The 61,041-nt window shown below is 49.2% G+C and overlaps 1 protein-coding gene across 4 annotated transcripts; it reads right to left on the bottom strand.

Moving 5' to 3' along the window:
• Positions 1-664: 664 nt before the first annotated feature.
• Positions 665-26,960, bottom strand: XPNPEP2 (X-prolyl aminopeptidase 2). 4 transcript variants are annotated; one of them, XR_009698864.1, is made up of 22 exons: positions 26,653-26,960; positions 24,307-24,377; positions 22,715-22,825; positions 21,714-21,777; positions 20,605-20,709; positions 20,276-20,362; positions 19,120-19,266; positions 15,932-16,033; positions 15,176-15,257; positions 14,697-14,892; positions 13,867-13,956; positions 12,607-12,716; positions 11,841-11,918; positions 10,646-10,717; positions 8,634-8,694; positions 7,275-7,344; positions 6,688-6,792; positions 6,209-6,268; positions 5,650-5,726; positions 3,141-3,230; positions 1,990-2,826; positions 665-820 (listed from the first exon to the last, which is right to left on the bottom strand). XR_009698864.1 is itself a non-coding variant. In XM_061177720.1 (21 exons), the coding sequence occupies exons 1-21, from the start codon at positions 26,699-26,701 to the stop codon at positions 2,632-2,634; spliced, it is 2,022 nt and encodes a 673-aa protein (XP_061033703.1). In that variant the 5' UTR covers positions 26,702-26,960; the 3' UTR covers positions 1,316-2,631. The 4 variants fall into 4 exon arrangements, 3 of the variants coding, with proteins under 3 accessions (XP_061033703.1, XP_061033704.1, XP_061033705.1); XM_061177720.1 differs by lacking the exon at positions 665-820 and having other exon boundaries at positions 1,316-2,826; XM_061177721.1 differs by lacking the exons at positions 665-820; positions 22,715-22,825 and having other exon boundaries at positions 1,316-2,826.
• Between the last annotated feature and the right edge of the window lie 34,081 nt (positions 26,961-61,041).

Below are 61,041 nucleotides of genomic sequence, written 5' to 3'. Positions count from 1 at the left end.
AGCAGGATGCTCCGTGTGCTGGGCATCTGAGACCCTGGAGGGGAGGCGCTCGGGTGGCTGTGGCCCCCTCTGCAGCCAGGCTTCTGAATCCAAAAATGGCGGATTAGAAGAGGCAGTTAAACTGTGGGGAGGAGATGAGGTGCAGCCCTGGGTCTTGCACTAAAGGGAGGAAAGGGGGGCATGTGAGCTGCCCTGGGCTGAAAGGCCTGCGAGTGGGTCTTGGCCAGGCACCCAGGCCTTCCTGCTGCCCAGGAACCCCAGGATCAAGTGTCAGGGGTCAAAGGTAAAGGCCTGGGCGGGAAGGCCCTGGGGAAGCAGGATCATGTGGAGAACATGAGCTAAGTCCTACTCACCAGCCATGTGATCCTGGTTGAGTCTGTTTTCTCATCTGTAAAACAGTGAAAGCCGGATCCCTTGCCCTTTTTTGAGAGAATGGGTCCTGGAGTCATTTGCCTGGTTTGATTCCTGCTTTTTTCATATCCTTGACGAGTGACCTTGAGCGACTTGGTTAATCTCTATGAGCCTCGCTCTGTTCTCTCACTTGTAAAATGGGAACAATAAAAGTACTTTCTCAGAGGTTGTGGGGATGAAATGGGAAAATGCAATAATGTATGGTACGCTGAAAAATTTCAGACGGTAGATCTCATGTTTAATGTTCTTACCACAATAAAAATTTTAAAAATGTAAAAGAATGCATGTAAAGCACAGTGCCTGGAACATAGTAAACACTCAGTGGATGGTAGCTCTGATGATGATGATGATGATGGCGGCGACGATGGCGACTAATTTTATTATGAGCAGCTGTCTTTGTGGGGCGAGCCTGTGGGGGAACAAATGACTCAGCAAACAGAGGCCCGCTGTTGGGTGTTACAGGCTCTCAGTGAGGATGGCTCAGAGCTGCGGCCTTTGGGTGCAAGTATCGGTGGTGATAACTGTCACAGGTCACCCTCACGCTCGGCAAGCTAGGCCTGGTGGTCCCATCTGGGGGACTCCTCGGCCTGGCGCCTTCGCCCAGCACTCTGCCCCAGAGACTTGCTTCTCTCCTCCCCCGACCCTGCTCCCCTTCTGCTGGCCCCAACTTTCCGTGACCACCTTTGCCAAGTCCTCCAGCATGGGGCTCCCCTCATCCGGTCCACAAGGCTACCCGTCCTTTAGCACAGGAGGTGGTTGGCTGGGCGTGGCATTCATGCGAATCCACGTACGCACACGCATGCTCACTTGCACGTTCTCAAACACATGTGCTCCCCAACTGAGCTTCTGGGAGCCTCACATCCCCGCCGCCACCTCAACTCCTCCCCTTCCTCTCCCACCACAAAAGCCACAGGTAACAGCAGTCCCCGGCTGCACAGCAGACAATGCAAAACCCAGAGGCAGGCTTCCTTGCCAGGCTGTTTTAAGCATTCAGCAGGATGTGAGCCCAGGTGGCTAACGGCTGGGCTGGCCAGAGACAGCTGTCCCCCACCCTCCCCCTGCCCCAGCTTGGCGAACTTGGAGGGGGCTGGGAGGTAGGCTAAGGGATTCTGCACGGTGCCAAAGAGCAAAAGAGCTGGACTGCTGACCCATTCTGGCCCCGCCACGTTCCCACCAAACACAGTGTGTCCCTGGGCAAGTCCTGGGGAGTTGAACTGAACTGGAGTTCAGTTCTCTTATCTGTAAAATGGGGAAACCAGATTCTGCCCACACAGGTTAAAGGTCATCCAAGAATGTGGAGGATTTAACAGCCTTGTCCCAGTGGCTGCACTTTGGAAAGCTCAAAGGGTGACACACGTGCCGGGAAGTCTGGGATAGTGATTGGGCAGTGTGCCTCAGGTTGTTCCCAACTTTGGGTAGGGCCATATTCCAGAGTGCTCCCCGCGTCCTCTCCTACCCCATGGCCAGATTGCTATGGCTTAACTCCCTATGCTGTCAGCTGGCATGGAGTCTGCCTAGGGTTTAGGAGTGATGGGCTCACACATGGGTGGGTGGGGCGCTGGGGTATGTGCCCCTCACCTGGCTGGTCTCCCTGACCCTGGGGTGGCAGTAACACAGCCAGAGGACTCAGCCACCATCCCTTCCTCTCCCTCTACAGGCACAGCAGGGAGCCTGGAGGCAGCAATTGTTCCTTCAGCCTGTGGGCTGCAGCCAGGAGGCCACTGCAGGGCCAGGGACAGTGGGGGAGGCCAGAGGTGGCCTCAAGGATGCGGGAAGACCAACAAGTCAGGAGCCAGTGTGGGTCTGGCTCTCTCCAGCAGGTGCTGACAAGGTGGGGCTCTCCCAGGGCCATGGAGCCCCCGGGGGGTAGGGCAGTGTCCTATATTGGTCTTGTGGGGGTGGAGCAGACAACAGCCTCTGCCAGGTTACAGGCTAGGCCTACCGGGCTCATGGGAGGAAAGGGACCAGCTGGCTCCTGTATCCTGGGGCTGGGGGTTTGGGGGTGGGGAGCTGAGGGTGAAATGTCGAAGCCCAGGTGTGGGGGGGAGCTGGGGGGGTGGGGAAGGTGTGACCCAGAAGCCCTGCACCCCTAGGGCTTGGCCCTGCAGAAGGAGGCTAAGGGCGGTGGTTTCCAAGCAATGGGTCAGCAGGGGCTCTCGGGGCACGGGTCGGGGGGTGAGGGGAGCTGAGCGAGAGGGTCAGGAGGGGAGTCTCGAGCTGCTAGACACTCCAGCTGAGGATGGTGAGAACAGAGACTGTCATCAGAGGGGCCAAGGAGGCGGTGGGCGCTGCCCTGGCGGCCAGGGGCTCCGTGTGCCGCTGCAGCCAGGAGAACTCCTCCGGCAGCTGGCGCCGCTGGAGCTCGGGTCCCACCGTCTCGCGGATGGTCTGGTAGTAGCGGTTCAGGTACTGGAGCTGCAAAAGGTAGGAGGGGTAAGGGCCTCCCCAGGCCAAGCTGTCAAGGTGTGGGAGCTTGGTGCCATCCAGTGTCACTTAGGCCCAGGTCCCCACAGGTCCCCATAGGTCCCCAGCCATCATCAGGTGAGCAGGGGAGGGATGCCCCAGTGTGTGCCTATAGGTGCCATCAGTGTGGACCCTCCCAAGGGAGGGGAAGGGGCAGAGGGTCTTGGCGTAGGGGGAGCAGAGGTGAGAGAGGCCCAGGGCTGGGGAGAAGGCAGTTAGTGGCTCGAGGGCTGAAGGGTAAACAGCACCGAGGGGCGCTCGCTCACCTGCTCGGGGGACAGCAGGCTGACATCGATGAGGTTCCGGTCATAGGGCACCAACGACACCACTTCAAATGTCAGGTAGGTCCCTGGGTACTGGGGCGGGGGCACAGGAAAGGTAGGAAGGCAGGAAGTGAGCGAGGGGGAGGAGCTAGGCTGAAGGGGCGGAGGGAACACTCCACCCAGAAGCCCTGGGCATGGGGAACTGACCTTGTCAAGCCTGAACCCTCCACAGTGCCCTTGGCCACCCCCGTGTCTACCAGTTAGGCACCCGCCTTTGGTGCTTCCCTCATGATTCCCGAAGTTTAGTCTTAGGCCTGTGTTTTTCAAAGTGTGTGCCTCCAGAGCGCCAAGGGATCCTGTTAAACATGTAGGTAGATTCTGCGGTCCACACCCCAGATCACTGGAGTGAGAATCTCTAGAGCAGGGCTGGGAACCTACATTTAAATAATTTTAAGGTAAGTATTAGATTTTTATATCTTTCTATCTGATTTCCATCTCTATCTACATCTCTCTCTCTATCCACATCTCTATGTTTCTATCCATTGATGTATCTATGGAGATAAATATAAAGAAGAAGAAATAGCCCATAATTCTCATCTCCCAGAGAGCTCTTGCATGTATGTGCTTAGAAAATTCAAACTACAAAAAGATACTCAATAAAAATGGAAAGTCTCCCTGCCCGGTTTCCTTCCTGAAAACATTTTTGGCACATATAGTATATATATGTGTATATTTTAAAAATTCACGCAAAATGGATCCTACTATACACTTTTCTGCACCTCCCCGCCCCCCTGCCATAGTAAACCTAGGAGAGTGCTCCATATTAGCACAGGGAGGTCTGCCTCACTCTTTTTAAGGGTCCATAGTGTGCAGATGATAATTTATTTAACCAATGATGGATATTTAGTCTGCTTCCATTTTTTTAAACTATTACCATCACTGCTACAATCAACATCATCGTATAAACATCTTTATACGAAGTGACGTTTTGGGACTATATATCTGGCAGTGGGACTGCTGAGACAAAAGGTATAGGCATTTTCAATATGTATTTTGATAGATATTATCAAACTGCCCTCCCAAAAGGTTGTACCAATTTGTACCTCCCCCAGCAATGTATGAGGGTGTTCTTTCCCCCACAAGCTCACAAGCACTGGGTGTCATCAAAGTCTTTCGCTTTTGTCAATCAAATGGTATTCTATTGTCACTTTGATTTGTATTTCTTTAAGAATAAAGTTGAGCATCTTTTCACATTTATGGACCATTTGTGTTGATCTTAGTGAATTGTCTCTTTACGTCTTTTGCCCATTTTTTTCCCGTTTTCCTTATTTCTGTCTTACTAGATTTTTAAAAGCTTGTGGTAAAAGAAGGACATTCCCCCTTTCTCTGACATACGTGCTATACTCGTCATACATCTTTTGAGTTTGTATATGGTATTGTTCCCATATGGATGTTTTTTATTTAATTGAGTCAGAGTTATCAATCTTTTTCTTCATGACTTCTGAGTCTTACATCGAAAGGCCCCTTTCCTCCCTGGGATTATAAATGAATTCAGATAGGTTTCCTTCTAGATCTTTTATGGTTTCACCTTTAAACCTTGATCCATTCGGAATTTTATTTTAGTGTAACAGTGAGGTTCTTCAGTTTAATTCCCCCCACCAAATGATTAGCCATTTGTCCCCCCTGCCCATTTATTAAACAATCTTCCTCTTCTTTACTGTTTTGAAGCACCAGCTTTATAGTAAGCTAAATTCCCATCTTGTTTATGGAAATTAGAGGGTCTATTTCTGGACTATTCTGTTCCACTGTTCCGTCTTTCCCATCTCTGGTGTCTTACTGTTTTAGTGATGGCTGCTTCGTAGTGTGGGCTAATATCTGCAAAGGCTAGTTTCCCTTATTGTTCTTTTCCAGAATCTTCCTAGCTATCTAGCTATCTTTGCATGTTTATTTTTACAAATAAACTCTACTATCGTTTTGTGAAGTTACAAAAGCATCCAGTTAGTGTTGAAATTGAGGTTGCCTTGAATTTATAGATTAACTTAGGGAGAAATGACATCTTCATAATATTGAGGCTTATTTCCAGAGACCACCATTTACTTAAATCTTTTTTATGTCCCTCAGTAGAGATTTTCTCCGTGTAAGTCTTTTTAAGTTTATATCTAGGTATTTTATCTTGTTGGTTGTTATTATACAGAATCTTTATAACTAACAGGCTCCCCTGGTGATTATTATGTGCATTGAGAACCAATGATTTAGGGCAGGGATACTGATTCATTTGGTTTGGAGTGGGACCTGGGCGTTAGCATTAAAAAAAATCTCCAGATGATTCTAATATTCTAATGTGCAAACAGGTTTGAGAAACTGATTTACGGAATTATTCTGGCGCTAAGGAAGACTCCAAATAAATTCATGACCCTACATTAAATTCTCCTTTGACCTTCCTTACACCCCATGCAGCCCAGAGTCACTGCCACGCTGTCCACCCCTCCAGCCCGCCTCAGTGGCGCTTTACCTTGGTCTTTGCTTCTACCACGAGGGCCACATCTTCAAGACGGATCCCAAATTCTCCATCCTGATAGTAACCAGGTTCTGGGAGACACAAGAGATGCTGGTGACATTAAGTAGGGGAGGGGACCCAAGCCCAGGTTTCCTACGCTGACTGAGGAGTGGCTGGAGGGCCCGGCTGGCCCCGGCTGTTGGCTTGGGCAGACCCAGCACCTGTTAGATGCTCCGTGGCTACTCGGAGGCCACTGCCAGACTTCAGATTCCCCACCCTCCCTTGTAAGGGTCCTGGAGGCACTCCCCTCTCCCTGTGTGCCATTGTCCTGTTACCCCGGCACTTGACTGGAGACTCTGGAGTTTGGATGTACAGCTGGAAACCAACTCCCATGGGCAAAGTGAGGGTACGGGCTGAAGGGGCTTGGGGTTAGAGTGGGACAGCCCATTCGGGGCTGGGAGTGGGGAGGTGAGGGAGTGCAGCGGTGGAGCCGGGGCGGGCCTGTGTGGGATTGTGCTCCTTGAAGGCTGGCGTTCCCTAGACTGCAGTCCTGGAGGAGCCCCGAGAGCCATACCGATGGAAGTGAACATGCCCTTGGCCATGGCAATGTTGCCAGACTGGAATCCCACTGGCCCTGGAAAGGGAGAGTCAGGGACAGTGTCAGCTCTCCTGCACTCACCAGCTTGGAAACTAGCAGGTTCCGGGGAAGAGCAGGTAACTGGAATCCCTAGCAGCGTGTGTCCACCGCATCACCGTCTACCTGCGACTGGTACAGACCAGATTGGCTCTGGCTTTTATTTCTCTGGGGTCTATGCCAGTCAGCCACTGGGCCTTGACCTGCCTCTCCTCTCTCTGGGGCCATCCTAAATGCCAGCAGAGTGGCCAGCTGCCAGCATTTCTCACTTACCCTGTGGAGCACCAACTCCCCACCAGCTGGGAAACCTTGCGTGGGTCACTGCACCTCTGTGGGTCCTGGTCATTTCCACACCTGTGAAACGCTCCACCTCTTTCATAAGAGGGGGGACTCCAGGGGAGTGCTGAGGAGATACCTACATTCGTGCACACACAGGAAGTTGCCAATGCCGTGGCCTGTCCCATGACCATAATTGAGGCCAACATCCCACAGGGCTCTGCGGGCAAAGGCCTCCACCATTCGCCCTGGAAGAGAGGTGACCTCTGGTCAGCTGGCTGGACCCCAGACTATTGGCTTTGCCCCTTCCTGCTCTCTTTTTCCAGACCAACCACCAGGATGGTGCCTGAGGAGAGGGCCCCCTGAGAGGCAGGTAACCATGCCCTATCTCCAGTATACCCAGTACCTGGACCTCCCCATCTGTGAAGACACCCGCTTCCTCCAGGAATCCTCCCGTGACCGCTGCAGCCCACACTGACCGCCCCCACCTCTGAGCTCCGGCTCCAGCTCCTGAGTTGGACTAGGAGACAGGAGGCCTGGGCTCAAGGCCTGGCTCTCCCACTAACCCTCTGTGTGACCTTGGGCAAGTCACTTTCTCTCTCTGGGCTGGATTTTATCTATACAGTGGATGGGATGATGATATAATCCCTGCCCCACTAGCCTCCCAGGGTCTGAGTGCAGTGAAATCAGGGCCTGAGGTTCTGGGTCCAGCCTGGTTTGCAAAACCCACCTGATGTAGCAGCTGGGAAGACGAGTCTGGAGAGATCAATGTTTCCTATCAACACGCGGGTGTACGCCTCCTGATGGGGAGAGGGCGAGGGAATGCGGTGTGTGGGCCCAGGCCTGGGTGGGGGGATGTTTGGGGGGAGTGCATGCTCATGCGTAGTCACCCAGGTTCTGGAGGATGGCCGGAGGAGACCGAGGGGGACCTGCCCAGAGCTGGGGCTTGGTCCATGCGGTTCTCTTTGGCTGGTCCACAGGGACGCTTGTAGGTGGGGGTGAGCTGAGGCCACAACAGTAGGGATTGGGGAGGCAAACTCCCTGGGCTGGAATCCTGACATGGCCACTCACAAATTTGACCTTGGGCAAGTGATTTTAACCGCTCTGTGCCTCAGTTTCCTGGTCTGTAATGGGACGGTCATAGTACCAGCTCATAAGGTTGTTGGGAGGACGAGGTAGACTCGTGCATGTCGGGTGTTCCCGACAGACTAAATGCTCAAATAGAGGTCAGCCCCCTTCATTGCCATTATCATGATCACCCTTTAGTTTTCTTAAGGCCTTATGGTTGGGTTGAGGCCTGATCATTGGCAGGTCAGCCTTGCTCTGTCGGGGCTGTTACCTTGTGGTAAGAGGGAGAGAGGTGGGCTGACAGTGGCCTCTTCTCCTGGTCACTCCCTGTGGCGATGTGGTGAGTCCCCTTCACCACACACACACACACACACACACACACACACACACACACAGGCTTGTCATCTTGAGCATGATAGCCTGGGGCATTGGATCTAACAGCTAAACTGAGCTCCTTGAGGCCTGACCAGTGTTTGTTTTCTCTCTCTCTCTCTGTCTCTGGCACAATGTCTGAGCCACAGTGCGCTTGCTGAGTGCACAAATGTGGCCCCCTGCTCTCCAGCCCCCCAGAGGCCCCCAGAAGCACACAGACCATGTCCTTGCCTCGACCCCAAGTGGACCAGCCCTCGCTGCTTCCTGAAAACCGCCAGCTCCTTTCCACCTCTGAGACTTTGCTGGTGCCTTTCTCTCCCCCTGGAATGGAATGCCTGTCTTCCTCTTTTCTGTTCAGCACAGTGCTAGGCTCACAGACAGCACTAAAAAAATATTTGTTCATTGAGTTACTGAAATGGGATGATGATAAGCTTGGGCTGAGGCCCTGTTGGGGGCCGGAAATATCTCTGGGGAAGTAGTTGGGGGCACTGGGTTTTCTGTTACTAATTTGCTGTGTGACCTTGGGCAAACTACTTAACCTCCCTGGGCTTCAGTTTCAGCCTCTGTACAATCAAATGGCTCTTGGCGGAGTGGTTGCTTGGGTGTCCGTTGGGTGAGTGTGGGTAGGGAAATGTGGTCCAATGCCTACCTTTTGGAAAGCAGAGGGGGTGCCCCAGTGGACTGTTCTGGTGATGTCTGTTGTCCCGTCCCTGTGGAGAAGGACAATCAACATGTCCAGCTCTTCTGAACACCTCAGGGTAGGGATCGTGGCCACGTGCTTCCCAAGTGCTTTCCACTGGGGTTTGAGTGGCAGGGCTGGGATGGGGGTGGGGAGGGAGGTGAAAGGAAGAAGATGGCTGCCATCATGCAATTCCCAAACTCAGCATCTATGAATGAAGGGGCTCTGCAAAGCTATCACGTTCAAAATCACTATGTTTTCTGAGAGTCCCAATTCCCCACATACATCTTCTACCCCCATACCAGCCATTTTGGTTGTTTTGTAAATCTGGGTTTCCTTGGGCCAGGCTGGCTCTAAAAGCAAGGCTTCCTCCAGGCTTCCTAGGAGGTAGGAAGGGATGGTCCCATTCTTACAGATGGGGAAACTGAGGTCCAGAGAGATCATAACACTCTCACACATTCATATACTTATTTGCTATTTATAGAAGAGAGGGAGGCAGAGCAGACGTCATTATCCCCATTTCACAGGTGAGGCAATTGAGGCCATGAGGCCATCTCCCTCTCTGAGCCTCAGTGAGGCCAGGTCTGGCGCAAGCACTGACTCCGCACAGTTCTCTCCATTGTAAACATGGATCTGCCCCAGGGATTTGCTCAGAGTCCCAGTGAACCGAAGCTGCCAGAAGCCAAAGTGTCTGACTCCCAACCACCAGCTGCAGCCGTTCCCTCAGGATGCCCGCTGTGGCCATCTCCAGGGGTGGGGGCAGTGAGGAATGATCCCAGGGCCCTAGGGACTCCTCCTTGGGAGCAAGCCACAGGGTGTGGCCGACTTCTTCAGAAGGAGAGAAGAGGAAGTGAGATGGCCATTTCCCTGGCCTCACCCTGCTGAAGCACGCCCCAATCCAGCAACGCCCCAAGAATTCACTTCCCCTTCGCACACTGGCCATCTCAAGTATACACAGCGCCACGCCGGTGACTGCGAAGGCTGCTAGGCTGAGCGCCTGCCAGGCTGGCTCCCAGAGCCCCGTTAAGGCTAAGTGTAGGGCCTTTATCATTAGCACATTCACCGCAGGATAGAGGATGGGAAACTATTCCTTGCTCCTCCATCAGTTCAGCGCACCCCTTTCTATCCCCCACTCTAAGTTTCCCACAGTCCACCTGCTTCCTAGATGAGAAGGGAAAATCTTCCAGCCCATCTCAGCTCAGCTCCCATGTGAATGAATGGGCTTAGTCTATTCTGCATGGCTGTCATGTCCAGGTGTTCAGGTTGTGCACTGCACAAAGGTAACACATCTAAAGAAATGCCATTCACCAAATGGGTATATACTAATTTCAATGAGAGCACACAAGTGGACACACAGATTGTGGGGTCCTGGAGCACGGGACAGTGCCCCCCCGCATAACCCTATCTGTGGTTGTGCACACACTCAGAAGAACACGCACATGTCTACTCGCAGACACATCCCCATGCTGATGGGTGTCCCCTGAGGTTGCTTCACTCACTGCCTACTGCTCTTGAAAGCCTGATCCTGCCCCCGCGCCCCATGACATGGTCACCTCACCGTACAATGAGGGAAGAGGTTGTGAGGACGATGCATCATGCTGGTGGCGTGCGGGACATGTCCAGGGTGTGCATGAGTGGGTGAGAATATGGGCGCTGTGTTTGTGCAGCCAGGCGGGGTTGCTGAGCGTGGCTGTTCGGACTGTGTAATAATGTTCGGGCTTAAAAAACATTTTACTTGCACAAGGGGAGTCATTTCCTGATTCTCACAGGGCAGCACCTGTGGGCAGCCCCACTGTTTTGGCCTCTGTCTGCTGCCCACCGGGCAGGGACCCCCACGTGTGAAAATGGGAAGGATACTCAGGCACATTCAGTCCAGGCCTCTCCTTTCTCAGATGAAGCATCCATGCCCAGGAAGGGAAAGCTTTGGCTGGCTCTTGGCTGAGCTGAGACAGCCGGGCCAGGGCTGGGTGGGGAGTACATACCAGTATTGTCCCCCGGAATCCAGCAGGTACATCTCATCTGAGGACAGCTTGCGGTGCAGCTCCTTGGTAGGGCTGGGAAGGGGAGAGACGCTGAGCAAGGAGCAGCCTAACCCTGACCTGGGTGAGGTGGGGGTCCTGAGTGAAAGCAGAGGAACCTCCTCCCCCCTGGGGGCCGGCCTTCTAGCTAACTCCTTTGCGGAAGTCATCATCTCCCAAAGGGCCCTGGGAGCCTACTGAGCTTCTGCTGCTAATGTCCTCAGCGCACATCTGTTCATCCTGCACATCTGTTCATCCTGCACCTCCCCAAGCAAGGCCCTGGTCCCCAGGGAGGGGAGAAAGGAAAGAGCCCCCAATGTGGGAGACGGGAGAACTTCAATGAGCACCCAGCTGAGCTATCTCTTTTTACATCAGGAGAAACAGGTCTGCAGAGAAAGGGCTCACAGAAGGCCCCGAGGGAAAGCCATGAGGGAGCTGGGCCTGGACCCAGATGCTGAGTCTGGGGCTTTCTCTAACTTCTTGCCACCTCTGGGAGCAGAGGGCCCCAAGAAGCCAGGGCACAGGAAGGGAGGGTACCCGAGGGTGGAGCTGGAGAGCAGGAGTTGGTAGGGCTGAGGAGTTCCTACCCTGTTACTCTCTAGTAGGGAGAAGGGGCTGGGCTAAGGCAGCTGAAGGCTTGGGGACACTGGAGGAGGGAATTCTGGGATGGGTCAGGCCAGCCACTGGAGGGTGTCTGCCCTCTCCCTGCTTTGCCCTTGCCAGGCTGAGGCCTCTGGTTGGCTCGACCCCCCACTCCCAAATTGCATCAGGCAGGCCTGCAGGTGTTTGTTTTGTACGGAGCCAAACATCTGGCCAGCCTACATCTTGGGCCCACCTTGGTTGGTTCAGGCAGAGTGAGTGGGTCCTTCTCCCCATGTGCTTGTGAGCTTTAAGAATTAAATAACTCACAGGAAGCCAAGGAAAAACATCCAGCAGCAGCCCCACCATCTCCCTTCCAGATCCTTCTGCCCAGAGCGCACCCAAAGTCCCAGCCGCTTGAGCAGAGAAATTACTCAAGTCTTTTAATTCAAAGGAGACTCCCAACGCCCGACTGGGCTCCGTTCCCCACCTCCAGCCTCCACAATGCTAAAGGCCTCAGAGCTTCAATGTGGACTCAGGTCCTCCACAGAGCCCCAGAAAATTCTTTCTTCTGAAGTACCTGTAGTGGGCCAGGGCAGCATTCAGGCCACTAGCAGAGATGGTTTCAAAACTGGATCCAGAGAAGAACTCTTCTTCTCTGGAAAGGACAAGGCAGGAATGGTCAATGAATGGGCTCAGGGACTAGGCTGGGCCCAGGATATCCAACAAGGGCAAGTGAAGGTGACGGCTGCCTCTACCTCAGCCAGGCTCCATTTGGCCTTCCCAGTCCCACCTCCTGCCACTTCCCAAGCCCTGACCTGTCACTCATAGACCACTCAAGGTCAGAGAAGCAGAGATTGTAGAGGCCAATTTTTCCTCCTCTACCTCCATTTTATAGATGGGGAAACCAAGGCCTTGTGTCCCAAAGTGAGTTCCTAGTAAAGCAAGAGTGAAGAAACCTAGCTCCCTGTATCTGAAAACTCCCTCAACTCCGGAGCAGCATCCTGGGCTAAGTGTGCCCTCAGGGAACCTCCCTCCGCAACCTGGTATTCTCAAGCGGTCCAAGGTCCTACCTGGCCTGAGCTGGCCTGAAGCAGACACTAGGGGGCGCTGTTGGGTTGTGGCCCTTCAAGTTGTCCCACTTTCCGCAGAGCTGGGGAATGTCGTCCAACACCGCTGCCCAGCTTCCCGACCACGACCACCCAAGAACCTGTCACTCCTTGTTCCAGAGGGGCCCTCAGATACAAGGAGGGTCTTCCTTCCCCCATAAGGAGACCAATCCCCCCTCCCTGTCCCCACCCCCACGCTAAGACAGTCAGCCGAAAAGGATGGCTGTGGTCCTTCACCCTCGGAACTTCTCCAGCAGCTCTGCCCCTGAGAACTCATCCACGGTGCCTTTGGGCACGTTCTCCTCCAGCCAGACCAAGTATCGGATCACAGCCACAGCGTCCCGCACCTGGAGCAGGGCAGGCAGAGAGGCGGGCCGAGGAATGGTCTCAGCCGGGGCTCAGGGATGAAGGAGATGGGGGGACTGCTCTGGGAGCTGAACTTTAAAAACATGAGGGTCTTACTGGCTATTCGATGATATTAAGGGATTCTTATTAATGTTTATATATATGATCAGAGTGTGGTCATGTTTTGAAAAGAGTTCTTGTCAGAGATACTGAAATGTTGATAGAAGAAACGATATGATAGATGGGATTTGCTTTAAAATCGTCCAGCAGCCGAGGACGGGGAGTGGAGATAATGAATGTAGGGTTGCAGAGGAAATGAGATTGGCCTTGAGTTGATGATTATTGAAGCTGGGTGATGGTGATGGGGATCATTATGCTATTTCCTCTACTTTTGTATATGCTTAAAATTTTCCACAAAAAAAGTTTTCAAAAATGAAAACACTTCATAGAGCGTATCCTAATTTTAACAGGAATATCCAAAGGGGCAAGCCATCCTCTCCCTGGGGTGAAGGAATTATTATAGCTAACACTTATTTAAGACTTGGAATGTGCCAGGCAGTGCTCAAAGCAATATATTAAAAATATATAATTACATAATTATACTTATACATATAAAACTATATAATCATTATATAAGTATCATATATTTATGTAATTATTATATATTTATATGTACATATTACATAAATGCATATATGTACACTATATATATTTATATTAATTATGTATTACAATGACTATATTTAAACATACATTATTTATTATATATTATTTATACTATACAATATAGATATATGTCTTTAATCCTCACAACAACCCTCTGCTATGGGTTACGGTTATGATCCTCGTTTTACAGAGGAGGTAACCGAGGCCCAGAGAGGGGAAGTGACTTACCTAAGGTCACCCAGCTAGGAGATGGGTAGAGGAACTAGGATTTGAACTCAGATACCATAGCTCCGGGGCCCAGGCTCTAAACCACTGAACCACGCTGGGGACAACAGAGTGGAGCACAAGTGGGTGCCCAGGAGTTTGGCGTCCACGTCTCTGTTTCACTGAGGGCCTTCTTCAGGCTCCTCCGGCAGGGTCTCCTTTCTAACCCATCAGACCGGGAGCTCCCCAGAGGCTCGTGTGTCTGCCTGCCCATGGACTTACATGGCTGGCCCTGAGGAGGGTCTGCTCCTTGCTGTTTTTCACCGCCTTGGTTACCATCACTGGGGAGTAGGTGTCTGCTATGAGTTTCTCCTGTGAGGGGCAGAGAGGAAGCGGTCCGGGAGCCCTCTCTAGGGCACGGTGGTGTTTGAAAAGGATTGGCAGGAAATTCCAGCTCAGATGAGACTTGCCGTCTCCTGGAGTGGCAATGCCCTTCCCGCGTGTGCTTTCTGACTACGCAGGGCTTTCCTAGTTTTCCCTTCCAGCCTAACCTTCTCTCTCTCCCTCCCTCCCTCCCTTCCTCCTCCCTCCCTGGTCCTGGATCCCAGCAGCACTCTGGGATGGATCCGAGCCTGGCCCCTGCCAGCCATGGGCTGTTCTGACAGTGTATTTCCTGCACATCTCATATCATGACAGCTACCACTTATTGAGCGCCTGCCGTGCGTTAGGCACCGGGCTTTACATGCACTGTCTCCTTTAAATCTCCTCAGAGTGACTCTTTTGAGGTTGTGACTCTTAGTGCCATTTTACAGGTGAGGAAACGGAGGCCGGATTGACTAAGTCACTTGTCCAGGGTCATGGCACAACCAGTTCTCAGTCTCAGGTTTGGTGACCTCAAAGCCTCTGCTCTACCAGCCTGTACTCCCCCAGCCTCCTTGACAACCTCTGAGCTCTCTGTGGACAGATGTTCTGTCTCTTCCCGGGGAAGAGTACCACTGCTGACTGACCAACTGCCAGAACGGCCCAGGGGCTGTCCCCCCCCCCACCCCGCGTTAGGTTGAGACTTATCAGGGCTGTTGGGGGGTGGGGAGGATGGTGCCTGGCAAACCCACCTTGGGTATCACTTCATAGAGCCCATACGAGGTGTAGCTGGTCCCGATCCAGATCTTCACGACTCCTGAGGTGTAAGCCTGGACGCTGTCACGGACTTGGCCGTAATCTTCGAGTTGCACACACATGGAACCCGTGCAGCCGGAGTTCAGGTACTGCAGGGTCTCGGAGCTAAAGCGACTCTTGTTTGCAAATAACCTAGGTGGAGAGGGAAGACCAGGAGGGTCCAGAGAGAATCTAAGGACAGTGCAAAAGACCAGCGGCCCTTTGTTCCTGGAGGTTAGAGGAGGCCTGCGTCAGGCAGCTGAGCAGACCAGATTTGGAGTACGTGGGAACAGAGGTCAAGGGGGTCAGGAAAAGCTGATCGGAGGCTTCCTCGAGGGTCCTGCTGGGGCAGGCACCCAGCTTCTGGGAAGGCTGCATGTTGGGGCAGTGAGGAGTTAGAGGAAGTCCGTGACCGCAAGCCAAGGACAAGCCCTACCTGATGGAGGAGTCAGTGAGCAGCGTGTAGGAATAGAAGAAGGGGTTATAAGGGATGTCACTGCTGCGAAGGTTGAAGAGCCCTGGGGAAGAGAATTGATGGGGACTATTTGAGGCTGACCCGCCTGACGCAAGTATACATGACACCTTTGCCCTACTGTTGGCTTTGGCCTCCAAGGATCCCCAGCCGCACGCCCACATCCTCTGCCCCTGAATGTTTCTCAGTCTTTCCGGAGCGGGGGAGGGTCTTTGAAGCACTAACGAGCGCTAGGGGCACTTTCTCCCAGAAAAAGGCAGATACCCAGCCAGTAGTCTGCACACGGTGTCGGTGGGTTCCCAGAATACCTGAAGCCCAGAGCTGGGGTCAGGTGAGAAGCGCTGAGCCACGATGGGATAGAATAGGGCTGCACGGGGTGCTAAAGCCAGGAAGCTGAGTGCCCTGGGCTCGTGGCCAGCAGGTTGGGAGGTGTTTGCTGGGCCTCCTCTCCTTCATGAGACAGAAGCCTTTGCTGCTGGGGCTTCCTGGTCCTCTGATGGCCTGGGGGCTGGCCCCAGATTGCACGGGGCTTCCTGGTTTCCTTAGCGAGCAGACGTGAGCTCCTGCCCTCACCTTAGTTCCCGCAGGCCATGACCACGGAGCTCTCAGAACCCATGGGTCAGTGGTCGCTGGGGGAGGAGTCCTGTGCTGCAGGGCCCAGGAGGCTTGGGGGTTGGGGGGAACCCAGGCACCCCCATGCATCCACAAATCTATACTCACAGGCCGTCTCATCAAGTGCGGACAGAAGCACGGCAGTTGGGGCCTCACGATGCTTCCGCATCTGGCTGCGGATGCCAGATACTTTCTCCTGCCAGCTGCTTCCTAGAAGCAAAAGAGCCAAAAGAAAGCATAAGTGATCTACCTTCTCTTTGGCACTCTGTTCCTGAGAGGGCTCCCTTAGGGCAATAGTTTTCCATTCCTTTAGAAGCAGTAGAACCCTTTCTTTAACCAAACTCTTGCTTGTGTAATCATTAAGGACATGGGCTCTTGACCCAGACTGTCTGTGTTTAAATCCTACCTCTGTCATTACTTGCTGGGTGACGTTGGGAAAATTAGCCCCTCTGTGTCCTATTTTGCACATCTGTAAAATGGGGATGGATTATAATAGTACTGTCTACCTCAATAGAGTTGTTATGAGGTCCGAATTAACTAATATTTGTAATGTATGTAGAATTGTGTCTGGGTGTATAGAAAATCTGGTATAACTTTCTGATTAATAAATAAGCATGCAAAACAGAGATCAGGAGAGCAGCCCTAGTTGAAGGGCAAAGGGATAGGGCTGGGCCATGTTTAATCCTCTTCCTCGAAGTAACCCCAGCGCTTACTAAAGCCACTTGGGTCTGGGCTAAGCACTTTGTGTACATTGTTTTAATCCTTACTTGGCCCATTTTACAGATAAGGAAATTGAGGCTTCAGAGAGGTAAAGTGACTTATCTATGGTTTTTATAGCTGGCAAGGGGCGGAACTGAGACTTGAACACAGGTCTGTTTGACTACATGGCTCACACTCTTATTCGGTATAGACATTGGACTATCTTGCTAATCTTGTTAGTCTCCAACCTTGTCCTTAAACTCTGTGTCACAGAGCTGTCCTTTCTGGGGTGCTTGTATCCTGGTTCTAGGACTTTGGTTTTCATCTTTTTTTCCTGCTCCCTGTAATCCCTCTAAAGAGTCTGCCCCTAGGCAGGGCTAGGAATTTGCTGGCAGAAGATCATAAGCATTAAGGGTCCTAGTTGGGCTGAGAGATTAGCATAAACAACATAATTCAATTTAAAAAATCTTTATGCAAACAGGTAAAACTGTTCATCAAGAACCAAAGCTTTGGGTGCGATACTTCTTCTAGGTTTATTTTATTTTATTGTGGTAAAATACACATACCATAAAGTGTTATCATTTTAACCATTTTAAAGTGCACAATTCAGTGCCTTTAGGAACATTCACAGGGCTTCCCTGGTGGCGCAGTGGTTAAGAATCCGCCCACCAATGCAGGAGAAACGGGTTCGAGCCCTGGTCTGGGAAGATCCCACATGCTGCGGAGCAACTAAGCCCGTGCGCCACAACTACTGAGCCTGTGCTCTAGAGCCCGCGAGCCACAACTACTGAGCCTGTGTGCCACAACTACTGAAGCCCGCGCGGCTAGAGCCCGTGCTCTGCAACAAGAGAAGCCACCGCAATGAGAAGCCTGTGCACCACAATGAAGAGTAGCCCCTGCTCGCCGCATCCAGAGAAAACCCCACGTGTAGCAACGAAGACACAACACAGCCAAAAATAAAATAAATAAAATAAAATAAATAAATTTATAAAAAAAAAGAGGATTCAAAGAATTGTGCAACTACCACCACTTTCTAATTCCAGAACATTTCCATCATCCCGAAAGGAAACCCTGTAGCCATTAGGCAGTCTCTCCCCATTTGCCTCTCCCCCTGGCTCCCGGGCCCCTGGCCACCACTAATCTGCTTTCTGTCTCCATGGATTTGCCTACACTGGATGTTTCACACAAATGGAATTCTACAATATGGGGCCTTCACTGACTTCTTTCACTTAGAATTATGTTTTCAAGGTTCATGGATGTGATACATTTTTGAGACAACAAATGAAAGCCAATTTAAATTGTTTGATACACACAGGTATCTTTGAGTAACTACTTTTCATGTTCTTCCCTTTGCTCTTTGCCCCCTTTAGAACCTGTGAGTGGCTGGAGAGAAAGTCTCTCTTGTCTCTGTGAGCTTAGAGACTCTGTTCTTGGGCTTCCAGGCCCAGTTCTGGCTCTGGATGGCTTTTCCTTGAAGACTAGCAGCCTGTGATGGCTTGGCTTCCTCTCACTTGTGGGAAGTGATAAAACCCATGTGAATTCTCTCCCAGTCCCTGGAAGGTTTTCCCCTTTATCCACTCCTCTTCCTGACATAACTGCACCCTTCTTTATCCGAATGGGATGAGTTTTATTTATGATGGAACTGTCTTGGATAGCAAGTTTCTTTAAAAACTGCGTCAAGATGCAGAAAGTTTCTGCAAGTTACATCAGAATGGATAAAGAAAATTGGACACAATTTTGACTTGTTTCATCAGACTCGCTATTTTGAAATTTCTCTCCTGTTTCTGGGATTCCTTTCCAAACAAGAAGTGTGCATAGACCTGTGTGTGGAAAGGGACCTCTCAGATTGCCCAATGTTTCTAGGAATCCAAGTCTATGGGCTTGTTCAGAATTCCTAGGGAGGTAGGGGCTGGTGGTGGCCAAGACATTGATTCATACTCAGTAGCCTGGGTCCGGTCAGTTTAGTTACTACTTACGAGAATTATAGAGCCTATTGTTCTTTTATGACATAGTTAGATGGTGTCAACGCAGTCAAGGTTATCGATGTTAGAATTTTGGGGGTCAGTTAATTTTCCTTTGCGGTCCGGCCAAAACTTGAACCCTAATCTGTGCCACAGACTGAGCTTGATCTTAGTTTTTGCTTCCTTTGTCCATGCCAGCCCATCTGACCCCGGCCATCTTACATCTAAATTTCTCATCACAGGAGGACCAGAAGTCAAGGTCTGAATGATTCAATACAAACCAGTCTTCACTACCAGACAAGAAGCTCATATCATGTTTGTTTCTCTCTTTAGAGGGGTAGGTGTTTTTTCATCTTTCTCCGACTCCCGTGTTTCCCCCCTTCCGGTTCCCTCTTGCTTCAAATCCTGACACTCTTTATTCCAGCATTTTCTAAATATGCTTCGAGGAACTTCTGATTCAGACTCTCTGAGGGGATGGGGCGTAGAAACCTGCGTTTTAAGAAAGCATCCCAAGCTATTCAGGTGCACATGAAACCATTGCTCTGGGACCTCTTAGGATGAATTTTTCAGCCAAAGGAGCAGCAGCGGGGGCCTGCGTTGCTCCAAGGTGGGAAAGAGAAAGGGCGTAGGAATCACCTGTGAATGCCTCCTGCAGGGCATAGATGGGCTCACTTGGCACCGGAGGCCTCTCTGACCCCCACAGCAGGTCCACAAGGTTGACGGTGATGGACACCAGCTCTCTGTCAGAGTCTCGGAGGGCCACGTTATAACTCTCCCAGGAATCTGCAGAGGCAGGAAGGAGTCACTTGTCCCTTGCCTGTGTATGCCTCCGGGAAAATTGTGACTCAGGCAAAGCTCGCTCTTGTCCCCTCTGCCTCCTGTTCCGCTCAAGTAGCCTGGGCTGTGCCCTCTCGCCTTCCTCCTTCAGCTTGCCCTGAGCCCGCCCCAGTGCTGCCCACGGTCAATTAGCTAAGCTCGCCCTTTTAAGTGCCAAGGGCTGCGGGGCCCTCTTTTCGGTCCTGTCTGTTTGACTGAACTTCAGTGCCACAGCCCAAAGGAATGGTGAGGTTCAGCCCACTGGAAAGGCTGGCAAAGAAGCCAGATCTGAAGTGGGAGCCTTTCCGTGCATATTCATGAGGACGGCACCCTGGGGGCAGGCTGGCCAGCTGGCAGGGGCACTGGAGCTCAGGGAGCTGTGTTCCTGGACGGGAGGGGAGGGGACTGTGCTTCCTTTTGTAAAAAAATTGTTTGGCCACGCCATGTGCGCCATGAGGGATCTTAGTTCCCCGACCAGGGATCAAACCCACGCCCCCTGCAGTGGGAGCACAGAGTCTCAACCACTGGACGGCCAGGGAAGTCCCAGGGACTGTGCTTCTTTACTCAGAAACCTCTCAACTCCTTTGACCCTTCCAAGCTGCCTTCCAGAAGAGGGCTACCAAGTGGTTCTAGTGCCCTGATTGTTGGAGTTCCAGGGCACAGAGGATGGTTCTAGGTTTAAGAACATCCCAGCCTACCCACTGGCTAGGTCTTAACGATTCCCTGAGTCTTCTAGGTTGGGTCTCTGCACTCCGGACTTAAAAAAAAAAACTATGTTTATTCTTTTAAATGTATCTTCATTACACAATCCAGGAATACACCCTTGTTGCAAAATATTCTGCAACTACAAGCTCAAACACCCTATCTTTAGAGTCACCCTGCACCTCCTTCTACCAAGATGTGCTTCTTTACATCCTGAGGGTCTGAGTCTCCCTCGTTGGTGTGGACAAACGCAGGGACTGAGGGAAGAACATACTGATGGAGAAGAGGAAGGGGTCGAAGCCCACACGCCCTCCAACAGGAATCTCGGTGAGGAGCCAGGTGACAACAGGAGTGGTGCCAACTGCGAGAAAGACAAGAAGGGACACTGAGGTTACCCCAGGTCCTCCAGCCGGGCTTCTGTCTGTGACAGTCCTTCCACGTCTGTCCTCCTTGATATCCGCCTCAAAGATTAGGGATGGCTGCAAATTTCTTGAGCTTCCCACAGGGGCCCAGCATGGCCTTCCATGCACCCCCTCACCTGTACCTTCCCGAACCCAGTCTGGGCTCCAGGGCTTGGGGAACAAATCCGTGGCGTCCTCTTACCTTCCTTATGGAGCTCCCAGATGCAGTCCATCTGCCGCTCAGCCTGGGTCCAGTAGCGGCTGTCGGTCCAGAGAGCGGCTTTCCCCATGGTCACCACGGCGACTCCTGGGGCAGAACAGAGAAACTTGGAGGGGAGGGTGAAGGTGCGGAGCGTGGCTTTAGTTAGCACTTTAGCAATGCGGTGCTGGCTCTGACAGTGTCACGAGGGGTCTCTGGAAAGAGTTGTTCTCCTCCCTTGGAAGGGAGTGAGGCAGGAGATGTTAAAGAGAGTGTTGGGGGGAAGGTAGCTGGAAGTGTGTCCTGAGCTGGGCATCTCTGCTTTGCCTTGAGGCCCTTTCCTAAGGGGGCATTTAGCAGGACAAGTGGGGTCTGCTTTTGGCCATCCCCAAAAGTCGATGCTACATGTAGGTGCTCTCAGCAAAGATGGTGTGGCAGTCAGTATGAAGATGCGGTGGCTGATGGGAACACTAAGCCAGGGGCTTAGCTGAGGACAGGCAGAGAGGCCAAACCCAGCGACTTCTGCAAAGAGAAGAAGGGCCCGTGATGGGCAAGCCAGGCAGCTTGAAGCCCAGGGGAGGGATGTTTAAGGATCAGCAAGGGAAGCTTAGGTTTCATTCAAGGCGCCAGGATCAAGGTGGGAGGCCGATTCCAAAACTGGGACCCCATAAAGGGCCTCTATGTTTGTGTCTCATTTGGCCACGTGAGGTGATGTTATCCATAAGAGGACCAGCAAAGTAAAACTTTGTCCCTAAACGAGCCATTGTGTGAAGGGAATCAGCGGACTCCTAGTGGCTAGATATAGAGGTAGCAACTGTCCCAGAAATGGAGCCCAGGGAGTGCCGGCTGGGCCTGGCTGTGGCCGAGGCAGCGAGCACAGGAAAGAAGTCAGGAGGGTCATCTGCTTCATGCAGAAGCGTGGCTGCTGGGCTATGAGATGTGTGCCCTGGTGACCCCTTTTGGAGTGGTGAAGGGGGAGGCAGAGAGAGGAGCAGGGGCCTCTGGACACTCGCTCCTGGGCTCCTGGCTGCTGAGAACTAGCCACACCAGGGCCTCTCTGACCACTCTGGGTCTCCCACCAGAAACAATGAGGGCCGGGTAATGGCTGTCACCTGCAGACCCTGTAAAGCCTGTAATCCACGCACGCCTCTTGTCATAGTCGCTGATGTACTCGCTCTAGGAAATCAACAACACCGTCATTAGCCTTCTTCATGGAGTCACACCCCGCATGGAAGGCCCCCAACCACATCCCGGTTCTTTCTGTCTAGTCAGTTTCAACCAGTCCTACAAGCCCAATGGGTACATCATAAATAACTTGTGCAGAGAGCTTTACACATTATTGTGTTTGGGTTCTCATAATCCTTGGAGACAGATCTCATTATTCCCATTTCGCAGTAGAGGAAACTGAGGCTCAGAGAAGTTCAGACACTTACCCAAGCTTCTTATCCCTTTTCGGCAGGTGGGAAAATGAATTCAAGTAATCGTATTGACACTGAAAATGCCTTCTCTTCCAACTGGGCTGTTGCTGGGAAGGTGGATGGGGTGGAGGTGGAGCCAGGGTGGGAAAGGGTGGGATGGGTGGGTAGGGGCGCTGCTTTGGGAAAAGCAGTTCTGGCTCAGACCATCTTCTTTCCTGTCTGCTCCCCTCTCCCGGCCTACACCCCAAACTTGTGGAATCTTGGCTGCTGGATCATTTCAGCGCTCCATCCATCAGCTGATAGGAAGGGCTGTGCCAGAAGGGAGCTCAGGGTTCTTCTAATTCAGTTCCCAGCCCACATTCTAACCTCCTAGGCAGGGGTATCCTAAACATTCATTCCGGACCCGCCATCTAGGAATTGATCAAAATCGTTCTGAAGTTGTTTATAGTTTCATTGCCTGAGGTCAAGGAGATTTGGCAATGTCTTCTCTACTATGTAAAGGAATACATTCTTTCAGTTGCCCTAAAACGCCCGTGTCCAAGCTCCCCACTTCCTTCCCTTTGCCTGTCAAATCCTTTTTCTGTCTTCCATCTTCCGATTCTTAACAGCGTCCTGTTTGTGGCCTGTTCTCTTAGGCCAGACCCGGCTCGGGGCGGGGAGGTGGTGGGGGGTTGGTGGGAGGAGCCATCCCTCACCATGTGGGCATCCGTGTCGGGGACGATGTAGGCAGAGAGATTCTGGGTGTGCATCTGCTGGCGGAGGGCTGTGAGCTGCGCTGTGGTATTGACCACAGTAACTGGAAGGTACTGACAGGTGACAGGAAGACACCAAGACACACACGCACACAGACACACATTGCTTAGAGAAAATGTCGCCGGGGCCCCCATCCTCTCCTTAGGCAGGGATTGGGGTTGGGTAGGCTGGGCCAGCCTGGAGAGGGATGGGGCAGAAGCTGATGTTATGGATTAGTCTAGATTAAGGTGCCTGGGCTGAGTGGAGATGGAGGTGTTTAAGAGCTTGGAGAGAGACTTTTTGTGACAGTAATGGGACCTGAGTCTGGGATGGGGTAGGGGGTGGGTAAGAACTGCAGGGTCCTGAGCCCTGGCACTGGGCCAGGCCAGGGGATGGCCCCTCTTTGGATACCTTGGGGTAGAGTTGCCAGTTTAGCAAATCAAAATACAGGATGCTCACCCAGTCACATTTGAATTTCAGGTAAACAATGAATAATGTTTTAGTATAAGTGCGTCCCAAGTACTGTTTGGGGCATACTTATACTAAACACATTATTCATTATCTGAAATTCAGATGTAACTGAGCGTCCTGTGTTTCACCTGGCAGCCCTACCTTGGGGACTTGTTTCAAGTTTCCACTCACTGGTCCCAAATGGCAGAGGAGAGTGGATGAGTACCCCCAGCAGTTTGGGACATTGTCCAGAAAGATCGTCTCCAAGCCAGACATTTTGTTAAAGGTTATTTTATCTTAAAAATAAAAAGTGTGGGCTTTTTGTTTTGTTTTGCCTTCTACTCCAGGATACATCCATGTTTATTTTAACATAAAAATAATGTGGTTTGCCCACCTACCTGCCTGCCCCAGTGGTCTCATAAAGTGGACGAGGCAAGCAGATGTATCCCATTTGTCCTGAGACTTTAGTGACCTGCTGGCAGGCCCATGAGCCCTCACCTTCCCATGAGCCCTCACCTTCTGGCCTGCTCCTGTCTGGAGAAGCTCTTTCACACTCTCATCTAGTTGTGGAAAGAATCCCTCTGGTCTCCAGCTAGGGAGCTGACGACCTTTCAGCTCCAATATGCTGGGCCTTCTCACAGTCTTCACACCCGAGGCCTCCCTCTCTTGACCTTCCGCTGGCTCTTCTAGCCCTCTGTCTTCCGCCCTCCTCCCCGTTCCTCTAGAATTGTTGTTTTCTTTCCTCCCATCCTCTTCCTGGCCTCTGCTTAGCTAGCCTCAGCTAAAGGCTGGCTAGGGGCCTCCTCCCTCCTTGCTGCCCCTCCTCCCTCCCTCTCGCAGGGGCTGCCTGGGCTCAGGCCTGGAGGGAAGGAGATGACCTGCCGTGGGAATGGCTGGGAGGGAGGGATAGGGGCGGATGTCAGACACCTGAGAATGCGCCGCCCGCCCCGAGGGAGGTTAATCAGAAACAGTGGCCCCAGAGTCCGGAAATCAGGAGGAAGGCTGGTAGAGGGTGAGGCTAGCAGCTGGGCCCATGGGGGATGGGGAGGAAGGTGGGAGCTGTGGGTCCGGGCGGGGCGGGGGCGGGGCGGAGGCAGGGCCTCACCGGAGGGCTGATTGAACAGTTTCTCACATCCTCTCTCAGGTCCAGTGACTTTGGGCGGCCCCAGGCACAAGCTAGAAACCGGAGAAAAGTCCAGGGTCACTTGGAGACTGGATAGGTCCTAGAGAGCTGGGGACATGTTCCCCCAACCCCGCTCCTGGTCCCCACAGGGCCTGCATCCTTTGAAGCAGGAGATGCTGTCCAACTCTACTTGAGGATAAAAATAATTACATTTCATAGGAAATCAGGCTGAATTGGATGGCACCCTGGGTCACAATCAAAGAAACCTGTTTCATCGACAAGTGATTGCCACTTTTGGATGGGTTTTAGTGCTCATTAAATCAATTTTTTCCTTCTAATCTAATTGGGTCTTTTCAGGATCTACCGAACTGGAAAAGTTGTGTGTAAATTAAATTTTTGTAATCAGATTTTCTCTTAAATGCTCTAGAGGATCTCGCTAAATAATCACCCCACCTTCGTTTTACCCTTCTATAAATCTAATTATATATATATTGGGTTTACTTAAATTCAAGGCCCACTTCTACCATTTCTTACAGTCCAAATATCTGCCTCTCATTCCAGGCTACAGAGGCCAGGCAATCCCAGGCTGACATCGTCCCCTGGTGGGGAAAGGTGGGTTAACATTTAAAGAGCTCCTACTATGTGCTAGACACCGAACTCAGCAATTTACCTATAGTTTCTCTTTTGATACTTGCAACAACCCTGGGAAGTGGATATTATTGTCTGCTTTCTACAGAAGAGGAAGCTGAGGCCCAGGTATGTTTAGTTACTCGCCCAAGTTTTGCCACAATGAGTCCGTGGCAGAGCAGGAATTTGAACCTAGGCCATCTGAGTACAAAAAAGCCAACCATGGAAGGGTGGTGCCCCAGAAGGGAGAGAATGTATAGAGACTTAGTTTCCAGTTGGGGCTCTGCCCCAAATTTGGTGTGTCCCAAGAAGAGTCGCCCAGTATTCGTTGAGCAAACATTTCCTAAGCCCCTGCTGTGTGCCAGGCACTGGGCTAAGTCCTGCAGGCTCTGGGCCTTCACACCCTGAAAGTCTAGGGGTCTCTGATAGGCCTTCCCTCCAGCCCTCCATCTTTTAGGGGGGGAATCTCCCCAGAGGTAATGGGGGTCTGAGTTTGGGGAGACACTCTACTTTTCCTTTCTGAGTAGGTTGAGCTACAGATGGAAGTAGTACAGCTGGGTTCTAACACCATGAATGCCTTGCCTCACTCTCTCTCCCGGTCCGGTCGCATAAACTCAAGGGAGAGATGAGACCCACCCTGCTGATTTAAGAGAATGAACACTCATTTCTGTAGGAACAGATCTCTGGCAAAATGGTGGCTCTAAAACACCAACATAAGAAGCAAGACACAGCCAACCCATGTCCCTCTAGACACCCCAATTGCTGTTCTCTGAGGTCAGGGCTGTGGCTCCCAAGGGCAGGCTCTGCAGCCGAACCACTCTGTGGTCCCTGGCACGGGGCCTGACATTGGGGAGGTGTCAGGAACTGGGTACTGAATGAATGAGTAGGGTCCTGCTGCCACAGAGCAAAGGGAAGGAGGCCTCCCTAGGGCCAGGGTAGAGAGGATGTGGAGGGTGCTGAGCTGGGCACTTAGCTGTGACTAAAGAGTACAAACAGGACACCATAGGGTGACAAAGACCAAACTTTAGCTAGGCTCCTCCAAGCCCTCTTCTCCATTAGGCCTTGACTGCCAAGTCCATCCCGTCCTTACTGGGCCTGCATCGCCCTGTCTTAGCAAGAATCCTGCTAAGTCAGCTTAGAGAGAATTCCCCACCCTTAGTTTCTCATCAACCTTGATATCTGATCAAATTCCTCATCATCCATCCTTGATATTTGATCACCCTGCCTTCAGCAAGGATCCTATTAAGTCAGTTTAGCAAGAATCTCCTGACCCTTGATGTCTCCTCTTGGCAATTTTCCATCCACTGACCCCCTCACTCTGCTCATTGACAAGAAGTCCTCAGCCATCTTTGCTGTATTCGGAGTTGAGCCTGATCTTTCTCCCCTGCTGCAGCGCCCCTATTGCAATAGTCTTGAATAAAATCTTCCTTACTCTTTTAACAAGTGCCAGAATCATTTTTTCTTTAACAGGTGGGAATGGAAAGAGGCCAAACCAGACTTGAGATGAGTCTTGAGGGTCCCCAGGACTGGCCCTGGGGTTCCTCTTCCTCAAGACAGAGAGAGGGACCAAGAAAAAAAAGAGACAACCTAGGCCCAGCCTTCACTCCAACCCTTTCTGAGCCCACAGGGGAGAGGCCAGAACTGCTCTCCAGCTGGACCTGCCCTCCCAGCGTGGGAGGGAGAGACGGGGGATGCACATACCACAGAGGAGGACAAGCCAGGGGTAGCAGCCCCAGGGAGCCCAGGCCATGGGGTCTTCAGATGCCGGTGCTGGGTGGATGGAGGGTCAAGGGAGAGTGGGCAGGGCTGTTTCCTTGGTCTCTTCTTCCAGGGCTTTCCGGGGCAGGAGCAGCCAGGGGGTGGGGGCTGGCAATGGGGAGGAGGTGTCCAGCTGGTGGATGGAGAGTCCTCTGGTCTTTGGTTTCTGAGGGTTCCAGGAGTCAGGCTGGGTGGAGAAGACTCGACTGCCCCAGGCAGCCTCTGCTGGCTCCCTGTCACCCAGAATAGGGTGTGAGCCTGCCCCGGGCAGAGTCCAAAGATCTCTGAGACAGAGGAGCAGCAGCTGGTCTCAATCAGCCTGCTTCTCCCAGCCCCCTCTTCAGCAGCCAGCCTCGGCCATTCCCGAATTCTGTCCCCCTCCCTCCAGCAAGCTGTTTCCTATTAGCTCCCTCACCCCAGGCTCTGGCTACAGCCTCACTTTTGCTTTGAGATGGATGTTTATCCTTCCGCCTCTTCTGAGCTGGCCTGACTCAGAAAAAGCCAGTGTCCTCTCTGCCCAGTGCCTGTGAAGCCCCACTGCACCCCTCGGAGAAGTTAGTTACAGCCGGAGACTGACTTTCCTGAACTGAGGGCTGGGTCCCCTCAGGAGAGTCCCCTCTGTAAAAGTGGCAGCAGTCACTGGCAGAGGGGAAGACTGCCCTTCTCTTGGGATGGTGGGGACGGTGGAGTCCATTCAGCTGTTAGTGCCATTCGCACCTGAGGGAATGAAAGCCCAAAGGCCCATCTGGAGGGATTGGGGGATGACATTGAAGAGGGAAGAAGACCCAGAAAGGGGAGTTTGGGGGCTCCCAGAAGACAAATTTGGTTAACTGGACATGCCCTTTCTACCATAGCTTCTAGAACAGGTCTTTGTTCCGCTGCGGTGTGGGTCACTCCCAACGGGCATGACTCCCTCTGGGGGAAGTGGGCAAACTGAAGCCAGCCCTGTGTCCACCCACTACATCAGAGGGCAGATCACTGCACCAGCGCCAAAGCAGCCCCCAGTCAGAGCCGTCTACACCCCTAGACCAGAAAGGAATACTTCCCAGAGACAAACAGACCCAATGGACAGGTGCTCCTCCTAGCCTGGAGGGCCCCAGAGGCAAACTACCCATTCCTTTTGATCTTATTTTTAACGTATTTACACTGGGCTTACATCCATAGCAAGTTTAAGGCAGCTTTCAAGTAATCCATCCAAGATCATAAAATAGATCATTTTGAAGAGGGAAGGGGGGCCTTCGTGGGACTCCCTGAAGGAAGGGTGTCTAAATGAGTGAGGAGGTTCAGGGAAGTCCACCTCCAGGAATAAAAGTAGAGGCAGAGCCCAGAGCCTCAGAGGACAGCCCAGGACTGGGGATGAAGTTATGCCCAGAGACCAAAGGACTGGGGAAATGTCCCCTCAAAGGCCTTTCCCTCCCCTGTGCACTGTATTAGCCATCCCCAATCACAAGCAGGTAGACTTGATGGGGTCACGCAGGGGAGGGACCCGGAAGACAGCCTTCTAGGACAAACAGCCCTGCCTTGACCAGTGACCTGGGAGCCATACTGCCAGGGCTTCAATCCCAGCTCCATCACCCACTAACCTCACGGTCTTGGGCAAATTGAAACAGGAGGGAAGGGGGCAGGACACAACCTTTAAAAGAATGACATAGTCATAGGACATGACAAAAACTGGTTAGAACCAGCTAGGTTCAAGATGGCGGAAGATTTGACTTCCAGTGGACCTTGAGCCTCATTATAAGCTCATTGTTATACATTAGCATAAGCTAAGTGACACACGCACAGGTGCCATGACAGTTCCGAGGCTGACCATCAAAGATCAAAAAGTGGGCGGTAGGGCTTCCCTGGTGGCGCAGTGGTTGAGAGTCTGCCTGCCAATGCAGGGGACACGGGTTCGAGCCCTGGTCCGGGAAGATCCCACATGCCGCGGAGCAACTAGGCCCGTGAGCCACAACTACTGAGCCTGCGCGTCTGGAGCCTGTGCTCCGCAACGAGAGAGGCCGCGATAGTGAGAGGCCCGCGCACCGCGATGAAGAGTGGCCCCCACTTGCCGCAACTGGAGAAAGCCCTCGCACAGAAACGAAGACCCAACACAGCCAAAAATAAATAAATAAATTAATTAATTAAAAAAAAAAAAGTGGGCGGTAGCCCAGTTCCTGGAAATCTCTGCCCCTTCCCCAAAATACTTGGAATAATCCTCTCGCTCATTAGTCTATGAAATTACCCAGCTGGTAAAAACTAACCACGCCATATTTTGAGGCCTCTTGCCTTCTGAGATGGCCCACACTCTGTCTGTGGAGTGTGTTTCTCTCTAAATAAACCCACTTCTTCCCTATCACTTTGTCTCTCAGTGAATTCTTTCTGCGATGAGACATCAAGAACCTGAGCTTCATTAAGTCCTGAGACCAGGTGTGTGATCTCAATTAAAAGACTATGGGTTCAAGTCCCAATCTGAGTTGCACAGTTTCAAAATGATGTCACTTCTTTGAGCCCACAGTTTCCTCACCTGTGAAATGGGTAATAATTGTAGTAACTTCTTAGGAATGTGATGAGGGCTAAATGCATTCATGTTTGTGAAGCTCTCAGAACGTGCTTGCCACAAGGAGTAAAGGCTGTGTGAGTTTGTTAAATCAAATGCATAACTAGAACTCAAACCATTCTCATCTGTACCTGGTTCTTTCTGCCCCGGCATCCAACACGGCTGAAATGGCAGTTAATGTTTTAGCAAAGATCAGCTGGGCTGAAGTGCCAACCCTGGAAAAAAATAACCTGAGCAGACATCCCTCCCCCATCTGCTGGACTCTGCCCTAAGATGGTCTCGGAGGCTGCACACAGGGCTCAGCCCTCTGGTTCTTTCCCCAGGTTCCCTGTCTTGGCCCTGGTGGCAATGATGACCTCACCTCCCTTCACCCTCAGCTCCTCTCTTATCTCAAAACCAATGTCTTTACTCATCACTCTGGGGGACTTGAACCCAGGTTGGCAACAGGCCTGATGTGGAAAGGAGTGATTCAGTGCAGGAAGGGTGGATGGCCAAGAGTCCTTGTGTCAACGTTGTTTCGATGAACTGTCACTCGCTGAAGTCTGGCCGTGGTGGTGCAGGCAGCCCATCTCTCCAAGGCCAGCCGAAAGGCCAAATTCTGAAACTGGAGAATTTGTTCTTAAGGGCCACTCCTGTCCCTGCCTCTTTTTTGGCACCCTGATCCCATCTTAGGCTTGCCATCCTGCCTTCTGACCTAGGTCTGCCCACTCTGGGTACCCAGGACTGCCTGACTTCATCAGAATGCACCTACCTAACTTGCATTTTCTCCCACTTGGTGAAAACGGATGTCCTGAGTCACTGTGCCAATCACAATCACAGCCCATCTCATGTGTACGACAGAAAATGCATGTAAAGCGACCAGCATGCCAGGAGCTCTAGCACCAGGGCCACAGGCAGCCCTGCTGTGGGACCCTCTGGAAGAGTAGAAGCCAAGGACGGCCTGAGAGCGAAGTGGGAGCCAGCAGGCCAGAGCCGCAGAGGGCATCCTGACAGCCTCGGGGAGTAGCATTGGGGCGAACATTGGCAGGAGAGGCGCAGAAGTGGCACTGCAGGCAGTGGTCACGGGGTGGTTTGGGGGCAGATTGGTGGCGTTGACATAAACAGCAGCCCGAGAGAGCGTGGGCAGGTGGCACCGTGGCCTGGAGCAGCCTGTGGCAGCAGGAAAGTTGGAGACCCAAGCGTGCTTCGAGCATTGTGAAATACCCCACTGGGGATGTCCCAAGATATTGAGGATGAGACCTGAAAAGGGAGCCTGTGGTCCTGCTGTTCTGCAGGTGGGAGGGGACTTTGGATCTAGCTGTTGATGTGACCTCAAAGGCTGAGAGACCAGCCTCCCCTTGCCATGTGGGCAGAGCACATGTCTGCTGCTTCCAAAGCCCCTTTCTACCCTTCCATCAGGTTAGTCAACCATCCTGGGAGACAGGCAGTCCTCACCTGCAGAAGAGGAGGCAGGCTGGAGGATAGTGGTGTGGCCCAGGTCCAAGCTGATCAGGGGCAGAACTGGGACTCAAACCTGGTTTTGGGGGCTTCAAAGCCCCTGCTCCCTCCATTGGGCCTCACTGCCGCCCCCCACCTGAAGTTCCTCCACGGCTCCCATTGTCCTCAGGATAGAATTCAATCTCTAGCTCAGCGGTCAAGGCCTTCCTCCCTGATATGTCCCATCAACCGTCTCTTCCTGCCCACATTCTCTCCAACCATCAGAATCTAGTTCAAAAGTCACCTTGTCCACCAAGCCCTGACCCCCATCTCAAATTCATCCCTCCGCTTTGGAGGCTTCCATAGCATTTTGTTTGAGCTTCTATATTAAAAGCTTGCCTTGACCCTTTGCTTTCCTGACTCTCCCCTCCTAGGTCACCCATCCCTGAGTGCAGGAGCTTGCTATTATAAATGGCTGTATGCACCACAAAATCCAAGACAGAGCCCAGCAAAGAGTGGGCTCAATACAAGCTTGGTGAATTGACACTAAACCCCAACAATGTGTGGACTAGCCCCCCATCCCTAATCTGGAAGGAATGCCCTTTATTGGGGGTCAATTGTCTAGTCCCCAGAAGGCTGCTGTGGTGCTTTTGGGTGCTCCTTCTATCACATCTGCCCCACTTTGACAAAAAGCCAGCCCTGCCTGGGTTGTGTGTGTGTGCGTGCACATGCATGCATGTGTAGGGGTGGCCACAGGGCTGGAGGTAAGAGTTAGTTTCATAGAAGCTGGCCTTTGGGGCTTCCCTGGTGGCGCAGTGGTTGAGAATCCACCTGCCAGTGCAGGGAACACAGGTTCAATCCTTGGTCCGGGAAGATCCCACATGCCATGGAGCAACTAAGCCCGTGCGCCACAACTACTGAGCCTGCGCTCTAAAGCCCGCGAGCCACACCTACTGAGTGTTTATTCCTAGGTATTTTATTTTTTGTTGCAATGGTAAATGGGAGCATTTCCTTAATTTCTCTTTCAGATTTTTCATCATTAGTGTATAGGAATGCAAGAGATTTCTGTGCATTAATTTTGTATCCTGCTACTTTACCAAGTTCATTGATTAGCTCTAGCAGTTTTCTGGTAGCATCTTTAGGATTCTCTATGTATAGTATCATGTCACTTGCAAACAGTGACAGTTTTACTTCTTTTCAGATTTGGATTCCTTTTATCTCTTTTTCTTCTCTGGTTGCTGTGGCTAAAACTTCCAAAACTATGTTGAATAATAGTGGTGAGAGCGGGCAACCTTGTCTTGTTCCTGATCTTAGTGGAAATGGTTTCAGTTTTTCACCATTGAAAACGATGTTGGGACTTCCCTGGTGGCCCAGTGGTTAAGAATCCACCTGCCAATGCAGGGGACACGGGTTCGAGCCCTGGTCCGGGAAGATCCCACATGCTGCGGAGCAACTAAGCTGATGCGTCACAACTACTGAGCCTTCGCTCTAGAGCCTGCAAGCCACAACTACTGAAGCCCGTGCACCTAGAGCCCGTGCTCCGCAACAAGAGAAGCCACCACAATAAGAAGCCTGTGCGCCACAATGAAGAGTAGCCCCTGCTCAATGCAACTAGAGAAAGCTTGTGTGCAGCAATGAAGACCCAATGCAGCCATAAATAAATAAATAAATAAAACGATGTTGGCTGTGGGTTTGTCATATATGGCCTTTATTATGTTGAGGTAAGTTCCCTCTATGCCTACTTCGTGGAGAGTTTTTATCATAAATGGGTGTTGAATTTTGTCAAAAGCTGTTTCTGCATCTATTGAGATGATCATATGGTTTTTCTCCTTCAATTTGTTAATATGGTGTATCACATTGATTGATTTGCATATATTGAAGAATCCTTGCATTCCTGGGATAACCCCAGTTGATCATGGTGTATGATCCTTTTAATGTGCTGTTGGATTCTGTTTGCTAGTATTTTGTTGAGGATTTTTGCATCTTTGTTCATCAGTGATATGGGCCTGTAGTTTTCTTTCTTTGTGACATCTTTGTCTGGTTTTGGTATCAGGGTGATGGTGGCCTTGTAGAATGAGTTTGGGAGTGATCCTCCCTCTGCTATATTTTGGAAGAGTTTGAGAAGGATAGGTGTTAGCTCTTCTCTCAATGTTTGATAGAATTTGCCTGTGAAGCCATCTGGTCCTGGGCTTTTGTTTGTTGGAAGATACTTAATCACAGTTTCAATTTCAGTGCTTGTGATTGGTCTGTTTATATTTTCTATTTCTTCCTGGTTCAGTCTCGGAAGGTTGTGCTTTTCTAAGAATTTGTCCATTTCTTCCAGGTTGTCCATTTTATCGGCATATAGTTGCTTGTAGTAATCTCTCATGATCCTTTGTATTTCTGCAGTGTCAGTTGTTACTTCTCCTTTTTCATTTCTATTCTATTGATTTGAGTCTTCTCCTTTCTTTTCTTGATGAGTCTGGCTAATGGTTTATCAATTTTGTTTATCTTCTCAAAGAACCAGCTTTTAGTTTTACTGATCTTTGCTATCGTTTCCTTCATTTCTTTTTATTTATTTCTGATCTGATCTTTATGATTTCTTTCCTTCTGCTAACTTTGGGGGTTTTCTTTCATCTTTCTCTAATTGCTTTAGGTGTAAAGTTAGGTTGTTTATTTGAGACATTTCTTGTTTCTTGAGGTAGGATTGTATTGCTATAAACTTCCCTCTTAGTACTGCTTTTGCTGCATCCCATAGGTTTTGGGTCGTCATGTTTTCATTGTCATTTGTCTCTAGGTATTTTTTGATTTCCTCTTTGTTTTCTTCAGTGATCTCTTGGTTATTTAGTAGTGTATTGTTTAGCCTCCATGTGTTTGTATTTTTTACAGACTTTTTCCTGTAATTGATATGTAGTCTCATAGCATTGCGGTCAGAAAAGGTACTTGATACAATTTCAATTTTCTTAAATTTACCATGGCTTGATTTGTGACCAGAGTGACTTTTTTTTTAACATAGAAATAGATAACCAGAGCAGCCTTCTAATGACAAAATTTAAAGGACCATTTTAAGGGTAGTGACCTCTCTGTGGTAGTTGATCTAGTAGAACCGTTCCCTCCTCTTGAAACTTTCCCTTTCTTTGACATCCTTGACAATTTTTCCTGGTTTTCCATGGTTGCTTCTTAGTCCTCTACCTACACTCCTTTATATTCTTCACCTTAAATTTTGATGCTCTGGCCTCAGCCTTCTTCTTTTTCTCTTGCAGCTCACTCTCCCTGGAATATCTCACCCATCTACCAAGTTGATGCTAGTCCAGACTTCTTTCCTGAGCTCGAGACTCATAAAACAAATTGCTCACTGACTATCTCCACCTGGATCTCTCACACTCACCATTTCCAAAATGGATCTCTTCATTTCTCCTGTACCCCAACATGTTCCTCATCCAATGATTTCCAGAGTTCCCAACTCCATGATTGGCATCCCTAGCCACCCAGTTGCCCCAGCCAGAATACTGACAGTCATTTCAGACCATTCCCTCCTCACTGCCCTCACATTCAATCGGTCACCATATTTTGTCAAACCCACCTCCTAAATACATCTAAAGATGTTTGTGGTTGTCTTCTGCAACATCTCCACTCTCCCCTAATCAACACCGGTGCTCATACAGTCTTCCGTATTCAGACCTGACATACCCAAGCTACAGCTGCTGTGGTCCATGAGCTTGGAGCTGTTTCCTTCAGTGAGGAAGGTGAGCTGCTAGAGCAGCTCCAAAGTCTGTGTTCTCAACCACTGGCCGTGGTGTGAAGGCTAGTTTGGAGGGAAGAGAGTAGAGGCAGACAAACCAGTTAGGGTCTACGGCAATTTTCATGTCTCTGCCACTCCCTGGCTCTGTGACCTTAGGCAAGACATTCACTTCTCTGAGTCTCAGTTTCTTCATCTATAAAATGGAGACAATAATAATTTTACCTACTTAACAAGGTCATTGCCAGGATGCATTAAGATAATGCATGTGCAACATTTAACACAGTGCCCTGCACACAGCAAATGCTCATGCTCAGTAAATGATTGTGGAGTGTTCAAGAAGGAGGAGTAGATGGGAACATGGCTGGCTCTAGCAGCTCACCTTCTTTGCTGAAGACAACAGCTCCAAACTCATGGACCACACCAGCTGTGGCTTGGGAACATCGTCGGGTCTGAATAGGAAAGACTATGTGTGCATTTGTGTTGATTAGGGTTGAGTGCAAATGTTGCAGAGTACATCAGCGTTGTGTTCCTGCAGTCAGGGTGGCAGCTAGGGGCTGGAGAAACTGACTTAACCTGCCCAACTGGAGCCAGCATGTCTGGAGCCAGACAGCAGAGGGCAGCAGAGGTTGATTCTATTGCAGTTCCCTGGGTTGGAGTGGGGGTGGGGAAGAGAAACCTAAAGGAAGGACTTGTGGTCCTAATTCCAAATTCTGGTGGACTGGGGAAGCTGTTCAGAGAAGAGACATGCTCTTGGGATCACTCACCCTTAGGGTCTGGGGTGAAGATGATTAAGGAAGTAAGACAGCTTGCGAGGGGCCAAAAGGGCTAGAATTTAGCGGTGGGATCTGAGTGAGTGAGTTGGGATGTTTACAAAGTATATTAAAGAAATGTATATATCCTAGTCGTGTCTCTATTTGGGCCTTCTCACTTTTCTTGGAGTCCCAGTGGTCCTTCTCAGGGCAGAATTATCAACTGGGGACCCTAGAGAGTGGAGATACCCTTATGTGTGTTCAATGATGAATTCGTAGTACAGGTAGGGACCCCATTCCTAAAGTATGGATGAAAAGAAGCCTCAGGCCCACAAGAGGGAAAACCAAAGCCCAGAGAGGGGAAATGACTTGCCTAAGGTCATATAGCTAAGATTCAATGTCAGAGTCAGCACTCACTGAGACCCTACAGGTACTGCTGAACACACTACACACATTACCTCACTTCACCCTCACAGCAACCTTATGAGGCAGAATCAGATGTCTTATTATCACATTTTACAGATCAAGAAACTGAAGCTCAGAAAGGGTAAGCCATTTGCCCAAGGTACAGCCAGGATGTAAACCCAGGCAGCCTGATTCTAGGGCCTGTGCTATTAACCACCTCATTCTACTACTTGCCTAGACCAAGGGTTAGGTCTCCAGACTCCCAAATCAGGGTTTTTACCATTATTCGACATTGTCTTGGATGGAAATCCAATTTTAGTAAGTCAAATCCTGGTCTTAAATTAAGTATAATAACAAGGCAGTTTGCTTCTTTAAGTGGATTTTCAGTTAATTCTTTTGTAAGGTAAATACCCCCATTAAAAAAAAAATCTCCTCTCATCTATAGTTTACCTGCTCTGTGATGTTCCTATATTGTGCGAACTGTCTGGGGAATGTGCTATTTTGTATGCTTCCTGTGGAGCATTAACGCCAATATGTGTTCTGCTTTAAGTGGCTTCTTTCTCAGCCTGCTCTGGCTCTCTCCTGGGATACCTTCCTACATCAGACTGTCAGTGTAGGTCCAGGGACAGTGAAAGTTAGTTAAAGCAATGGGATTTTTTGGATGATCATCTATTTTGTTTTCCTTGTAGTATTGCTTATTGTTGGCCAAGCAAACATTCTTATGCTTATTCAGTATTTGCATGGAGGCATGCATGAATGCATTCATTCATTCACTCATTCATTCATTCAATACTTGCTGAGCACCTACTATGTGCCAAACACTATGCTAGATCCTGGGGGTACAGTGATGAGCAAGGTGAGCACGGTCCCCACCCTCATGGAATTTTGAGTCTAGATGAGCAGCACGTGCCCCTCACTGAATTTGGGCAGCGACCGTCTTCTCCACCCTCACTGCCTCAGCTTGAGCTCTCGCCATCTGTCTCTTCCTTGGGTCACTGCATCTGGTCTGCCATCTCTGCTTCCTCCCAACCGCCCCCCCCACCACCACCCCAGCCTGCACAGAGCAGACAGCAGCAGACAGACTCCACCTTGGAAAACATCCCTTTCAACATGTCACATCCTTCCCCTGCTCAACCTGCTCAAAATCTTTCAATGACTCCCCATTTCCTGTCAAATGGGATCCAAATTCCTTCACCATCTGGCCAGAGTCAAGCAATTCCATGAGCCCATCCTGCCCTATCCCCCACCCCTTATTTTCTACCTGTTCCTCTGTGAGTAGGGAGGGTCTTCTTACCGTCCCTGTACACTGCCATCTCATTCCTCATCCGTACTGCACTTCCATCTCTGAGAATCCCACTCGTCCTTCAGAGGTACCACTGCCCGCAGGAAGCTTTCCCTAAAGCACCCCCCCATTTTCTGCTCTCCCTTCTCTGTGATTCCTGGGTCCAAGTCCTGGCTGGTGTGAGAATCAGACGAGAGCCTTTGTGGGCAAATGCTTTGTATTGCCTAATGTTAGGCAGTCTTCATATTGATTCCCATAGCTAGCATTTACTGAACATGTGTCCTCTGCCAGATAGTGGGGCTCAGTGGTTTACAGACTTCATCTCACTGAATTCTCTATGAAATAGATAATATTTATTAAACCCATCATTTAGATGAGGAAACTGAGGCTCAGAGAAGTTAGAGATCTGGCCCAAGATCGCACTTAGAGATTGGTCCATCTGGGGATCCTGTGCTCTTTCAGGAGATGCTCCATTGGACTGAGCTGGGTTGAATCTCAACTTTGCTCTTTTCAGCTCCCTTAGTTGAACACCATATGGCCTTGAGGGTTTTTTACACTTGGTTTTTTAAAAATTCTATTGATATTTCCCCTGGTCCTGACTCTCTGTTTCTATTTTATCATTATTATTTTATTTTTTTACTGCAAAAAATGTTGTATTTTAGCAGAGTACCAATTTTACAAATTTTCCTTATTACTAAAAAATTCTGCCTAATCTGTAAACTTCTTTACATTTACATTTAATGAATGAAACACTGAGGCGTGATTTATATTCACAGAAACAGGTTATCATTATTTTATTGTTGTAAGCCACCTAAAGTCTTTGGGAAACAAGGCATAAGTAATTGAATTTGATGCAAATAAAATGCATCTCTTCTGTCTCCACTCCCAGTGTCCAGGAGAGAGGTGGGTGCCGGTGTTATGGGTGAGCATTGTCTCGCTCTGTGCTCTGTGGGCCCTTGAGGAAAAGGCAATACAAGTCAGAAGCCAAAGGTCAGTTCCTTCTGTGAAATAAAAGGGCACAGAGTCTGTGCCAGGTCCTCTAGCAAAATGCCAAACTGTGGCATGAACTCTACTTCCTTCCATGGTTTTATTTTTAAGGAGCCATCAGGTGGTGATGGATGATTCATGCTTTACTTACTCTTCTTGTTTATTTCCCTTCCTCGACCTTCACATTTTTTTCCCCTTAATGTTTGTTCCGGGTTTTGACAAAGCACTGAGGTACTTGACTTGCGTTGGTAACTTTTTTTCCCTAATGTCTTCTCAGGAAAAAAAAAATGAAAGGAAGTGACAGTATTCCAAAACCATCTTTTATTCCATCAGTGGATGGATTGCACCTGCTACTCCTAAGGTCACTCTCCTCTTGTTTCCTTTTACAGTAAAACCTCATTAGAAGACACTCCATGAGTACCAGATGGCGATGGCTTGGGCCCTACCTGACCTTACTTTGCCCACTCTCAGCAGAAAGAGTCATCTGAATAAATGGGCTCCATGCACTGAGCTTCCCTACTTCAAGGCAGCAAACTTTGTCACTCCTTTGGCAGCACTATTTGCGTACAAATGCTTGATGCTGGGGAATCTTTTCATTCAGGCAAGCCTCCTAAGACCTCGATTAGGCTACGATTTGTTAGCCTACTTGGAGTTACTGTGAATTATTCAAAGCAATAAGGCTTCGTTTCTTTACAAGTAACCTACAATACAAATGGTTCACTAATTTGAAGGGCTACCTCCAATTAGTGTAAGTGAAGTTGGACTGCATTCAGGAGCAATTTACTGATTTCTCTCATCGTAGAAGTCACCCTCTCCAGGCAAGAACACTTTCTAACAGCCCCAGCACTGTGGAAAGACTGGAAGAGTGGGTTCCCCCTCAGAGACAAAAATGTGCTGGCCACTCACCTGTCCTTGAGTTGGAACCGTAGTAATAGGGATCCCTTTGAACTGACACATCCATACACTTGTAATCTTATACTTTATGGCTAAAAACATGGTCTGAAATTCATGGTCAGTATATGGCTGGGATGGAGAACTGGTTCTGTGTGATACTGGCCAAGTTCCTTTACCTCTTTAGGTTCGAGTTACCTCATTCTGCGATTGTATACTTAGCCTGTGAGTATGATTAAGGACCGTCAGTGGCCAAGGTTAGGGCTCAGCCTGTGGATGAAGAACTAAGCAAAGGGGCCTTCCTTTCCCAATTCTTACTGGCTGCTCATAGGTAGCCCGATGCTCTACCCCACTGAGCTAAGATACAAGACACTAGACAGCTAGAGGAGACTGGAATTGCAGGACAAAGACATTTAGGAAGGTGGGGAAAGATAGTGGATAATTTATATTCCCTGTAAAGAAGGCAAAAAGAAGAGGGTCACTTCTGCAGTCACTGGTGTAGCAAGGCATTCTCAGATTCCAAATAAGTACTTGAAATGGGTGACTTTGCTGTGAATTTCTCCCTGGGAGACTCTGGCCATGGGATGCTGCTGGAGTATGTTTCAGCGAAGCTGTCTTTTCTCTGTCTGTAGTAAGCGTGGGGAGGAAAGGAGATGGGCTGGGCCACCTTGGCCATATTTGAGTTACCAGATGACAATAGAATTCCTGCTCAGAATGCTAGGGAAATGGGTTTCTCTGATCTCCTGGGAGGAATTGTAATCACCAAGTGTTGAAAAGCCTAGGGAATCTGTAACTGAAGGCTGCCTTTCATTTGGGACAGGAAGAGACAGACACGGAGGGTGAGACTGATAAGTGCAAGGGCATGAAGCACCGTTTCCCCGGCAGGATGCTGGGGCTGGCCTGGAGAAGAGGAGGTGGTGGTGGTGATGGGGGAACTTACCCTCTCTGACCTAAATGCTCACAACCACCCTATGAGATCATTACCGTTATTATCCCCACTTTACAGATCAGGAAACTGAGGCACAGAGAGAAACAGAGGTCACACAGCTGGTGAGTTACAGAGCTGTAACTTGAATGGAGGACTGACTCCAGAGCCTCCAGTTGTGGTTATTGGGAAGAGCAAGTCCTCCTGGAACAACAGGGTGACATGGAGAAGAAAGGATGGAGAGGGCTATGGTAACATGGCACCTCAAAGGCCCTGAGGTGGCCTCCATGCCAAGAGGTAGTATAGTGTAGCGGGGAAGAGCGTACATCAGTGATCCAACAGTCTCCGTCAACAGTCTGGGTTCAAAGCCCAGATCTACTGCTTCCTGGCTTGTGACCTTGGGCAAGTTTACTTGACCTCTCCATACCTCAGCTGCTTCATCTGTGAGATAGGGATGTAGGGGTAATCATAGTACCCGCTTCCTGGGATTGAATGAATCAATACAGGATTGAATGAATCAATGCCTGACACCCAGTGAGGACCACCTAGCTATTTAGCATCTTGTGCGGCAATGACGTGCACAAGGGCTAGGGCTGAGGTTGGCTGGGAGCTCTTTGAGCCCCAGTTCCTCCCTGCAGCCCACTTTAGGGTTCCTGTGAGAGGCAAATGAGGCAGCGCAGAAAGAGAAGGGCACACAGTGATCCCCACAGCTGTTTTGCATGATTACATCAGCCTCTTGCAACTAACGCTAGAATCCACATTCTCCTGTCGGCCTGGACCTGGGAGTTCACATATTAAATGAGTGGGTCATTGGCAAGGGATGGAGAACAGCTTTTGCTATGCAAAGAATTTCATTTTTTTAAATTAATTTTTATTGGGGTATAGTTGATTTACAGTGTTGTGTGAGTTTCAGGGGTACAGCAAAGTGAATCAGTTATACATATACATATACCCACTCTTTTTTAGATCCTTTTCCCATATAGGCCATGAGAGTATTGAGTAGAGTTCCCTGTGCTATACAGTAGGTCCTTATTAGTTATCTATTTTATGTATAGTAGTGTGTATATGTCAGTCCCAATCTCCCAATTTATCCCTCCTCCCCACTTTACCCCCTGGTAACTATAAGTTTGTTAAGAATTTCGTTTTTAATGCAAGCGACTTTAGGTCTGCTGACAGACAGTGAAGAGGGAAAGAGGCCATGGCCTCAGGTACCTCTGGGCTCAGATCCAGAGCCCCAAGAATCCAAAGCCTGCAAGGCGGTAGAAGAAGAACTCAGCTTCCAGAGCCAGAACCTCCTGGTCCAGTCCTCACTCTAGCGCAGACTGAGTGGCCTGGGGCAAGTAACTTCACCTCTCTGCCTCAGTTTCCCTGTCTGGAAAATGGAGATACGATTTATACCTCACAGGGCTGTTGTAAGGGTTAACTGCATGAACACGTGTAGAGAGCTTAGAGCAGTGCCTGGCACGTAGTATGATTATTGTTGATTTATTTCCCGAGAAACCAGGGAGATGAGTGAGAAATGAAGGAAGACGGGCACTCCCCCCCACCCTTTCCCCTTCCCCCCTGGCTGGAAGGTGCTCCTGTCCAAGTTCGACATTGACGCCAAAATAGCACAATAAATAAAGGAAAGGAAGCCTCTCGGAGCAGATGGGCTCCCACCGCCACCTCCCAAGGAACGTGCTGACTCTTCAGGAACAGGCCTTTGGCTGTCACTTAACACAATCACGGAGCAAAGGGAAATGATCAAGTTTGTCACCAGGGTCAGTGCCAATTTATTTAAGAAAGTGGTGAGCCTGAAAAGGAGGATGTGGGTAATGGGAGGTCCCATACATTCCTGGAGCCAGTTTGCAAAACCTTCGGGGCAGCAATCCCAGGTGAATGGGGAACCACCCCTCCACACATGCCCTTCCAAAGTTCCCAAGTGAGCAACCTTGACCAGAGGCTGGGATTGGAGGCTCTGAGCCAAGCCTGAGAGGGGGGTTGGTGGCCTGTGTGGGCTGCATCCAGCTGAGGCTCTCATGCTTTCTTTATTCTATTCAGCAAACTTGTATCAAGTGCCCAGTCTGTGCCAGGCACTGGGCCAGGAGCCACGGGAGATGCTGGGAAGAATGATACAGGTAAGGTCCTTGCCCTGGAAGAACTCACAGAGGGTAGAGCCTATGCTCATTACACCCCAGGAAAGTGTCTGAGAAACACTGAGGGGTCAGGGACGAAATGGCCACCCCTTTTCCAGGGAGTTTACCTGGAAAAAAGAGAATGTCTGGCAAGGATAATGCTTAACACGGAATAACCTCTCTTGGTGGAATTAGAGGGGGAGTTATTTACCGGGGGGTGATGGGGCTACAGCAGACTGTAAACTCATTCAAGGAAAGGCTTATGCCTTTGTCACTCCCTTCACCAGTGACTAGCATGGATTTAAACCTAAAGAGACTCATAGGCAGAGCATCTAGAATTCGATGCCACCAGCTTTGATTGAGTGCCTACTATGTGCCAGGCACAAGGCCAGGTGCTCTCCCATGCTTGGATATTGTACAAAATCTGAGTTGGATTAATGTAAATACTGAATGATTGGGCATGAATCATAGACAGGAGCATGGGTATAATATAGCCCAGTGGTTCTCAAAGTGTGGCCCCTGGACCAGTGACATCAGCATCATCTGAGAACTTGTTAGAAAGGCAAATTCTCGGCCCCACCCCATAGGTACTGAATCAGAAACTCAGGTGTTGGGCCCAGCAAGCTGTATTTTAACAAGCCTCCCAGGGGATGCTGACACATACTCCAGTCTGGAGACCACTGCTCTAACCCAGTGATCTTTAAAAGGGCATCTCGGCTGCCATGGAGGTTCTGGGGGAAACTCTGGGGAGGGGAGGGGGGCTGGAGCAGCCCTATTTTCTTCTTCTTCTTCTTTTTTTTTTGACCGCACCACGCGCCTTGTGGGATCTTAGTTCCCTGACCAGGGATCAAACTCATGCCACAGCAGTGGAAGTACGGAGTCTTAACCACTGGACCGCCAGGGAAGTCCTGGAGCAGCCCTATTTTCATCTGCTTTACATGTTGAGCTGCTACAGCAGACTTTGTTTAAAGAAAGTGTTTTAAACTGAAGAAGTTTGAAAGCTGTGACCCTATCTATCCTGTCTCATCATCTGCACAGATGGAAACACTGAGGCCCAGAAAGGGAAGGCTCTGGGAAGCAGGGATGGACCAGCAGCCAGGCCCCCCAACTTTCAGCCCAGGGTGCTTACCAGCAGCTCAGGCAACCCCCTCATGAGAGAGGAAAGAGGAAGACTAGCCTTTGGGGCCGTCTGTTAGTAAGATCCTGGGGCCTGTCTGCTTCTCTTTCTAGTTATGCCAGGAAAGGCCAGGGGTTTCTGGGGTTCTTGCAGGAAGCCCTCTGGTTTCGTCTTTCCTCCTGTGGCCCAGGGCCTGTAGCCCCGGACTCCCTCCCGGCCAGCCTGACTCTCCCGCCCCCCCAACCCCAACATTCATCTCAAGGCAGAACATCACGGAGGTCTGCCTGCGCTTCCAGCCTCTCCCTCTATTCCCCATCCCGCCCTCTTAGGCCCACGTGATGTCTGAGACCCTGCCCAAGTCTGCCTTTCCCTGCCCTCCATTCCTTGCCCACCCCAATCCAGGCAATGCTCCATCATTGGCATCATACTATGAACTGGGGTCACTGCGAGCTCCTCCTGAGAGCTCCTCCTGGGAGGTCACTGCATTCTGTACCATGGCTCCTCCTTTCCCAGCCCCCAACACTGCCAGGCCTATGGTCCCAGGTGGCAGCTCTCAGGGCTTGGTAAATGGGCAGGGGAGATGCTGGTGGGGTTGGGGTCTGCACCACCAGCTGCTGGCTCCTCCCCAGGCCCAAAGACCCAGCTGGCAGGACCTCCCCACCGCTGCCTGTGCCCTTTCAGGGCATCCCCTTTGACTTAGGACTTGAGCTTTTGCCAACCTCTATGGCTTTCTCCAGGGCCAGAGCACTGAGTGCAGCCAGGTCCACAGCGCAGCGGAGTATGCAGCGGCTCCCCTGGGTGCCAGCTGAGGACAGCGCCCAGGCTGCGGCAGGAGTCTCGAGCCACTGAGCCTACGTGAACAAAGTCAAGGCCACTTCAGTGTGGTGTGTGAGTCAGCTGCTTGGCTCTTCCCTTCTGGATGTGTGGGTATGTGTTGGGGGTGGATTCTGGGGGAGGGAGAGAATGAAGAGAAATTGGAAACATGACCACCGAAAGGCTAACATTCATAGACCAAACCAGCTCATGCCCCCTGCCAAAGGGTGTTTGAAACCCTAGCCAGGCCCGCCCCTGTCCGAACTCTTGCCTTCTGTGGACTGGCTTATAGCAGGAATTTCACAGCTGATGGAAGCTGGGCAGTGTGAGGGAAATAGCCCGGGCTCTGGAGTCAGATGGATGGACATTCAAATCTGGGCTCAGCCCCTCATTGTATGATCAGACTTATGTGAGGGACTCCACCTCCTTGAGCTTTGGTTTCCTCAGCTCCCAAAAAAGGATGATAATATTAGGTTGAACCATATGAAAATGCTATTTCGTAGGTTAAGAAATGTTGAATCGTGCCAATTTCATATTGGTCCAACCCAATAGCACCTTCCTCCCGGGTTATTGTGCAGATTAAATAAGGCAAGATACAAAATTGTTTATACCAGCCCTTGACACATAATAAGTGCCCACTAAAGGATAGTGGTGAGGACGGTGGGTATCTAACACTTCATGTTGGCCACAGACTGAAGCCCAGGCCTGCCCATCTCACAAATGCGGGTCCTGGATAAACTGAAATATATCAGTGACATAATCTGAGGGGTTAAAATGGAACTTTGGCCACACACTCCTCCTCTCTGGGCTGGGTCAGCTCTTAAAATTTCTTGCTTTTTGCCTCATGCCTTACACTGAAGCTCTGGGACTACAGCAAAGGCAAGTGCCTGAAGACATACACGGGCCACAAGAATGAGAAGTACTGCATTTTTTTTTCACTTGAAAAGCCAATATCTTTATTAAACAAAGGTGACAATGTTCATTTTCCAAAGAAAACTACAAGCAAAAAAAAAACCAAACCAGAACAAAACTAAGAAGAAATGGGATTTTCCAGATTTACCTTGATGGTTTATGCACATTTTCTCAGTGAACCATACCAGACGTTTACTAAAGGTAAAATATATGAACCTCGTAGTGAAGGAATCTTGCAGAAAGCACCTGAACCAGTGAACCTCAGGTGTAATGGGACAAATGATTATCAGGTGACTGAAGCTCACAAGACACATTATCACTACTGTGGTATTCCTGGTGAAAATACATAAGAAAATCATAATCTGAAACTATCATGAAAAAAATGTCAGTTTTTTGCAAATTTCAGTCCACATATACCTCCCATGTTCCCTGACTGTTACACTGTATTTAAATAGTCTTTCTTATCAATATACAGAGCAAATCTCTCCTAATTACTTTTTCTCCCAGAACCTTGAGTTATCTGGGCCACTAATGCCATCCCACTTAAAAGAGCATTTTCTTTTTTTTTTTTTTTTTGTTCTAGAGGGGGACTGATGATTTTATATATACACTTCTCCTATGTTCTTTTTTTAAAAATTAATTAATTTATTTTTTATTTTTAGCTGTGTTGGGTCTTCGTTTCTGTGTGAGGGCTTTCTCTAGTTGCGGCAAGCGGGGGCCACTCTCCATCGCGGTGCGCGGGCCTCTCACTATCGCGGTCTCTCTTGTTGCAGAGCACAGGCTCCAGACGCGCAGGCTCAGTAGTTGTGGCTCACGGGCCTAGTTGCTCCGCGGCATGTGGGATCTTCCCAGACCAGGGCTCGAACCCGTGTCCCCTGCATTGGCAGGCAGATTCTCAACCACTGCACCACCAGGGAAGCCAAAAGAGCATTTTCTTAATGATGCTGTGATAAGCTGGTCACTCTTTGTGGTAAAGCCACTCTCCAATGAAGGCTCCCATTTAAGAGTCACAAAAGGGGAACAGATTCAATCATTGACTCATCAATTTATTCATTCTTTCAACAGTTGGATCGAGAGACTATTATGTGCCAGGTACTGTGCTGAGTGCTGGGTTGAAGAAGCTATGGTCCCTGCCCTGGAGGAATTTGCAGTTTGGTATGGGAGAAAACCCCAGGAGAGGTACTGACAGTCCACTGTTGACAAGTGTCCTAGTCATAAAAAGTCTGTCCCAAGACTCGCGGGAATACTGAGGAGGGATCATCAAACTCTGTTTGGAGGTCTGGGAAGGCTACACAGAAACAAGTGACATGCCAGATGGACCTGGAAAGATAGGTAAGAATTCCTTGGATGGAGAAGGCGCGGCACTAGAAGGACATTTCAAGCAGGGGAAACCTAACATGTAGAGAAACAAAATTAAAAAGGGGAGTGATTGGTCTGAAGTTCAGTGATAGGGATTGATTCAAAGTTCAGCGTGTCTGGAGCATGGGGTAGGGAACGGAGTATCAGGAGCCGAGGCTGAAGGCATAGGTTAGGGCTGAGTTAGGAAATGTATCATATGCCAACCTAAAGGGCTTGGATGTGATTCTGTGGGCAATTGAGAACCAACAGATAAGGGTTTCCCAGAGTATGCAGACAGAAAACAATCTGATTTTGTCTGGAGTAGGTCCTGGGAATCTGAGATAGAAGAGTTTTTTAATTGTTAGTAATTATTCTCAACTTTATTGAGGCATAATTTATATACAATAAAATGTACCCATTTTTTTAAGTGTACAGTTCAGTGAGTTTTGACAAATATATATACCCATGTAACCAGTACCACCTTAGTCCTGGGCAAATGGGGTCCTGCTCCATGCCCTGCATCTCAAGGGTGGGGAACTGTGTTTTGCAACACCTTCCTTGCAATTTTCAAAGGTCCCCTTTAGTGCCTGGGAATGGCCAAGGTCAGCAATATCATCAGGGTGGGCTGCCCATAGTACAGAATAAGTTGCAGGTTGGTGGGAGACCAGATCCATGTTTTTCCCCTTCAAGAGACACTTTGAACCTCTAGACCCTTACCACCCCTTCATGCTTGGGGCCCACCAGATACCCCAAGGAACTTCAGGATTCTTACCTATGGGATCATCTATGGGATTCTCATGCTTGGGACCTGGTTCCAGGAGGGCAGCATGGCAAGTGGATTGATCCACTAGCCAATGCAGTATTTCTTTGACACAACTGCATGAAACTGGGCAATCAGAATGGTACCGACACACTGGTTTTGGATGATTTAAATAGTGTCTATAGACAGGGGCCATGCAAAATGTATTTACCTAGGCTCTGAGCACCCTAGGAGTGGCCACTGTAAAACCACCACTGCAATCAGGATTTACAACATTTTCCTCCTGGTAAAAAAATTGTCTTGAAGACCTTTGCAATCAATCTCACTCCCACTCTCCATCCCTGACTACCACTGTCTTGCTTTCTGTCACTACAGGTTAGTTTTTCCTATTCTAGGATTTCAAATAAATGGAATCATACACTATTTAGCCTTTTGTGTCTGGCTTCCTTCAGTTAGCATAATACTTTTGAGGTTTTCCATGTTGTAGCACATATCAATAGTTTGTTCCTTTTTATTGCTGACTATCCATTGTATTAATATACCATTGTATCGATATACCATTGGTCCGTTGTATAGATATACCACAATTTATCTATTTACCCGTTGCTGGGCACCTGGGTTGTTTCTAGTTCAGGTTTTGTTTTTGTTTTTTTTTTTTGATAAATAAAGCTACTTTGAACAAGGCTTTTTGTGGGCACATGTTTTAACTTCTCTTGGACAAATACCTAGGAATGGAATTACTGGGCCAAAATATTGGCTTATGTTTAATTTTATGAGAGACTACTGAATTGATTTCCACCATGGTTGTACCATTTTATACTCAATCAGCAACGTAAGAGAGTTCCCATTGTTTCCACTTGCTATTGTTATTTTTTTAAAAAATTTCAGCCATTCTAATGGGTGTGTACTAGTATCTCATGGTGGCTTTAATTTGCATGTCACTGATAACTAATGATGTTGAGCATCTTTTCATGTGTTTATTGGTCATTTGTATATCATCCTTTGTGAAGTGTCTGTTCTTTAGGTATAATGCACAGACAATAAAATTCACCCATTAAAAGTGTGCAATTCAATGAGTTTTGACAAAGGAATACAACCACATAACTAGTACTACCTATCTAGAAGTTTATCAATAGTACTGATCTTTTCAAAGCACCAGCTTTTGGTTTCATTGATTTTCTCTTTTTTTTTTTTGGCTATTTCATTGATTTCTGCACTTACCTTTATTATTTCCTTCCTTCTACTTACTTTGGGCTTAATTTTCTCTTCTTTTTCTAGCTTCTTAAATTTGAAGCTGAGGTCATTGATATGAGGCTTTTTTCTTTTCTAATATAGGTACTGAGTACTATAAACATCCCCCTAAGTACTGCTTTAGCGGCATCTCACAAATTTTTATATGTTATTTTCATTTTCTTTCATTTAAAAATACCTTCCAATTCCCTTTTGATTTATACTTTGACCCATGGATTATTTAGAAGTGTGTCATCTAATTGCCAAATAGTTAAGGATTTTCTGACATCTTTTTGTTATTGATTTCTAATTTAATTATGTTGAGGTCAGAGAACATATTCTCTTTGATTTCAATCCTTTAAAATTTATTGAGACTCATTTCATGGCCCAGCATGTGGTCTATTCTATATAATGTTCCATGTGTGCTTGGAGAAGAATGTGGGTGAAGAATGCAGATGTTGGGTGTAGTGTTCCATTCATGTCCATTAGGTCAAGTTGATTGATAGATAGTGTTGTTCAAGTCTTTTACATCGTCATTGGTTTTCTGTTCACTTGTTTTATCAGTTACTGAGAGAGAACTGTTGAACTCTCCAACTATAATTATGATTTTATGTATTGTTTCAGTTCTGCAGTTTTGGATTCATGTATTTTGAAGCTTGTTATTAGGTACTTACGCATTTAAGATTGTTTTATTGTCCTGATGAGGTGACCCTTTTATCGTTATAAATGTCTTTATTCTTGGTAATATTCTGTGTCTTGAAGCTTACTTTGAAATTAATATAGCCATCATTGATATATCTTTATTCATCATTTTAGGTTCTTTTTTAAATAAATTTATTTATTTATTTATGGCTCCATTGGGTCTTCATTGTTGGGTCTTCGTTGCTGCGTGTGGGCTTTCTCTAGTTGTGGTGAGCGGGGGCTACTCTTCGTTGCGGTGCGCGAGCTTCTCATTGCGGTGGCTTCTCTTGTTGCAGAGCTTGGGCTCTAGGCGTGTGGGCTTCAGTAGTTGTGGCACTTGGGCTCAGTAGTTGTGGCTCACGGGCTCTAGAGTTCAGGCTCAATAGTTGGGGCGCACGGGCTTAGTTGCTCTGTGGCATGTGGGATCTTCCTGGACCAGGGCTCAAACCCATGTCCCCTGCATTGGCAGGCAGATTCTCAACCACTGTGCCACCAGGGAAGTCCCCATCATTTTAGTTTTAACCTGTGTCTTTATACTTAAAAGATGTTTCTTACAGACAGCAAGAAAAAATTGAGGCCAATTTTATTTTTAATACAGTAGGATGATCTCTGACTTTTAATTGTCTTGCTTAGAGTACATTTACATTTAATGTAGTTGTTGATATGGCTGGGTTTAGGTCATCCATTTCTCTAATTGTTTTCTATTCTTCCCGACAACTTCATCAACTTTTCCCTCTTTTTCTGCCCTGTTTTGGATTGAGTATTTTCTTTATTTTCAAGTAATTTTAGATTTACAGAAGAGTTGCAAAGATAGTACAGAGTGTTCCTGAATAATTTTTATCCAACCTTCTTTACTGTTAACATCTTGCATGAACATGGTAGTGTATTTATCAAAACTAAGAAATTCACATTGGTACAGTATGATAAACTAGACTACAGACTTCATTTGGATTTTTCCATTAATGCTTTTTCTGTTCCAGGATCCCATCCAGATACCACATTTCAGTTAGTCATCATGTCTCCTTAGGTTCCTCCTGGCTGTGGCAGTTTCTCAGACTTTTCTGGGGTTTGATGACCTGGACAATTTTTTTTTAATTTTATTTATTTATTTATTTATTTATTTTCAGCTGTGTTGGGTCTTCGTTTCTGTGCGAGGGCTTTCTCTAGGTGCGGCAAGCGGGGGCCACTCTTCATCGCGGTGTGCGGGACTCTCACTATCGCGGCCTCTCTTGTTGCGGAGCACAGGCTCCAGACGCGCAGGCTCAGTAGTTGTGGCTCACGGGCCTAGTTGCTCCGCGGCAGGTGGGATTTTCCCAGACCAGGGCTCGAACCCGTGTCCCCTGCATTGGCAGGCAGATTCTCAACCACTGCGCCACCAGGGAAGCCCCCTGGACAATTTTTAAGAGTACTGGTCAGGTATTTTGTAGACTGTCCCTCAGTTTGGGTTTGTCTGATGTTTTCTCTTGATTAGTCTGTGGTTATGGATCTTGGGGAAGAATACCACTGAGGTGATGTGCCCTTGTCATCCCATTATATCAGGGGGTATGTGACATCAACATGACTTACTGGTGGTGTTAACTTTGATTACTTGGTTTAGGTGGTATTTGTCAGATTTCTCAACTATAAAGCTACTGTTTTTCCCTTTTCAAATTTTATTCATTATATGCAAGTCACTAATTTCAGCCTACACCCAAGGGGAGGGGAGTTAAGCTCCACCTCCTGGAGGGACAAGTATCTAGGAATAATTGAAATCTTTTATATTCTGTGTTATCTACACCACAGGCTGCTTAGCTATAACTGTGTTTTTTTGCTTTGTTTTTGTTTTGTTTTGTTTGAAGTTGCTCTAGGGTTTAAAACAAACATTTTTATCTGAAAAAACCCCCCAAAATAATAATTCAAAAAGACACATGCACCCCAATGTTCATAGCAGCATTATTTACAATTGCTAAGATATGGAAGCAACCTAAGTGTCCATCAAGAAATGAATGGATAAAGAAGATGTGGTGTATATATATATACAATGGAATACTACTCAGCCATAAAAAATGAAATTTTGCCATTTGCAGCAACATGGGTGGACTTGGAGGGCATAATGCTAAGTGAAATGAGTCAAAGACAAATACTGTATGATATCACATATGTGCAATCTAAAAAATACAACTAAAAAAAATACAACTAACTAGTGAATATAACAAAAAAGAAGCAGACTCACAGATATAGAAAACAAACTAGTGGTTACCAGAGGGGAGAGAGAAGGAGGCAGGGGCAATACAGGGGTAGGGGAGTAAGAGGTACAAATTATTAAGTGTAGAATAAGCTACAAGGATATACTGTATAACATGGGGAATATAGCTAATATTTCATAATAACTATAAGTGGAACATAACCTTTAAAAATTGTGAATCACTATATTGTACACCTGTAACTTATATAATATTGTACAACTATACTTCAACCAAAAAATAAAATAAAATAAAACAAGCATTTTTTGCTGGAGAGGGTGTGGAGAAAAGAGAACCCTCTTGCACTGTTGGTGGGAATGTAAATTGATACAGCCACTATGGAGAGCAGTATGGAGGTTCCTTAAAAAACTAACAATAGAACTACCGTAGGACCCAGCAATCCCACTACTGGGCATATACCCTGAGAAAACCATAATTCAAAAAGAGTCATGTACCAAAATGTTCATTGCAGCTCTTTTTACAATAGCCAGGACATGGAAGCAACCTAAGTGTCCGTCGACAGATGAATGGATAAAGAAGATGTGGCACATATATACAATGGAATATTACTCAGCCATAAAAAGGAATGAAACTGAGTTATTTGTAGTGAGGTGGATGGACCTAGAGACTGTCATACAGAGTGAAGTAAGTCAAAAAGAGAAAAACAAATACCATATGCTAACACATTTATATGGAATCTAAAAAAAAAAAAAAAAGAAAAAAAATGATCAGAAGAACCTAGGGGCAAGATGGGAATAAAGATGCAGACCTACTAGAGAATGGACTTGAGGATACGGGGAGGGGGAAGGGTAAGCTGGGACAAAGTGAGACAGTGGCATGGACATATATACACTACCAAATGTAAAATAGATAGCTAGTGGGAAGCAGCTGCATAGCACAGGGAGATCAGCTCGGCGCTTTGTGACCACCTAGAGGGGTGGGATGGGGAGGGTGGAAGGGAGGGAGATGCAAGAGGGAAGAGATATGGGGATATATGTATATGTATAGCTGATTCACTTTGTTGCGGAGCAGAAACTAACACACCATTGTGAAGCAATTATACTCCAATAAAGATGTTAAGAAAAAAACAAAACAAAAAAAACAAGCGTTTTTAGCTTATCACAATCTATCTTCAAATTGTATTATATGACTTTATGTACAAGTAAGAACCTTAAAACAGCATACTTTGATTTCTCCTATCCTTTGTAGTATTGTTGTAATACATTTTGCTTCTACGTATAAGCCTCCAAATCCATTGTTATTATTTTTGCTTTAAATAATCATTTATCTTTTTCAAAATAATTTATTCAGGTGAAATTCACAGAACATAAGATTAACCATTTTAAAGTGAACAATTCAGTAGCATTTAGCAGTCAATTATCTTTTTTTTAAAATTACTTAATTTATCTATTTATTTTGGCTGTGTTTGGTCTTCGTTGCTGCACGCGGGCTTTCTCTAGTTGCGGCGAGCGGGGGCTACTCTTTGTTGTGGTGCGCAGGCTTCTCATTGCGGTGGCTTCTCTTGTTGCAGAGCACGGGCTCTAGGAGCGCGGGCTTCAGTAATTATGGCGCCCCGGGTTAGCTGCTCCGTGGCACGTGGGATCTTCCTGGACCAGGGCTCAAACCACGTCCCCTGCATTGGCAGGTGGATTCTTAACCACTGCGCCGCCAGGGAAGTCCCTTTTTTCTTTTTTTAAAGGAGTATATTGTTTGGTGACTGGGTAGAGTGGAGTTGGTGAGTTCAGTTGTGGACATGTGGAACTTGACTTGCCTGTGAGCTGCCCTACTGGAGAGGGCAGTTGGATACGTAAACCTGGGGTTCAGAGGAGAGCTGGGGGCTGAAAAAATAAATGTGGAGTTTATGGCACATACATGGTAAGTAAGGCCATGGGAATGGGTGAGACTGTCCAGGAAGAGCGTGTCCTAAGGGAGGAGAAGGCAGCCCCAGACAGAGTGAACATCCTCATTTCCAGCAGAGAGGTGGGTACTGAGACAATGGGCCACAGTGCAGGGAAGTCATGATGGGGGAGGAAATAGGGTAGAGTGGGAGCCCTGTTTGTCCTGCCCATGGCGGATAAGCCCTGGGAGGCGCTGCCTGGAGGCTCGGGCCCAGGGATAGGAGGAGGGGTGCTAGGAGAGAAGTCACCAAGCCCCAGGGCGCATTCTGCTGACTTCGCTGTTCTTTTGGCTTCTGCCCTGCCCTGCCTGTCTCACCTCCAGGCACTACCACTACCACTAGTACAAAAAAAAAGGCAAACTAGGGCAAGCAAAGGCCTAATAGAAATAGAAATAGTTTCTAAACCCCAAAGTAGGAGAAAACCTCAACTGGTATTTTGGAGACGACAGGCAGCAGTTGCCCCTCCGTCTCTGCAGGCCAGCAATGTCAACTTGGCCCTGCCCCCTGCCGCTGGGCCCTGCAGGTTGGCCACACTCCAACCAGACCACACATCTTCACCCCCCGCCTCTGGCACTGGGAGCCATGCCAGCGCCTCCCCAGGCGGCCAACCACGTGGCCAAGCCTAGGGAGCAGGGTAGGAGGACTCCGAAGCAACTGGGGCATACAGGGAGAGTCAGGAAGAGGACAGCTCTGTGTGGTGGTGCAAGGGATGCCTGAGCCCAGTCCTGGGTGCCCCCCCCCAGTGGCCTCCCTGCCTCTTCTTGCCTAACCTCACTCATGCTTCTCAGAACTAGTGAACTAGCAATGGTGTCACCACCCAACTATTACTCGAATCCATTCCCTGGGGCCTATTGTTCTTCCATTGGCTCCTGTCTGTCTCCTCAATGGGCTGGGAGCTCTCCCAGGCCAGGGACCTGCTGCAGTCGCTGTTTGCTTGGCTTCTCCCCAGTCAACCCACCTTGGAAAAATGCCTCGGGACACGTTGAAGGGGACCCTTCTTCATCAGCTTTACCGTCAACTTTGCTGTCTACTCAGATACACAGCATGCTGACTGACTTTTGATGTACTGCTGAGTTCCTTTTAACTGGGAGCCTCTTGGGGCATATAAAGTAGGATCTGGTTCCCCCCAGTGTCATTTGCACTCAACTTCTCAAGGACACAGCTTTTGGGTAGAGTGAGGTAAAGCTGGATTTCTTTTTTTGAATTAAGATGAATAACTGGGAGCCCTTCCAGACCATCAGCAATGAGCCCATGCTCAGTCCCTCCCCCAGACTTTCTGGGCTTCAGGGGGCATGTGCATCTCTTAGGCTACTCATCTTGACCCAGTGGATCTTTGCCTTCTGTCAGTGGGGGTCCTCTGAGAAGCAGACATCAAGATGAGGTTAGGGACCTCCCTGGTGGCGCAGTGGATAAGAATCTGCCTGCCAATGCAGGGGACACGGGTTTGAGCCCTGGTCTGGGAATATCCCACATGCCACAGAGCAACGAAGCCCGTGTGCCACAACTACTGAGCCTGAGCTCTAGAGCCCGTGAGCCACAACTACTGAAGCCTGCGTGCCTAGAGCCCGTGCTCCGCAACAAGAGAAGACACCACAATGAGAAGCCCGTGCGCCGCAACGAAGAGTAGCTCCCGCCTGCTGCAACTAGAGAAAGCCTGCGTGCAGCAACAAAGACCCAATGCAGCCAAAAATAAATAAATAAAGATCTTCTTGAAAATGAAAAATGTTTCTAAAAAAGAAAAAGATGAGGTTAAATGTACAAGCGATGTATTGGGAGAGACACCTGTGAAGGATGCAGGGAAAGAAGTAAAAGCAGGCAGGGAGCATCTTCCCACTGCAGTGCAGGACTGACACCTGAGAAAGGAGAGGAGGAAGGAAGGAGGCATGGGTGGGAAATGTCTCAGATCGCAGCACAGTTCTGAGAAAATCTAGATTGATGGGAAATCCCTGAGCAAGGTTTGCCTGTTGGAGGAGTCCCACGTCCCTGGGCTGGGCTGGGATTGGTGTCCTTGCTGGACTTAGTCCTTGGCTGGGAGCAGCCTGGAGGAAACATGGCCTTGATGTGAACACCACCCATGGAACCCAAAGTGGAGCCCCCTGGGCTGTCGGTGAACGCTGCTCCCTGCAGCAGGTTCTCTCGAAGGGAGCTCTGAGCAGTGCAGTGCGTCTCCACGCCCACCACACCCTCCCTGCAGCCTCCTGGCTTCTCTGCTCTGCCACCTTGCCTGGGACGAGTCCTCACTGGTTTGTTCCCAAGGCAATCATTTCTCCCCTTCCAGCCGAACTCCAGGCCAGACGATCTGCCTGGGCCTCGTCAAGCTCCGCAGCAGGGCCCAGGTCCCCGACCCCTGCCTTGCTGGAGTGCCGCTTGGAGCAGGCTGGGAGTGGGGGCCGCTGGGGAGGGGCTGTGCACTTTGATTCACCCACCGGCCAGGTGGTCAGTGCAGGTGGCAGAGACGTTAACAACAGCTCCCAAAGGAAGGCTGCTGCTGCTTCTCTCCTTGGTCTGTGTCCTCTGAGCTGAATTGGATCTGGAAACCGCCTCCTCCTCCCCTTGGCCTTCAAGGAAACACCGGGCTGGTTCCTCGTAGAAGTACGGATGAACAGCTCTCTGTGTGCTCTCAGCCAACCTGCGTGGCTTGTGGTGGGGAAAAGGGTAAAGGGATGGGGCTGTGGGTAGTGAGCAGCTGACCTGGGCCAATGGAGGAGCCAACCAGGACCCTGAGAGAAAACATTTCCTCTGGAAGGGTAGCCACAATGCCGGCCTGGCTGGCGGTTCCTCCTGGCCCAAGCCCCGGGTCTGCTTTGGTGGTGTGCTTCCACGACCTGGTCTAAAGCCTGGGACACAGTGGGTGCCCAATATCTGTTGGTGGAACAAGCGCCTTCTCGTGGTTTTCCCTCCCATTGATCCCCTTTGCCCTCCACTAGAACGTCAGGTTCATGAGGGCAGGAACTTTGTTTTGTTCCCTGCGATATCCTAGTTCAGAGCCTGCACTCAACAAAGAGCATCCATTGGGTGCCAGAGCCCTATTCCCAGGAGCACAAGAAGGAGGGAAGTGTAGGCCTGGCCCATGAGGGCTCACAGCCTTCTGGGGAAACACAGCCTCTTAGGCAGCAGATGCAGAGCCAGGATTTACTCTGAAATAGCTAGACATAAGGACCGATTTAAAAGAAAGCTCTGAGCAAGAACATAGGTGACCACAGCTGGTTGGAGAAGACTTTGGCGTGGAGGGGGACACTGGGATGACTGAGGTGACAAGAGCTGGCTGGAGCCAGCTGCTGCACGTTTCCTTTCTAGGCTACTTATTTATGGGGAACACATGTTCTGACCCAGAACTCTGGACACATGGTGTGACCAGGGGCCTGGATGTGGGAAAGTGGGACTGGCCTGGAAAATCCAACAGGACACTTCCTAGTCTCGTGCTGGAACTGCTCATGGTAAGGAACAGCCCAGATGGAGGCCAGTCTCTCTGCTGGGAGCTGGACCAAGTTCCCAGGCAGTGGGTCTTACCAGTAGGCCTATATTTGGCTCTCTTGCTGGAGGTTGGCATAAGCCAAGTGTATTGAGGAAGGAGAAAGACTTCTCGGACCCATGAGAGAGCAGCAGTACACTCTCTGCACCCAGCTCAGCCTGGCACCCCCTGAGGCACATCCTCACCATGGCAGCACACCCCTCCAGGTCCTTGAGTCTTGGTCCAACAAGAGAGAACATCTTTATCCATACATGCATTGCCTTTGGACTCCTAGCCGTCCTCACTGCCAGCTTAAGAGTGTAAGTGCCCAGAGGCAGGTTCCAAGGACCTGTCATTCTTTGGGGGAGATTATTCTGTGCAACTTCAGATTTATTGAAGGCTCATAATTGAGAGAGAAGGAATCAATAAACAAAAGCTATTCCCCTGAGATGTCTTAAGGTTGTTCTCCCCACTCTGGGAATGTGATTGGCCTGAGCCTTTCACATTCCATCTTAAGCAGGCAGACTAGGGTTGGGGTTCAGGTTGAGGCCAGGGTTATTGTTCAATTAGTGCTTAGTCCATGGCTAGGGCTAGAATAAAAGGAAGTGGTCCGCACTGGGGTGAAATCCACAGTCTTGGCCCCCAATGGATCCCATCAACCAAAGTTAACCAGCCCAGACATTTAGATATTGTCTGTTGCTCATAAATGACACACTAGGACCTGCTTTACAAATCTTTGAGGAAAAGCTCAAAGTTCAAAATTTTAGTTGGAACTAAAGGTATAGCGGTCTCCATTAATGCAAGAGTTATGGGTGGACAAGATTCAGCCATGATTGGCCATGAACATGGCAGTGGCAGTTCTTTCAGGAACTGAGGCTTGGCAGAGGGCAATGTTTGGAGGGACTAGTTACTTTTAAGCTGAGGAAAGAATGGGTTGGTCTGGAGCCCCCTAGGGGGTAGGTTCTGAGGGGAAGGGATATGTAGGGATGCCATGGTGAGGGTTCCAGCAGACAGTCTTTGGTTTCCTCCTCCTCTTCCTGTTGGCTGACACTGTGTGCTAATTGTGCTTATTCCTTCACAAGCATTATCTTATTTTGTCCACAGGACACTGTACAAGGAAAGTCTGGTATCCCATTTTACAGATGAGGAAACTGAGGCTGAAGAATGTTAGATAGCTAGTATACAAGTTCAGAATGGGGTAGGAGTGGGACCCAGGTCTGTCTGACTCCAGAGACTGTATTACTGCCATCTTCTGCTGACTCAAGTTTTTCCTGGGGTCTAGGCTTGCTGTGGGTGCCCAGGGGACAGGTGGGCACCTGAGATCTTGCTTCTCCTGATGCAAAACTGCCCCAAGCATGACTCATTCATAACACCCTTCTGTCCAGTGTCCCTACAGCTCTGCTCCCCTGGAACCCTTTGGTTCTCCTGGGCCTCCTCAGAATTCTGCCAGGCCCGCGTGGGCAGGAGCTCGCTCCCTGGGGCATGTGCTGTCTCTACAGACTCACCCCCAAATGACTGGGGTGGGGCCACCCTCCAAGCCCCGCCGCTTCCCGCACCTCTGCCTCCCTCAGCCCTACCGTTCTCTGCAGCCTTCCTGCCTCCTGATAACTGTGGGAGGATCTGGTAGCTTGTGCATGAGGTTAGCTGGCCCCTGTCCAGGTTGAATTTCACTTGGTTATTTCCTAACCATATTCCTAACCTCGCGAGCCCTCTAGAGACTCAATCTCAGTCTTGGCTGATTCGGAGCAGTCCACTTTTTAGCTTATCTGTGGATTTCATTAGTGTGTTGTTTATTGGCATCTTACAAAGTTTTTAATGAAGGTGTTCCTGGAGACTGAGCCTGGGGTTGGTCACTCGTGTTGGTCAGAGTTTGGTGTTAATGAGGCCGAGCACATGGGTCCAGGCTGCATCAAGCCCAGTAAGCTGCACTGGACTGCCAACCACAGGCTGAGGCTGATCCCAGACCCCGTTTCAGATTCAGGTTGAGTCCTACCCACAGGCCGGCTCTGGGGGCCTGAACTCGGGGTGGCAGTGGGCATGGAAAGTCATACGAATAAACAAGCCAAGGTACTTGCAGAGACGCTGGCTTAGAAGTTTGTCCCAGGTGTCCACCTCCTCCCTCACCTCCTTGACATCCTCAGCACAGGCTTTAACTCAGACCTGTGCCCTCCTGCACTGGGAAGATGGGGTAGTAATGGCGTGCGGAAGGGAGCTGACCCGGACCCCCGTCCCCACCCTTGCACTGGCCTGGGCCTGGCCACAGTGTCATGGTGTCTCATTGCGTGTGGCTCGGGTGAGGGTTGCTGGCAGGCCTGCATGGGAGCTTTCTTCTCTGCCCCTCCTTCTCCTTATCCCACCTGAACTGACCCAAACTGGCCCCTCGAGGAGTACAGATGGCCAACCTGTTGTGTCAATGGCTCCTCTGGTTGCAAAGAGTCACGTTTGCCTCATATCCAAGATGGCACAGGAAAGAGGGACTGAAACCAGGTGATTGTGTTGCCCTGTGGGCCCAGCCATCTCTGCTCCAGTGGTGGAAATGGCTGGGCCGGCACTGAGGGGCCACAAACCCTCTCCTGGACCCTCTGGGCTGATTTACAAGGCCCTGAAGGATGAAGCCTGTGGCTGGAAAACAGTGACAAGCACCCGGAGGGCTGGGTCCACACTGTTGCCCTCGTTAGCTTGGAGTTCTCTGCTAACTAATCAAAGGGACCCTGCATTCTGGGATGGTAAATCTATTTTGCAGCCTCTGCAAGTGTGTAGACTATGCCTTCTATTCTGCTTATGATTTTTCTATTATTATTCCTCTCTGCCTTCTCCCTCTGCCCATAGCAGGGGCTGAGTATAAGGGAGACAGATACCAGAGGCCGAGGGCCACTCCACCAAGGGCCGGTCAGCCTCACCTTTGCCTCATCTGTGGTGCCAGGCTGCTGCATCACAGGTGGGGGGTAGTGCCTATGTGCAACCTGATGAGTGCTATGGACTGCATGTTTGTGTCCCCTTGAAATTCATACGTTAAAACTCTAATCCCCAGTGTGATGTTATTAGGAGGTGGGGCCTTTGGGTGATGATTAGGTCATGAGGGTGAAGCCCTCATGAATGGGATTAGTGCCCTTATAAGAGACAGAAGGGAGCTTGCTTCTTGTTTCTCTCTCTGCTCTCTGCTATGTGAGGGTACAGCGAGAAGACAGCCAACTGCAAACTAGGGACAAGACCTTCACCAAGAACTAGATCATCATGGCGCCGTGACCTTGAATTTCCAGCCTCCAGAACTGTGAGGAAAAAAAATTGTTGTTTAAGCCACCCAGCCTCTGGTATTCTGTTATAGTAGCCTGATTAAACGAGAAGTCTTCACAAAGGAAGTGATTCCTGGCCAGGGGGTTGAAGGGTCAATAGTTTTTCCAGATGGGCAAAATGAGGAGGGCGATGCTGGGGGATGCATGAACAACACGAGGAGAGGTGCAAAAGCAAGAGTAGCTGAATGGGCTTGGGGACCTGCAGCTATTTCAGCATAGCTGTTTGACTTTTGCCTCGCAGTGCCTGGCACCTGGCTGGTGCTCAGGAGACGTTAGGTGAATGAATCCACCTCCATGACCCTGGGGTACCATATGCATCTGTAGGACTTCTGGTCCTGTGTCCCCTGCTAGACTGCAAGCTGGTTGAGGGTGGGTCTGTGAGAGAAAAGTGAACACTCAGGGTGACGCAAAGGTTGAGCAATGAACTGGTCTAGAACCCAGCTCTCCTGACCCCCAGCTCACTGCTCTTTTCACTCCACCTACTTCCCTCTCAGTCCACACCCATCTCTCCCTTCCGCAGCCCCTTCAGCGCTTTCAGGCAGAGCCATGCGCTCTCACATGACTCCTCACCTCTCTTGTCTTGCACGTGAGCTGTTTCTACTGTGTTCCACCTGTCTCTCCAACTGGACTGTCAGCACCTTCAAGGCAGAGACTGGGCCTCTTCTTTTCTGTGTTCTCTACTGAGAGCTACATACTTTCCAAGCCACACTCTTTCCTCTTTCCCCAAGAACTTTGTGGGCTCATTTTTCAAGGGCTGGCTGACCCGAACTTAGGAGTTCCTGAACTTTCCATGTACACTCCTGTGGTCCCGTCCATGCCATGTGCAGGGAAATCACCGTAGTAAAGAACCTCCACCATCCCCTCCTTTGGGAAGTTTGCAGCCGGGACAGGGAGGGAAAATGGCCCCAAACATAGCATAAAGGTGGATCTCTGTTATTTTGTTAGTGTGTTCCTGAAATGTGCGTGGGAGTGGAATACCCCATTTGATGCACTGGGAAAAAATCACTAGTTGAGGAAGTCTGATGGTGAAATTTTTTCAACTAATGACACTGCATTTATTTATTTCATTTCTCCATGGCATCTTTTGCTTATTAGGGTCTGAGTCTATTCATTTACCAATTATCTAAGAAAAATCCATCCATCCTAATGAATCCATTCATCTCAGTGAATTCCAATATGGAGGAAAGTAAATACACACTAATTTATAAAAAGGGATACACGTATTTTACTTGCAGTAACTTCTTTTTCAAAGTGAAAGACTCACACCCTAACAGACCCACTGTGTTATACTAGGACTAGAAGCTGAATACAAATAAAGGCAGTTCTCACTGTTCTCGTCCAACAGATGGTTATGGAAGTGTGTTTAGATTTGTATTTAAATGTCATTGGGGCCCACCACCTAGTTTCTCCAATGGAATCCATCCATAGAGTACAGGGAATCAGATAGGCTGTCTTTGGAATCCACTTCTGCTTCTTACTGAGTGACCTCAGGCAAGTGACCTAGCTTCTCTTTTCTTTTTTAAAAAAAAATATTTATTTATTTATTTATTGGCTGTGCTGGGTCTTAGTCGCGTCATGCAGGATCTTCG

Source organism: Eubalaena glacialis, chromosome X, assembly GCF_028564815.1.
Source record: "Eubalaena glacialis isolate mEubGla1 chromosome X, mEubGla1.1.hap2.+ XY, whole genome shotgun sequence".
Taxonomy (NCBI): domain Eukaryota; kingdom Metazoa; phylum Chordata; class Mammalia; order Artiodactyla; family Balaenidae; genus Eubalaena; species Eubalaena glacialis.
The sequence above is the reverse complement of the archived record's forward strand: the minus strand, read 5'-3'. Positions and strand labels throughout refer to the sequence as shown.

Coding starts and splice junctions, on each gene's coding strand:
- XPNPEP2 (XM_061177720.1), bottom strand. CDS start 26,701: ATGGCCTGGGCTCCCTGGGGCTGCTACCCCTGGCTTGTCCTCCTCTGT. Junction 21,778..22,714: donor CCGACACGGATGCCCACATG/GTGAGGGATGGC, acceptor TTGATTTCCTAG/AGCGAGTACATCAGCGACTA. Junction 19,267..20,275: donor CCCCTTCCTCTTCTCCATCA/GTATGTTCTTCC, acceptor CTGCCTCTGCAG/ATTCCTGGGAGAGTTATAAC.